General features: G+C 40.7%; 1 pseudogene; it reads right to left on the reverse strand.

Annotated features, from left to right (window-relative positions):
* Positions 1-1139: 1139 nt before the first annotated feature.
* Positions 1140-27540, reverse strand: LOC125117984 (small ubiquitin-related modifier 2-like; annotated as a pseudogene).
* Positions 27541-72089: the final 44549 nt, after the last annotated feature.

The following is a 72089-nucleotide window of genomic DNA, read 5'->3' on the forward strand; positions in this document are numbered from 1 at the left end:
AAGTTTTAAATAATGTCTCTTAGCAACAGCTGGGACACCTGACTGTGCAATATAGCAGATTTTGGCAATTACCTAAATTCTCTGGGCCTCAGTTTCTTCATCTGTAAATTGGAGTAACAATATCTATCTTGCCTGGCTATTTTATCTTTTCTTGCTCCCTCACTGAAGGAGACCAAGCAGAGATAACCCCTGTGTAGACTGAAGATGGGGTTTTACTCTCATGACTGGGAGCAGAGACCTGAGGGTACCAGGGTATGGGTCGGGAAATGGACCAAGGTCTGGATCACTGTATCTGAGGGATGGGAGCCAAGAAGGAAAACCAACTGAAAATGAGCAGCAAATTTAAGGTGTAGCCAGAAAGAGAAGAAACCCAGAGATGAAGTCAGAACCTGTATCAGCCAAAGTCACACACAATTTGTTTTTTCATTTTAAACAAGAAGTTTATTTAAACGAGATGCTTGACTTGAAGGGAAAATTATCTAGGATTCATTTCTTTTAAATTGATCCCTACTTAAAGACAGATCGCCCTACATGTAATAGCTATGTACAAAAAAGTTATAAATTTGTCCTTGGTTTTACAATGATAAATGAAAAACACTGAAATTCTCCAATAGAACAAATATGCCAGGATGTTTATGTTGTTCATTTTTTTCCACTTTTTGTTTGTTTGTTTTGTTGTTGGGGAGGGGTGGTTGGCTGCACCCATGGCATATATAGTAAGTTCCCCAGCCAGGGATTGAATCCACATCACAGCAGGGACTCAAGCCACAGCAGTGACAATGTTGAATCTTTAACCCACTGAGCCACCAGGAAACTCCTTTATGTTGCTTTTTTTTAAACAGTGAGAGTAAAATAACTTGCTAGATTATAAAGATAAAATTGAATGAGCCTGCCACTAATGGAGAAAGGGGGTATTTTCACAGAACCAGTATTTTTTCCCCATCCCATCTGCATTTCATGTTGATCGAAATAGACCCTTGGCCATTCAGGTAAAAAAATTCAGTGTTCTTGTGCACATACACCAGTCGCTTTAGTATAATAAAGGAATGGGGAAGGGGAAAATGAAAAAACAGAGAAAACTATACTGTACCTGTCAGATGTGGTGGAACCAAATTGTGGTTTTCTAATTAAGACTGTCTTCTTGGTCTGGAGGAACAGAATTCTGGAGTAAAGTAGCAGGTTCCCTTTTTAGTAGACACCTCCTGTCTGCTTCTGGAACACATCAATTGTATCTTCATCCTCCATTTCCAACTGTGCAGGTGTGTCAGCTCCGTTGATTGGCTGCCCATCAAATCAGAATCTGATCTGCCTAATTGACAAATCCTGTGGTTCACAAAAGGCTTTCATTAGTGCACTAAAAGGTGCCTCTTAGACTGTGCCACAGAAGCACCCAGCCTCGTCATCTTCAAATTAATATGACCGTTCTTCTCAGTGTTGACTCCTTTCTTGGGCTTTTCCATTGCCAAGGGTGTGTGCCAGAGTCACCTCAGCTGCTCCTTCACCGAAAAGGTACCACGTCCGCACCCAGTGAGCACTTAAGCAGAACCAGGAGTGGGAGAAGCCACACATAAATTCAGAAAAACACAGTCGGGGGAGAAAGGTGACTAGAGTGAATCTGAACCTGAGCCAGGGAAGGTGGTAGCATTTGTTCTGTTCAGTTTTGTCAGTAGTGTGGGATGGTCCACCCTTGGGGATGAGTATAGCCATGGGCAATGATTGGTGTAAATGTTAAGGAAAATTGCTACTGGGCACCTTGTTTAGCATCTAAAAATAGGTGCTTAATAATATTGATTATATACTTTTTTTCTACTTTTCTTTCTGTGGAGGTTGTAGGCAGAGCAGTTTTGTTTAAAAAACCACGACTATAGAAGTCTCTATAATTTACTCGTTTAGCCTAGAAGATATTCTTATTACTGATGAAAACGAAGTAGACATCTGTTGTTTTCCACTGCTATGGAAAACAAGATGTGCCACTTGTATCTTCATTTAAGAGAGAACTTGTTCATCATTTGCATACAGCTCAGTCAGCTGACAGCCTCCAAATTCAATGTCTTCAGAAGGAGCCTCAGAACATAATTGTGTGGCCCTGCTCTTGTGACTGAGCATCCTGTGACCATAAAGTCCTAGCCATTTCTGCCCAACATAGGTATTCACTAACAGGCAGTCTTTGTTCTGAGGTCCCTACTGGGTTGGCGGAGACTTTGTCAGATCTGCATCACAGCCTGAGGCACTCTCTGTCTGCTTCTCCTTTCTCCTCCATTTTTTTCATAGGGGTCTAATCTGCATCGCAGTTTAAAGGCTTGCTCTTTTGCTTTTGCTTCCTCTTTTTTCATTTCCTCCAAGTGTCAAATAATCCCAATGAACTTTTAAGCACTACTTGCTTCCCAGGGGACCTGAACTGATACAGTTGTTACCAGAAGTGGTTTGAGAAAGCAGCAGACAGGTTGGGAATTGGTGACTGGTCACTTACCACCTGTTTGGCAATGAGGATGCCATCCTGGGTACTATGTAGGATATGGACAATGCCTGGCCTAATCTTGTGGTCTGATTGTTAAAACTTACACTGGTGGTGATTTGGGAGAAGGTTCTGATGGGAGGGGAATGTTCAACCTGGTACGAGGATTTGAAAAGTCTGGGTATGTTGAGTGGGAGTGATGTGACGGCGGTGAGGTGTGTGTGTGTAGGTGGGGTGGATGCATGGAGGGTGATGGGGGAATTGGCAGTACATATAAGAATAATGGAATTGTGGAATTTTATGATTGCTAATAAGTTTCAGTGACACCCTACAGAGAGATAATGAAAAACTGAGGACAGTTTGTAAACAATTGAAAAATGGGTGAGAAGACCAGAAGGCCTCTTTGGTAGTTTACAAAGAAGCCCTTATCTCCTGCAGTGGAAAAGCCAAAAAAGCTGAAGACAAAACTCAAGATTTAATAGATATATTCATAGACCTTCAAAAATGATTGAATGCTCAACTGGGACAATTTATTATGCCAAGGTCAGAGTCCTCTTTTGGGCTACCTGGAAATCTGACACATGGGATGAGGATGTGTGGGGGATGCACCTAAAAGATTTTGGCCTCCCAGTGTTAGAGAAACCAGATTTGGCCCAAGATGGAGTCGCTCATGCTAAGCCCATGTCAGCAAACCTAAACTTGATGAAGTTTCTATTAGTATGGCTCTAGAAAAGGAAGATCTGAGTTAACCAATCAGCATTTGTCTGCTCAGTACAAGTTACCTGACTTTGCTCCAGGACTTCCCTTTGCTCTGTGTAAGGGAAATAACTGTGCTTTACCTATACAACAAATGCTCAGTATAACTTCCTTGATCTTGTTCTCTTTGGTCTTCAAGGGGAGCAGAATCTCCAATCCCCAAAATATGCCTCTTTAGCATAAGGATTATCTTGAGCTGATTGTTTTTAAGAAACATGGGTGGGATGGGGAGGCATCTGTGAAAGCAAAAGAAGTTATCCTTTGGTAACAGACATTTACAAGGGAAATCTTCATTTATAGTTTCTCTGTTCCAGGAACAGCAGGATGACTAAATCTCTGGGAACTCTTATCAATGGAAAAGGCAACAACTTACATCTACGTAACCATGTTACCCTTGTTTACTGTGCTTTTCCTGGTCACTTTGCATAAGTGGCTCCCCCACTGCCAACAACCTTTGTCTTTAGCAGAAGATGGTATTTAAGGTGGTGGCTTGGGCCATCTAGGGGAGTTATTCATTCTTCCTGGGTAGCTCCCGTATGTACAGGAGGTATACATGTTATTAAACTTTTGCTTGTGTTTCTCCTGTTTATCTGTCTCTTATTACGGTGTGGTCCAGGCAAGAACCTAGAAGGACAGAAGAAAAATTAGGTTAGCTTCCCTATGGTTGGGAAGGGGAAATATGCAGACATTTGTAGATGATTGGACAAAGGCTCTTAGATGATACTGATATGCAGGAACTCAGGGCATCATCACAGCCTGTTATTAGACTAGAGGTATGTGGCGGGGGGGGGGGGGGGGGGGGGGGGGCAAAGTCTAGCTTACTATGTCTCCACTTTTAAATTTTTTTTTTTTGTACTGCCTGTGGCATGCAGAAGTTCCTGGACCTGGGATCAAGCTTGAGCCATAGCTGTGACCCTCACCACAGCAGTGACAATGCTGGATCCTTAACCCACTGAGCCATCAGGGAACTCCTATCTCTACTTTTTTAGTGGATCCACTTGGTAACCATTTTCCTTTTTTTTTTTTTTTTTGGTCCTTTTTTTTTAGGGCTGCACCTGTAGCATATGGAGGTTCCCAGGCCGGGGGTCCAATAGGAGCCATAGTCGCCGGCCTACACCACAGCCACAGCAATGCAGGATCTGAGCCACGTCTGCAACCTGCACCACAGCTCACGGCAACACCGGATCCTTAACCCCCTGAGCAAGGCCAGGGCTTGAACCCGAAACCTCATGGTTTCTAGTGGGATTTGTTAACCACTGATCCATGACGGGAACTCCCGATTTTCCTAATCTTTGACTATATAATTGTGATAGGTATACCTGGCGATTGATTTAACCTCCACATTGATGCTGGGCCTATGTGTAGGCTAAGAATTATTATAATGGGGAAGACCAAGTGGATGAAATACAATCCTTCTTCTACTCTTTACTTCCTCACCTTCATCCCCAGGAGTCAAAGTAGTAACTCAAAAGCAATATTGTATCCTAGGCGATGGTGTAGATTATTGCTATTGAGGATCTAAAAGGATGTCATGAATCCTTTAATTTGCTAGTCTGGCCCCTGCAGAAAGTGGATGGATCCTGAGGCATGATCATAGACCATCCACTGCATGATAGGCCCATCCACAGAGCCATGCCAGACCTGATATCTGTGTTAGAGCAGATTAATATGTTGTCAGGTACATGATACGCAGCGATTGATTTGACAAATATGTTTTTTTCTATCCCAGTCAGTAAAGAGGATCAGAAACAGCCCTAGGAGTTCCCGTCATGTTGCAGTGGAAACGAATCTGATTAGGAACCATGAGATTGTGGGTTCCATCCCTGGCCTCGCTCGGTGGGTTAAGGATCCAGCATTGCTGTGAGCTGTGGTGTAGGTTGAAGACACAGCTTGGATCTGGTGTTGCTGTGTCTCTGGCGTAGGCAGACGGCTACAGCTCCTGTTAGACCCCTAGCCTGGGAACCTCCATGTGCCACGGGAGCGGCCCTATAAAGACAAAAAGACAAATGAAAGAAAAAGAAAGAAAGAAAGAAAGAGCCCTAATTTGGCTGAAATAGGCAAACATATGTATTTACAGATATGCCACAAGGTTTTGTTAACTTGCCTGTCTTCTGTAATATGACACTCCTAACAGATATGGGCAGTCCCACAGAATACCAAATTGACCCATCACATTGGTGACATTATGCTGATTGGGAAAGATGAGGAATAAAATGGCTAGTAAGCTGGAGGCCAAGATAAGTCATACGTACTTCAGAGTGTGAGAGATAAGCCCTATATTTTAGTATGTAAGAGAGACATTAACTTCAATTGGGTTTAAGCAATGTTTTTTGAGTTGCTGTCATATGTAGGTAAGCCTAATAGTGATACAGGATCACCTGCCTGAAATGATGTTTTAGAATAATTGATCTTAAGAAGTATTTCTCATGATAATTAGATAACAACTAATTAATTGTCTATCAATATCACTGTAAGTTCATGTCAATTAAAAAAAATATGATTGGAGTTCCTGCTGTGACATAGCAAATTAAGGATTCAGTGTTGTCTCTCTGGCAGCTCGGATTTGATCCCTGGCCTGGGAACTTCCATATGTTTCAGTGTGGCCAAAAAAGGAGAAAAAAAATTTCTACAGTGTGAGTTAAAGGACATATTTATGTAATTTTTGTGCTTACAGTATTTTAAAATTATTTTACTTAAGCAATCTCTTAGGCAATAAGAAATTAGTAATAAGGGTTAACTTTAATATGATCCTCCAAGGCCACCTCTTCTGTATCTTATTTCGTATGGCACTATGTTGACATGGTTAAAGTTTTGTTTTGTTTTGTTGCATCCCAACAGTACTTGTCAAACCAGAAACTGGAAGGGTGAGGCCCACATTTACCAAAACCTAGAACACAATTTTAATTTTCACTGGTCTGTTGTTAGAAATGAAAGGGGAAGTGGCACTCAAGCACTCAAGGCAATTTCAAGTAACAGCAGGAAATTACCAGTGGAATAAAGAAACTTCTGCTCCGGATTACTTGTCTCAACCTTTTAATCTCCCTCTCCAATTAGACTAATTAGACTTTAGGACGAGTCACTGTACACTTTTTTTTTTTTTGTCCATGCCCATGGTGAGCGGAAGTTCCCAGGCTAGGGATCGAACCCATGCCAGCCCTAGCCAGAGCCACAGCAGTGACAACTCCGTGTGTACTTTCTACAGAGCTCAAAATACCTGTAGTAAAATATATAGCACTGGCCTCAAGGGTATAGTCAATATTTTCCTAAGATATGTCACATTTCTTAACCACTCACAAAATGCAATTTATAATTAGTTTGTTGAGAAATTTTACATTTAAGCAAACATAGCTCTCTTAGGACAATGAGTTTGTGGAAAACAGCCCTGGCTGCCGTCTGTCAGTTGAGAAGTTAAGGTTTCCAAAATGGATCTTTGAATAATAAAGATTGTTAAAATTGGTAAATACTAAACAGAGAAAAACACAACCTCAGGCATACATAAAGTTTAAATTGAAATAGATTTTTCTGGAGGACAACTTAGGCAATATGTATTGAAGCTTAAAAAAGTACATTTATTTTATCTAAGCATCTTGAATTTTTATAAGTGTAATCACATAATTGAACAGAAATTTATTAAACAAGATTTACTGTAGTTTTGATTATGACAGTTGAAATATTGGAAACAAATATATGACTGTATAAGACTGGTTTAAAATTATGATACAAATATATAATGAAATATTATAAGCAATTAAAGCATTTATTTAAAATATATAATGCATTAACATAAAAGCTGTCTATGATACTCAGACTGAAAATTCGATGTAACAAAGTACTATAGAGTCAATGAGCTCAATGTTGTTTATTTTTTAGTTTTTTTTTGTCTTTTTAGGGCCGCACCTGCAGCGTACGGAGCTTCCCAGGCTAGGGGTTGAGTCGGAGCTGTAGTCACTGGCTTACACCACAACCACAGCAATGCCAGATCAGAGCTGCATCTGCGACTTACACCACAGCTCACAGTAATGCAGGACCCTTAACCCACCGAGCAGTGCCAGGGTTTGAACCTGTGTCCTCATGGATACTAGTCAGATTCCTTTCCACTGAGCCACCACAGGAACTCCTCAATATTGTTTAAAACACAAACTTAGGAATTCCCGTTGTGGCTCAGCAGGTTAAGGAACTGATGTTTCTGTGAGGATGCAGGTTTGATTCCTGGCTTCCGTCAGAATTAAGGATCCAGTGCTGCTGCAAGCTGCAGAGTAGGTCACAGAGGCAGCTCAGATTTGTGTTGCCATGGCTGTGTGGCTGTGATGTTTGCTGGCAGCTGAAGCTCCAATTCGACCCCTAGCCTGGGAATTTCCATATGCCGCATGAGTGGCCTAAAAAAGAAAAAAAGCCCCACAAACTTGTATATTTGTATGTATATGCATAGTAGATGTCTGGACGTATACATACAGCAGAGAACATTAAATGACTATTTGCTAGGTGCTAGAAATATTTTATTCTTAAATATTGTAAACATACAAAGTTATGGAAACTAAAATAACAATACTTGTGAACCTAACACTTGGCTTTATCAAATGTTAACATTTTGCCATATTTGCTTCAGATACATTCTAAGTAATGAAATATCAGAGGCAAATGAAGCTGTCTGTATTGACCCCACCAGCACATCTCTGTCTCTCCCTCCTCAAGTTAACCACTATCCTGAATTTGCCAAAATGTTATATCTTCCAGAATTATATATTATACATAATATAAATATTACAACTCCATACATGTATAAACATAACTAATATAGGTATTAATAAATGTAATATGTCTTAGTTCTTGCATTTAAAAAACTTTATATAAATGTTACTATTAAGTGTGGATCCTGCAACTTCCTTTTTTATATTTATAGTATGTTTTTGACATTTATACATATTGATAAAAGCAGCTCTGGGTCTTTTTTTTTTCTTTTTTTTCTCTTTGTCTTTTCTAGGGCTGCACCCACGGCATATGGAGGTTCCCAGGCTAGGGGTCAAATCGGAGCTGTAGCCGGCGGCCTACGCCAGAGCCACAGCAACTCGGGATCTGAGCCAAGTCTGCAGCCTACACCACAGCTCACGGCAACGCTGGATCCCCAACCCACTGAGCAAGGCCAGGGATCAAACCTGCAACCTCGTGGTTCCTAGTCAGATTCGTTTACCACTGAGCCACGATGGGAACTCCATCTGGGTCACTTAAATACTTAATAGCATTCTAGCTTTTTCTTTTTTGACTGCACCTAGGCATATGGAATTCCCAGGCCAGGGATCAAATCCCAGCCACAGCTGTGACCTACACCACTGCTGCAGCAATGCTGGATCATTAACCCACTGCACTGGACCAGGGATTGAACCTACGCCTCAGCAGTGACCTGAGCTCCTGCAAAGACAATGCTGGATCCTTAACCCGCTCAGCCACAGAGGGAACGCCTAGCCTTCTCCTTTTTGATGTACCACAAATTATTCATTCATTAAACTATTTACGCAATATGGATTATTTCCAATTTTATGTTGTTACAGGTAGTGTAATTCAAATCACAGATAGAAATTCTTTAGCATCTCTTTGTAACCATCTATGTAATAATATCTTTACACTATATTCCTAGAAGTAAAATTGCTGAGTCTATTTCTGTCCCATTGTCCCAATCTCATGGTTTATATAGTTTTATAATGAGGAGGGGTATTTCATAAAGAAAATCTCCTTTCCTTGATTGTCTTCTTTAAAATGGCTTTTGGCAATTGTTGGTTCTGTGTACCATGATAAGAACTTTAGAATCAGTTTTTCAGTTTCTGCAAAAATCACAGCAGATGAGAGAAACCAAAGCTGAGTATTTATACAAACATAAATCCCCCCACCTCCAACAGCAGCAATAAACATGTTAGAATTTTTTTAAGAATTGCATCAAGTTAACTGGTCTATTTTGGAAAAATTGTCATCTTTTCAATATTGTTTTCATATCTGTGGTAGATGACATAATTATTCAAAATATCTACTTCCTCTTTATAGGAGAACTTCATATATCTACACACATTTGAGGTAAATTTTTGCCCTATGATTTCATTTAACCAAGTTGATGTGGAAAGTAACCTGCACTACTATTTTTTAAAAATTTTTTTTCAGCCTCTACAAGATTATTTTTTGTATTATTTTTTTATTACTCAAATGAATTTATCACATATGCAAATTGTATAATGATCATAACAATCCAATTTCACAGGATTTCTATCCCATAACCCAAGCACATCCCCCCACCCCCCAAACTGTCTCCTCTGGAGACGTAAGTTTTTCAATGTCTGTGAGTCAGCATCTGTTCTGCAAAGAAGTTCCGTCTGTCCTTTTTTCAGATTCCACATGTCAGTGAAAGCGTTTGATGTTGGTGTCTCATTGTATGGCTGACTTCCCTTAGCATGATAATTTCTGGGTCCATCCATGTTGCTAAAAATGCTGGTATTTCTTTCATTTTAATGGCTGAGAAATATTCCATTGTGTATATGTACCACATCTTCTTGATCCACTCCTCTGTCGATGGACATTTAGGTTGTTTCCATGTCTTGGCTATTGCAAATAGTGCTGCAATGAACATCAGAGTACATGTGTCTTTGCGAGTCATGGTTTTCTCTGGATAGATGCCCAGGAGTGGGATTGCTGGATCAAATGATAGTTCTATTTTTAGTTTTCCGAGGACTCTCCATACTGTTTTCCACAGTGGTTGCACCAATTTATATTCCTACCAACAGTGTACTAGGGTTCCTTTTTCTAGACACCCTCTCCAGCACTTACTGTTTGTAGACTTTTGGAGGATAGCCATTCTGGCTGGTGTAAGGTGGTACCTCCTAGTGGTTTTTATTTGCATTTCTCTAATAATAAGTGATGTTGACCATCTTTTCATGTGTTTTTTGGTCAGTTGTATGTCTTCTTTGGAGAACTGTCTGTTTATATTTTCTGCCTATTTTTTGATGGGGTTGTTTGTTTTTTTGAGATTAAGATACAGAAGGTGTTTATAAATTTTGGAGATGAATCCCTTGTCAGTCGATTCGCTGGCAAAGATTTTCTCCCCTTCTGTGGGTTGTCTTTTCGTTTTGTTTAGGGTTTCCTTCACTGTGCAGAAACTTTTAAGTTTGATTAGGTCCCATTTGTTTATTTTTGTTTTTACTGTCGATACTCTAAGAGGTGGATCTGAGAAGATGTTGCTGTCGTTTATGTCAGAGAATGTTTGGCCTATATTTTCCTCTAAGAGTTTTATAGTATCTGGTCTTATATCTAGGTCTTTAATCCATTTGGAGTTTATTTTTGGGTATGGTGTTAGGGAGTGTTCTAATTTGCTTCTTTTCCATGTGGCTGTCCAGTTTTCCCAGCACCACTTATTGAACAGGCTGTCCTTTCTCCATTGTATATTCTTGCCTCCTTTGTCATAGATGAGTTGGCTATAGGTGCGTGGGTTGAATTCTGGGCTTTCTTTCCTGTTCCACTGATGTATATGTCTGTCTTTGTGCCAGTACCATATGGTTTTGATGACTGTTGCTTTGTAGTATAGTCTGAAGTCAGGGTGCCAGATTCCTCCAGCTCCATTTTTCTTTTTCAGGATGTCTTTGGCTATTCTGGGTCTTTAGTGCTTCCAAACAAACTTGAAAGTATTTTGTTCGAGTTTTGTGAAAACTGTCCTTGGTAATTTGATAGGGATTGCATTGAATCTGTAGATTGCCTTGGATAGTATAGTCATTTTGCTAATATTGACTCTTCCAATCCACGAGCATGGTATGTCTTTCTATCTATTTGTGTCATCTTTGATTTCTTTCATCAGTGTCTTACAGTTTTCAGAGTACAGGTCTTTTGTCTCTGTAGATTTAGATAGATTTACTTCTAGGTATTTTATTCTCTTGGATGTGATGCTAAACGGGATTGCTTCCCTAATTTCTCTTTCTGCTCTTTCATTGTTACTATATAGAAATGTCGTCAATTTCTTTGTATTCATTTTGTATCCTGTGACTTTTCTGAATTCATGGATGAGCTCTAATGGTTTTCTGGTAGAGTGTTTAGGACTCTCTGGGTGTAGTATCATGTCATCTGCAAGTCGTGATAGTTTTACTTCTTCCTTTCCAGTTTGAATTCCTTTTATTTCTATTACTTCTCTGATTGCTGTGGCTAGGACTTCCAGAACTATGTTGAAGAGTAGTGTGGGTGAGAGCGGACATCCTTGCCTTGTTCCTGATCTCAGTGGGAATTCTTTCAGCTTTTCACCATTGAGAATGATGTTTGCTGTGGGTTTGTCATATATGGCCTTGATTGTGTTGAGGTAGGTTCCCGCTATGCCCACTTTCTGAAGGGTTTTTCTCAGAAATGGGTGTTGGATTTTGTCAAAGGCTTTTTCTGTGTCTATTGAGAGGATCATATGGTTTTTATTCTTCAGTTTGTTAATGCGGTGTATCATACTGATGGACTTGCAGGTATTGAAGAACCCTTGCATGCCTGGGATAAATCCCACTTGATCATGATGTACAATCCTTTTAATGTATTGTTGGATGTAGTTTGCTAGTGTAATGTTGAGGATTTTTACATCACTGTTCATCAGTGAATTTGGCCTGTAGTTTTCTTTTGTTGTGGTATCTTTGTCTGGTTTTGGTATCAGGGTGATGGTGGTCTCATCGAATGAGTTTGGGAGTATCCCATCCTCTGCAGTTTTTTGAAAGAGTTTCAGAAGGATACGGGTTAGCTCTTCTCTAAATGTTAGATAGAATTTGCCTGTGAAGCCATCTGGTCCTGGACTTTTGTTTGTTGGAGGTTTTTTAATCACAGTTTCAATTTCACTTCTTGTGATTGGTCTGTTCATCTTTTCTATTTCATCTTGGTTTAGTCTTGGGAGATTGTACTTTTCTAAGAATTTGTCCATTTCTTCTAGGTTTTCCGTTTTATGGGCATCTAGTTGCATACAGTAGTCTCTTATGATCCTTTGTATTTCTGTGATGTCCGTTGTTACTTCTCCTTTTTCATTTCCGATTTTATTGATTTCAGTCCTCTTTTTTTCTTGATAAGTCCGGCTAAGGGTTTATCAATTTTGTTGATCTTTTCAAAGAACCAGCTTTTCGTTTCATTGATCTTTTCTGTGGTTTTCTTCCTTTCTATTTCATTGATTTCTGCTCTGATCTTTATGATTTCTTTCCTTCTATTAACTTTAGGTCTTGTCTGTTCTTCTCTCTCGAGCTGCTTTAGAAGTCAAGTTAGCTTGTTTATTTGAGCTTTTTCTTGTTTCCTGAGGTGGGCTTGTGTTGCTATAAACTTTCCTCTCAGAATGGCTTTTGCTGCATCCCATAGGTTTTGGAGTGTTGTGTCTTCATTGTCCTTTGCTTGTATGTATTTTTAAACTTCCTCTTTGATTTCTTCAGTGATCCCTTGGTTGTTTAGTAGCATGTTGTTGAGTCTCCACGTGTTTGTGGTTTTCGCAGTTTTTTTCTTGTTGTTGATTTCTAGTTGTGTAGCGTTGTGGTCGGAAAAGATGCTTGATATGATTTCAATTTTGTTAAAGTTACCGAGGCTTGATTTGAAGCCCAGGTTGTGATCAGTCTTCAAGAATGTTCATGTGCACTTGAGAAGAATGTGTATTCTGTTGCTTTTGGATGGAATGTCCTATAAATACCTATTAAGTCCATCTGGTCTAATGCTTCATTCAGGGCCTGTGTTTCCTTATTGACTTTGTGTCTGGATGATCTGTCTATTGCTGTAAGTGGGGTTTTAAAGTCCCCCGCTATGATTGTGTTATTGTTGATTTCTCCTTTTAAGGTTCTTAGCCTCAGATAAGATAAATGGGATTGTCAGCATCTTGGGAGCACTGGAACATGGGTTTGATCCCTAGCCCGATACAGTGGGTTAACGATCCAGTGTTTCTGCAGCTGTGGCTTGGGTCACAACTGCGGCTTGGATCTGATTCCTGGCCCAGGAACTCCGTATGCTGTGGGGCAGCCAAAAAAATTTTTTTTTATTGACAAAAATGCTGTCACCCGAGCCTTCAGCAACGTAATCTCTTTGCAGTAGTAACAGCAAAGATCACTGATCATAGATCACCATAACAAATATAATAATGAAAAAGTTTGAAATATTGCAAGAATTACCAAAATGTGACACAGAAGTGGTAGGAGCAAATGCTCTTAGAAACAAGGCACCAATAGTTGTGCTCAATGCAAAGTTGCTACATACCTTTAATTAGTAAAAACACAAATGCAAAGTGCAGTAAAGCAAAGCAAAGTACAATGAGATATGCATGTATCTGGTTGGTGATTTATCTTTATTCTGCCTGGTACTCAGTGTACCCTTTTTTAAAAAGTGAGAACTTGGAGTTCTCTTGTGGTGCAGTAGATTAAGGATCCAATGTTGTCACTGCAAAAAAAAAAAAAAAGAAAAGTGAGGACTCAATTCTTTAAATACAGGAAAATTCTCAGATGTTACTTCCTCACATATTGCCCTTTTTGCTATTTTCCCCTTTCTCCTCTCTTCTTCTCTAAGTCTATCAGACATATTATGTAACTTCACAATCTATTTTCTATGTCTCTCATCTTCTTGCTGACACCCTATTGTAGGAAAATGTACGTAACAAAAAATTTACTTACCATTTTAACTACTTTTATTTATTTTTCTTTTTATGGTCATACCCATGGCATATGGAAGTTCCCGGGCCAGGGATTGAACCTGCACCTCTTTAGCTTCCTGACCTGTTACAGGCAGATTCTTAATCTGCTGCATCACAGCAGAAACGCCTTTTTTTCCACAATAATTTTATTTTAGTTTTTATTTACTTGTGTATTTTTGGCCATGCCCATGGCATGCAGACGTTCCCAGGCCAGAGACCCAACCTGAGCCACAGCAGTGACAATTCTGAGTCCTTAGCTACTAGGCCACCAGGGAACTCCATTTTAACTACTTTTAAGTGTATAATTCAGTGGCATTGTGCTCACAATGCTGGGCAACCATCACCACCATCCATCTCCAGAATTTTTCATCATCCTAGACAGAAACTCTATATCCATTAAATAATAACTCTCCATTACTTCCTCTCCATAACCCCTGGTAACTTCTAGTCTTCTTTTTTCTCTGTGAACTTGCCTATCCTAGATATCCAATATAAGTGGAATTATACAATATTTGTTTTTTTGCATGTGGCTTATTTCACCTAGCATAATGTTTTCAAGGTTCACCCATGTTGTAGCACATATCAGAATTTCCTTCCTTTTTAAGGCTGAATAACATTTGCTGTACGTATACACTGTACTTTGTTTATCCATTATTTGTTCATACACATTTGGTTCATATACTCTTTGGCTATTGTGAATAATGCATAAGCAGAAACAAATATCTAAGTCCCTGCTTTTAATCCTTTTGGGTATATATTGAGAAATGGAATTATTGCATCATATGGTAATTCTATGTTTAACTTTTTGAGGAACCATCAAAGTGTTTTCTACAGTGGTTGTAACATTGTACATTTCACCCATAATGTACAAGGTTTGCAATTTCGATTTCTTCACATTCTCAACAGCACTTATTTTCAGTTTGTGTGTGTGTTTGTGTGTGTGAGAGAGATAATAATCATCCTAATCCGGTGAAATGGTATTTCATTGCAGTTTTGATTTACATTTTCCTAATGACTAATGATGTTTACCAGCTTTTCATGTACTTAATGGCCATTTGTACATCTTATTTGGGGAAATGTCTATTCAGATCCCTTGCTCATTTTTTTGTTGGGTTGTTTGCATTTTTTCTTGTTGAATTGTAGGACTCTTTATATATTTTCTCTGATATATTTTATCTTTCTGTGTTGCATTTTTTGTGTTTTTTTTTTAAACTTATAATGATTTTTATTGTTCCCATTATAGCTGATTTACAGTGTTCTGTCAATTTTCTGCTGCACAGTGTTCTGTCAATTTTCTTCCAGTCACACATACATGTACACATTCTTTTTTCTCACATTATGCTCCATCACAAGTGACCAGACATCTGTGTTGCATTCTTTGTGAAGCCTTCAGCACTATCTTCCAATGAACTAGTCCCTTTGTTACATGGATTCAACTTGTCCCATTTCTTTTCAGTTGCTATAATGTCTCATTTCAGAGAGTGTACTTTTCATCTCAAAATTCTGTTTGGATATTTATTATATTTTTCATTTCTCTTCTCACTATGCTCATGTTTTCCTTTAAATACTTGAACATAGTAGTAACAGCTCTTTTAGAGTATTTACCCACTAAAGTCATCTCTGTCATTTCTTTCTCTCTCTCTCTCTCTCTTTTTTTTTTTTTGGCTATGTTGTGCAGCAGCTTGATGTGAAATCTCTCAGTTCCCAGACCAGGGATTGAATCCTGGCTGCAGTGGTGAAAGCACTAAATCCTAACTACTAGACCACCAGGGAACTCCCACTTTTGTCATTTCTGTTTCTGGTGACTGATTTTTTTCTGCTGGTTATGAATCATATCTTCCTCTTTCTTTGTCTAATGATTTTTGATTGGTTGCTGAGCACTGTGATTTTACATTTTGGGGTGCTAGGTCTTGTTTTTCTTTAAAGAATTTGAGTATTTTACTAGCAGGCATTTAAATTACTTATAGATTAGCTTAATCCCACTGAAACTTGTATTTAGCTATATTAGGGTGGATTTAGAATAGCCTTTACTCAAGGGCTAGTTTAGCCTCTCTAATTGAAATGTAATTCTCTGAGTTTTTCATTGAAAGTCTGGATGTTCAACATGAAATTTCTCTAGCTGCCCAGAATTTATTTATTTTTATTTATTTATTTATTTATTTATTTATTTATTTATTTATTTATTTATTTATTTTGCTTTTTAGGGCCTTACCTGTGGCATATGGAGGTTCCCAGGCTAGGGGTCAAATTGGAGTTACAGATGCCAGCCTACACCACAGCTGCAGCAATGCCACATTCAAGCCGTGTCTGTGACTTACACTGCAGCTCATGGCAATGCCAGATCCTTAACCCACTGAGGGAGGCCAGGGATCAGCCCCTTATCTTCATGGATACTAGACTGGTTCATTACCGCTAAGCCACGATAGGAACTCCTAAATGCCCAGAATTTAAATATCTCAAAGTCCTGTGTGATTTCTGGGAATTATTCAGGTTGTAGCTCTAATTTCTCTTTTGCCCTTACATCAAGTATTTTCACTCAATGAGTGTGTATCCTAGTATTCAGCACAGATTCAATGGTACCCCTCAATTTGTTTTTGGAGCTATTTCTCTGCACATCTCCCTCTTCCCTGGTCCTCTAAGTTGGTTCCACAATTTCCAGCCCTTTAAGTCTTCCTGAACACTTTGTCTCTTGGATTCATCCATACCTCTCTGCTATACTTGGAATTCTGCCTCACAGTCTGGAAATGGCTTCTAGGCAGAAAACTGAAGTGATTATGTGATTTACTTTATTTGTTTGTTTTTCCTTATGTTCTTATGATCCTGTACTGCCTGTTGTCCAACATCCAAAAATTATTATCCTGTATATTTTGACCAGTTATACTGTTGTTTACAGTGAGAGACTATGTTGAGTACAGTTATTCCATCATGGCTAAGAGTGGAAATCTCAGCCTTTGAGTTGTTTGTTCTTTCTTTCCTTCTTTCTTTCTTTCTGGCTGCACCCATGGCATGTGGACATTCTTGGGCCAGGGATCAAACATGTGCCACAGCTGTAATCAGAGCCACAGTAGTGACAATGCTGGATCCTTAACCCACTGAGTCACCAGGGAAATCCTCAACGTTGAGTTTTTAAAGCCACATTTCCTCCTGTACAACTTGCATATAAAAATAGAATAAAAAACACTTTTCCTGTTGTTCAGGTATGATGCCTACTTGGGAAAATTCATGGAAGTAGGGGTTCACTGTGGCTCTCCTGAGTTTCTGAGAAATATGTTTGGAGAAATTAAATTTGAAAATGATCAGAGGTTTGTTTGGAGACCTTGGAACAGTTCCAGGAGCAATTAGGGGAGAGAGGGTATCTAATATAATAAATGCCATTGATATTCTGCCCAATATCCTCTTTGCTTACCTGAGTCACTTGAAGCTATGGCCACTGCCAGTAAGCTGTAGCTTCCAACTGAAAAGTGTCTGTATATCTCTACTCTTTCTTTTGGCCACACCCATGGCACATAGAAGTTCCTGGGCCAGGGATCAAACTTGTACCATAGCAGTGACCCAAGCTGCTACAGTGACAACACTGGATCCCTAACCCACTGAACCACCAGGGAACTCCCTTTTTTTGTCTGTTAGTTTCTTAGTGTTTGGACTGTTTGCTCTACTTTTTTTTTTTTCTGCCAAGGTCTTTCTCTAGCACTACAAAAGCTATGTGATGGCTCTAGGGAAAATTCTCAGGCAAGGAGTAATGGGAGAAGCTGAATAAATTCCTCAGCGTCTTCAACCTCCAATGGAACCAAAAATTATTATAGGGTATCATCATCAAAGTGTAGCAGGGAGATACAATTAGCCCTTCTCTTTTCCCTGCACTTTCTTTATGGTAATACTTTATTTTTCTTTAAGGCTGCATTTGATTTTTATTTAATTAATGAATTTATTTTTTTGTCTTTTTAGGGCCACACCTGCAGCACATGGAAGTTCCCAGGCTAGTGGTCGAATTGGAGCTACAGCTGCCAGCCTACACCACAGCCACAGCAACGCGGGATCCGAGCCGCGTCTGCGACCTGTGCCATAACTCAAGGCAACGCCAGATCCTTAACCCACTGAGTGAGGCCAGAGATTGAACTCGCGTCCTCATGGATACTAGTAGTGTTCATTGACTGCTGAGCCACAGCAGTGGCTGAAGTTGATTTTTAAAAATCAGATTATATGAGGGTAAAACTATTCAAAGTAGAAGGAAGAGGCATAAAATATCAAGCAATGTGTGTCCAAATACCCTAGGAATAGCCTGATACATCATCAAGAGTGAGAAAGGATTAGGAGTAGCTTCCCCAACTCATAGAGTCCATTTGATATTTACCGGCCACCTTATTTATGATTTCAAGTTCAATGCCCCACATTTCCCCCTTCATTTTAATTCAAAAACCATGGACTGTTGGGGCTGTGACCCAAATATGTTAATAGTGTGGTCAAAGTTTTTTAGGAAGTTGTCTTATAACTAATTATGTGTGACACAAGAAGAAAAATGAAGCCTAAAACTCATTTTGATGCCTAGAAGAAAAATCAGCTGCTATTATAGCTAATGCAAATTTCTGCAGAAGGGAATCATGCCCCAGAGAAAGAAGGTATTTTGTTAAAGAACATCATGTTCAAACAACTGTATAAATTCAGATTTTAAAATCATTAATTGTGAACCGCTTCGTTTTTCCTTTTTTTCTAAAAGTTTGGAGAATAGTAAGTTCAAATTAAGAAGATACTATCTGTTATGAAGACATTAGTTGAAATATAACCTTTTATTTTTAAAGAGCCTTAGAGTTTTCAACGAACTTTTTTTTTTCCCATCTCACTCTTTTTATAGCATCCTAAGTGAAGTAGAGCAAGAGGTTTATCCAGAAACAAAAAGGTAAGAAGTTCCCACTGTGGCACAGTGGGTTCAGGACCTGGCATTGCCACAGCTATGCCATAGATCACAGCTGTGGTTCAGATTTGATCCCTGGCCCAGGAACTTTCCTGAAAAAAAAAAAAAGGAAAGAAAAACCAACAAGGTAGGTAAGAATGCATGATGATTTAAGAGCAGTTCCTGCCCCAGACCAGGTACTGATTCTATTAGGGTGCAGACAGAGTGCAACTTGGAGGGGAAATGACAGATTTAGAGATCAGCAAGTGTCCCTAAGAGAGTACTGGGGACTGGCCCCACGTCTCAGGAATGGATCTGGGGCGGGAGGGCGGTAGGGAGTGATGCAAGCCATTGATGTGTTTTGGGGGAGTTTGAGGGGGGAAGGAAGTGTGACACACATCTCAGACATAGCCAGGAGATTGCAAGCCTCTAGGAGAAGCTTTGCATTTGTCAAGGCTCCAGAGCAGAGGCAACAACACTAAAAGAGGACCCCCAGCAAATGTCCCTGATGTCAGCCTCGTGCTTGTCACCCTGCTGTGGGGAATGCAGCTGAGTGCTGTTGTTGTTGTTGTTTTAGTTGTACCTTTCACATTTAGGTCTTTATTTATTTATTTGGTCTTTTTGTCTTTTTAGGGCTGCATCCATGGCATATGGAGGTTCCCAGGCTAGGGGTCCAATCAGAGCTGTAGCCACCAGTCTACGCCAGAGCCATAGCAGCCTGGGATCCGAGTCTCATCTGCAATCTACACCACAGCTCACGGCAATGCCGGATCCTTAACCTGCTGAGCAAGGCCAGGGATTGAACTCTTGTCCTCATGGATGCTAGTTGGGTTCGCTAACCACAGAGCCATGACGGGAACTCCCAAGCTGAGTGTTTTTAAACCTCTGAGAGTTTGAGAGAGTACCAGTAGGCCTGAGGGTGCCTGGGGGTAGGAGGAAGAGGAGTCAGAATTGTGTCTTGGTGACCATAGGCCACGATGGGATTATGGACTTAAGCAATGAATGCTAGAACTCATTGACAAAGATCAGATTAGAAAGCTAAATTTTGATGAATTTTGGTAAAAGATTGGACTTCTGTATTTAGAACCCTCTTCATATTAAAGTCCGATTTGTAATAAGTTGCTCAGAAAGACCCTAACTTATTTCTGAGGAGAAGGCCTTGGGTATACTAAGCTACTCAAAAGAGTCTGAGTTTCAAGCCGAAAATGGCTGAGTTCATTCAAATTGGCAAGAATGGTTTTTTTTTTTTTTGCTTGTTTTTCTTTTGTTTGTTTTTTAGTGGCTGTAGCTGGAGCATATGGCAGTTCCCAGGCCAGGGATTGACTCTGAGCTGCAACTGCGACCTATGCTCTGGCTTTAGCAACTCAGGATCCTTAAGCTACTGTGCTGGGCTGGGGAGTGAACCCACACCTCTGCAGTGACCCTGAGCCACTGTAGTCAGTTTCTTAAGCCACTGTGCCACAGCGGAAACTCCAAGAGCCAGTTTTATACTGCTAACTGCCTTAGAGGCTCAATAGCCAAATTGGATATAGTTAAGCAGAAAGGGAGAAAGTTACATTTTATAGGTTATTTGAAAGTTTAATTATTTATTTCATTTTATTTATTTAATTTATTTTTTGGCCACACCTGCGGCATGGGAAATTTCCCAGGCCAGGGATCAAAACTGTGCCTCCCAAGCAACCTGAGCTGCTGCAGAGGCAACTCCTGATGCTTAACCCACTGAGCCACAGCAGGAACTCCAGTATCTGAGATTCTCGACTAATAAAAAACTAACAAAAACATGCAAGTCTTATGAATACAAGTACCACGCTTTACAGTATGTTCTAGAAGAAGACCTGAATAGATGAAGATATATAAAAAATGGGCATCCAAGAAGACACTTTTCTCTCTGGGAGAGATCCTCTATTTTGTTTAGCATTGGAGGAACTACTATAGAAAATAAAGGGGGGAAATACTCCCTCCTGTTATTATCTAAAGAAATGATGAGGGAGCATATGAGAGGGGTTCAGCTAATGAATTCCACACTCTTTAAATCTTGCAAGAGTGATATCAAGATTCAGAAAGTTAAGGAATTATCCATAGACATGATGGTCATAAGAATCCAGCACCAGGAGTTCTCATTGTGGTGCAGTGAGTTAAGGACCTGACATAGTCTATGTGAGGATGCAGATTCAATTCCTGGCCTCACTCAGTGGGTTAAAGATCCGGCATTTTCCCAAGTTGCAGGTTATGTTGCAGATGCAGCTTGGATCCAGTATTGCTGTGGCTGTGGCTTAGGCTTGCTACACCTCTTTTTTTTTTGTTTTGTTTTGTCTTTTTGCCTTTTTCTAGGGCTGCTCCCGCGGCATATGGAGGTTTCCAGGCTAGGGGTTGAATCGGAGCTGTAGCCACAGGCCTACGCTAGAGCCACAACAATGCTGTATCCGAGCCGAGTCTGCGACCTACACCACAGCTCATGGCAACGCCGGATCCTTAACCCATTGAGCAAGGGCAGGGATTGAACCCACAGCCTCATGGTTCCTAGTCGGATTTGTTAACCACTGTGCCACGATGGGAACTCCCCTGCTACACCTCTGATTTGACCCCTAGCCTGGGAACTTCCATATGCTGCAGATACAGCTGTAGAAAAAAAAAAAAAAAAAAAAAGAATCCAGCACCAACGTTATGCAGTGCTGGTGCCAGCATCTGTATATCCTAGCTGTGGAGGACACACCCTAAGGTGACCCTCCAGTGAGTCACACTGTTGAAAAATCCCTTCCATTTGAGTGTGGGTGAAACTTCTGACTTGCCGCTAGCCAATAATATTATGCAAATATGAGGAGATAGTCACTCCCTTGATTATATCACATTATATAAAACTCTAGTATCAGAAGACTAGATAAAGAGACTGTCCTGCTGCCTTGAAAAGGCAAGCTGCTATATTATGAGAGGGCCACATGGCAAGAAACTGTGGACAACCTCTCAGAAGTGAGAGCAGCCCTTGGCCAACAGCCAGCTAGAAAGCAGGAACCTCAGTCCTGCAACCACAGGGCATTGAATTCTGCCCAGAACCATGTGACCTTAAACAAGGACCTAGCCAACAACTTGATCAGTCTGGTGAGACTGGTGAGACCCTGACCAGAGGAGCCGTTTATACCATGTCTGCTCTCTTGACCCATGGAGACTATGGGTTTTAAATGTAGGTTGTTTTAAGGTACTACATCTGTGATAATTTGATACATACACAGCAATGGAAAACTTATAGGCTAAACCTACTCTTCCTATGCCAGATGATGTCTATTGTCTCTCAGCTCTACACCCACTTTTGTTTGTTTTGTTTTATTTTTTTTTCTTTTTAGGGCCATACCACGGCATATGGAAGTTTCCAGGCTAGGGGTTGAATCTGAGCTGCAGCTGCTGGCCTTCACCACAGCCACAGCAGTGCCAGATCTGTGTTGCGTCTTTGACCCATACCGAAGCTCGTGGTAACGCTGGATCCTTAAACCACTGAGCAAGGCCAGGTATTGAACCCACATCCTCATGGGTATGAGTTGGATTCATAACCCACTGAGCCACAACAGGAAATCCTACACTCACTTTTCACTCTTCTGTGTGCTGCAGCAGGTCAAGGATGAAGAAAATATCACACACACACACACACACACACACACACACACACACACACACACTCAATGGAATTGGAATGCTATTCAGGCACCAAAAAAAAGAGGAAATTCTGCTCTTTGCAATGCCGTGGATGGACCTTGGGAACGTTATACAAAATGAAATTCAGAGATAACTCAGCCAGAGAAAGATGAACCTGTGATCTCACATGTAGAATTTTTTTAAAAAAAACCAACTCCCCAAACCAAATAACAACCAAACATATAGACAAAGATCAGATTTGTGGTTAAGTGAGGCAGAGGGTGAAGAATGGAAGGATTGGATGAAGGTGGTTAAAAGATACAAACTTCCAGTTGTAAGATAAACAAATACTAAGGATGTAAACAAACAAAAAAAGGCTGATGACTGTTGAGTCCAGACCCACTGCAATATATTTTGTAATAAAAATACTGAAATCTAAATGCATTCTTGATTTGCTCTTGTTCTCTTAATGTCTTTAGAAACGCATGGCATTCAATCAAAAGACTAAGCTGGAGATTTTTTTCCCCATAAAACGACTAATCATGGAGTTAGCTATCTCAGAAAAAGAGAATGACTTCTTAGTGACATTCTTAAAGAGTGACAGTAAAACTTGCCTTCTTTAGGCTGACTCTAGGACAAAATTGTTGAAAAAGATGAGGGGGTGATGACAGTATACATAAGGACTTTAATGTCCCTGAATCAGTCACGAATTGAGAGTTAAAAAAAAAATAAAACCCACAACACTTTAAAAAGTCTGCCTCAGGCAATCTCAAAACATTTGACATTTCATTTATTGGGAAAAATGTAGCTTTTTGTAATTAAAAAAGTTTTGTCAACTGAAAGTGACTTTAAGACCTGTTAAAATCAGGTCAGTGAAGCTGCTGATGATCTGAAAGTTTTTATCTTAACATTCAGTGATCGGAGGCAGTGAATTTTTAGCTGTACATGTAATAGGTGCTGAAGAGAGAAAATGCAATCCAATGAAACATTTTTAGATTGCAGTGATGCATAGGCTTGCAGAAGTCTAGGGAATCCAAAATAAGTTTTATTCACGTCCTACTTTTATAAGGTAACTACAAAAGAAATGAGACCTATTAAGGTAGCATATTGTTGGAAGTCACCCTTGTCTGATTTATCAACTCTGTCAACAATATCTTGACTGCAATGGTCACTAGTGTTCACTGGATCAAACTAGCTACTGAAAGTCGAACATAAGGCAATACAAAGATTAATTATGTCAATGAGGTCCTCACTTCTCCTCCTGTGTCATTTCTCCCTTATTTTTGGGTCCACACTCGTGGATCCTGGGATGGTTGAATCACTGCTCACAGTTCAGTCTAGATGCATAGTCTTCGAGACAGTAATTGCTAAGGAAAATTGTCTGCTTCTCAAATTGCCTCTGATTGATTGTCGGACTGCAGCTTCATTTTCTTTTCATGGCTCTGCAGTCTACGGCCTCCTTTGCTACCAGCTCTGCCTCTTCTCTGATCAGCCTCCTATGTTCTGCCTGTTCTCAAAAGAGGAGTTACCCAGCCTCTTTTCAGTTGATGGGAAAGACAATTTACAGTTTGGGTTCTTAACAAATTCGAAGTCTCCTGAATAATGTTTCTGTAAGGTTTTTTTCCTTTGGAAGTCAAGCAACTGACTCTTACACACTTACAGGTAAAAAAAAAAAAAAAGACTTTATTAGAAGCATATGGGGTTGCTCAGCAAACCAGAGAAAAAAGTAGAACATGCTCCTGAGAAAAGGCAAGAGGAGTTCCCGTCATGGCTCAGTGGAAACGAATCTGACTAGCACGCATGAGGACGCAGATTCCACCCCTGGCCTTGCTCAATGGGTTAAGGATCCAGTGTTGCTGTGAGCTGTGACAAAGCTGGATCCTTAACTGGTTGTGGCCACAGGAGAGCTCTGGGATACTTTGGTTGCTGATGACAGGGGGTGGATGGGTGCCACTGACAACTGGAGGGAGGCTAGAGGCCAGGGAGGTTGCTAAACATGCTACAATGCATGGAATAGTTCCCCCCCCCCCCAAGATCCCACCCCAAATATCAATAGTTTGGGTGCTGAGAAATCCTGTTCTAATGAGTATCCCAATTTTTTCCCTTGATAATCTGACTTCTTCTGAGACAGTACCTTACAGACAATAGAAAAGGTTTTTCTAGCCAATTGGATTTATATTTTACCAAATTGTGTTTTCCTATCATTAAGCAAGTATAATTTGGTCTGTTAAAAAATGAAACAAAACAAAACTTTATGATGACTCTTTTAGAAAAATAGTGATGTACTGAAGAAAATTCTGGAGGCGGCAAATTCATTTTACTTTTTTTTAATTGAACTGTAGTTGATGTACAATATTATATGTTACAGGTATACAATATAGTGTTTCACAATTTTAAAAGTTGTACTCCATTTATGGTTACTAGAAAACATTGATTATAATCCCTGAGTTGTGCAATATATCCCTGTAGCTCATTTTATATATAGTAGTTTGTACCTCTTAGTTCTCTATCCCTGTTTTGCCCCTTTCTCCTTTCCTCTCTTTGCTGGTAACCACTGGTTTGCAAGTCTGTTTCTTTTTTGTTATATTTACTAGTTTGTTGTATTTTAGATTCCACATATAAGTGATATCATACAGTATTTGTCATTCTGTGACTTATTTCACTAAGCATTATACCCTCCATGTTGTTGCAAAAGGCAATACTTCATTCTTTTTTATGGCTGAGTACTATTCCATTGTGTATGTGTGTATATATATGTATGTATGCATGTATGTATGTATATTGTGTGTGTGTATATATATATGTAGTCTTCTTTATCCATTCATCTATTGATGAAGACTTAGGCTGCTTCCACACCTTGGCTATTGTAAATAATGCTGCTATGAACATCGGGGTGCATGTATCTTTTTGAATTAGTGTTTTTGTTATTTTCAGATATGTGCCCAGGGGAGGAATTGCTGGGTCACATGGTAGTTCTATTTTTAGGTGTTTTTTTTTGTCTTTTTGCCTTTTCTAGAGCCACTCTTGCGGCATATGGAGGATCCCAGGCTAGGGGTCGGATCGGAGCTGTAGCCACTGGCCTATGCCAGAGCCACGGCAACGCGGGATCCGAGCCGCGTCTGCGACCTACACCACAGCTCACGGCAACGCCGGATCATTAACCCACTGAGCAAGGCCAGGGACTGAGCCCGCAAACTCATGGTTCCTAGTCGGACTCGTTAACCACTGCGCCACGACAGGAACTCCTATTTTTAGTTTTTTGAGAAACCTCTGTATTGTTTTTCCCAGCGTGGTTGCACCAACTTACATTCTCATCAACAGTATGTGAGGGTTCCCTTTTCTCCACATCCTTGCCAGCATTTTTTTGTGTTCTTTTTGATAATAGCCATTCTGAGAAATGAGAGGTAATATCTCATTGTGGTTTTGATTTGCACTTCCCTGATGATTAGCAATGTTGGAGGAAAATTCATTTTATTTTATTTATTTATTTTTGATTTTGGTCTTTTTGCCTTTTCTGGAGCTGCTCCCGTGGCATATGGAGGTTCCCAGTCTAGGGGTCGAATCAGAGCTGTAGCCACTGGCCTATGCCAGAGCCACAGCAACTCGAGATCTGAGCCGCGTCTGAGACCTACACCACAGCTCACGGCAACGCCGGATCCTTAACCCGCTGAGTAAGGCCAAGGATCGAACCTGCAACCTCATGGTTTCTAGTCGGATTTGTTTCTGCTGCGCAACGGGCATAACCAATTTAAATAAAACTTTTATTTTCCTTTCTGTCAGAGGGGAGCATGGCTATGATTGCAAACGTTTTCTCTATGGAGGGTTTTTGAATATTTTAAGGCATGAGCATTCCAATTTTCTACATCAACCCACCATGTAACACTATACATTCAGAAATTATTTGATGTAGATGAGGAAACAGTGTAAAATAGTCTTCTGGTCTCTACCTGGCTGGAAAACGTAGGGTCTGCAACACCTGTCTCAGAGACCTGAAAGAGAAAAGGGAAGAATGAGCTATCTTTCAGACCACTGATGAAGGGGATTTTCATTCAGAGCTGTGACTTTCTCCCAGCAGCTGGAGGCCTGCAGCTGGATGAAAATCAACTAGTCCCCTGGAGATGGCAGTAGCAGGCAGGGATGGAAATCTTTTGCCAACCAGTCACAGGGAGAACTGCAGACTCCTGCTTCAGATCTTGGCCTGTTCAGACAGGGAGCCATGACGGATCCCTGTGACTACAGAGGGCTGATTTTGCTGCTGGTCGTTATAGTGAAATTCCACCTTATCCTTCTCTGAAATTTAGTTCTCAAGTGCTGGTTAAGTGCTTTTTGAACAGGTCTTATGTAAGTGCTGGTTAAGCCCTCCCGCACCTGCTTTATGGGTGAATCATACCACATTTCAAAACCTATTGAATTGCAGGTACAATATCGACAGGCATTGAGGAAGAAAAGGCGCTAAGAGCAAGTTCAGGGGTGGAGAGCTTTAAAAACACAAAATCAATGATTTCAGTATAATACTCCATGACCAAAGAATCCAGTGCTGTAAAAGCCAATGGATCAACTTAACGCAGCTGGAGGGGTCAGAAACACTTTCCCGATGATATGGCACCTGAGCTGAGTTATAAAGACTAAATACCAGTTACCTAGGTGAAGAGAGATAAAAAGCGTGTTTAGGCAGGAGACACAGCTTGAATAAAAATCTGGGAGAGGAAAACATTATGACATTTACTGTGTTGCTGGATTGCAAAGAGTCAGGCAAGGTGACTGAAACATTATGTGGCAGCCAAATCACAAAAGTGCTAGAAAATAAAATACTTTGGAATTAAAGATGTCAGAGGTATGCAGAAGACTCTTCTGGCATTCTTGTTTTCAATGAATTTCCTGACTCCTGCAGAGACTGTCTGTGCTCAGGCCACTCAAGATGGCTGTAGTCTTGCTCTCTGTTCATCCCCTGCTTGACCAGTGCCTAATTCACCTATAGCCTGTGTGTGTAACCTTCCTGTGTCCTCACCCTGGGCCCCAGCTGGTGAGTGTTTTTATCAAAGGGGTGGTGAGGGGCGTGCCCCTCGCTGGTTTCCCTGGTAACTAATGAGCCAACCTGACTTCATTTTCCCTGTAACTGGCCATCTCCCCTTCCCCCAGAAGCGAGGAGCGTTGCTTTGTCCTGTCCATCATGTTCCGCACACAAGGGGGTCTTGCTCCGGGACCTTGCTTCAGACATGTAAGTCCCCCTGCCCATTAAACCACTGATGTCTCTGTCACCGACTCCAGGTTGTTTCTTCAGTCTTGAAGCTGGGAAAGTGCAGGCCTTGTAGGTCTATGGGGGTGCAGCCCAACAGAGTGCTATACACTCTGCCAACTAGTGGACCTCGTGCTGCCCTTGAGTTAATCATATTCCCCAGTTCAGAGCGCGTTGGCACCTCCATCTGTGCAAAGCTCTTCTCTTTCATCTTGTTTGTCTGCTTAAGCAAACAATCTACTATATATGCCAATCTACTCCCCCTTGCCCCGCCTTATCCTTGGTCCTCATTCTCATTGCATTTCCCCTCAGGTATTCTCTCTGTTCATGGATCTTTGCTGAAAAAGAGTGTATTTTTAAAAATGTGTATTTTAAATTTACACGAATGGTGTTGTGCTTTAAATTGTGTTTCTTACAATTTTCATCCATTGCTTTGCTTTTGTGCCCTTGTCACTTTTCTCTGTGGTATGTCTGGCTCTTTGCCGCTAACTGCAGTATGTCTCCACACATTGTGCTTATTCAGTGTATCATGATTGATACATAGTTTTTCTCTTCCAAATCCTTCCCAGGACAAACAGCTCTTTGATGAGCATTCTCATTCACATCCCTTTATGGGCCAGATGAAGATTTTTTTCTACTCCCAAAGGTTCTGATTCAGTGCATCTGAGCTGAGACCCAAATAATTTAAATACAATTAGGCTGCTAGCTCACTGAGCTAATTGAGAAGAAAGGAAACAAAGGTTCTCTTAACTGTGGCTTTCATTAGAAACTCCTGGAGGGCTTGGAAGACAGGAATTGTTCTTGGGTGCTGACCTTGCCCTTGCACAACTCCACTCCCACCCCCCACCCCACCCTAAGAAAACCTCTTTCAGTTTTGCCTAATCCTAGTCCTGGCCCCGGCTAGACTGGACCCCATGCTTAGAGTTTCTGACTGAGTACTTAAATAGCTTGTGGGGGGTGGGGTGGGTTTGGGAATTTTGAATTTACATCTCTAACAAGTTCCCAGGTGGCACTGCTGCTGCTGGTCTACACTTGAGGGACCACACTTGGAGAACCACTGCGTTACAACCTTGCTGCTCCAAGTTTGGCTCTAAGACTGCAGCACCCAAGCCGTCTAAGAGCTTGTGAGATGCAGGATGTTGAGCCCCAACCTCAGGCCTACCGATCCAGAATCTGATTTTGAGCAAGATTTCCAGGTGATCGGTAAGCACAGTGAAGTTCAAGAAGCAGATGTAGAGAGGGTACATCTTCCTACCAAGAGCACTAATTACAAGGAGACTCCCAAATTCCCTGAAAGCTACCAGGAGCTATCTTTCAGGCAAGCTAAGGTGTGTACCTAGGCTGTCTCATCTCGAGGCAAGCCATGTCCATTTGCCCTTTACTGGTGCTGTTAATTTTGGTCACTTGGGTTACACTCTGATTTTTCTACTATAAAAATATGTGTTGAGGAGTTCCCTTTATGGCTCAGCAGGTTAAGAACCTAACTCGTATCCATGAGAATGCAGGTTCGATCCCTGGCCTCACTCAGTGAGTTAAGGATCCGGCTTTGCCGTGAACTGTGGTGTAGGTCACAGACATGGTTAGAATCCCCTATGGCTTCGGCTGTGGTGTAGGCCGGCAGCTGCAGCTCTGATGTGTACTCCTAGCTCAGGAACTTCCATATGCTACAGGTGGGGCCATTAAAAAGAAAAAAGAAAATATGTGCTGAGAAATTATGTTACTAGAGAGAGACTGCCCTGGGATGAAGCACGGTGGCCAGTTTGACTGCCTCCTCAGCCCTTCACTTCTGTCCCAGGACAAGGAATAAAGTGATTAGGACATCTCCCATCTTTGAAACAGTGTGCCAGGCAGGCCTGTAGGCCTTGGCTGTGGAGTGAGGTCCATCTACTCCCGAGGCCAGATAAGCTACAGCAGCTTGTGATACAGGGAAGTTCAGCAGAGGGATGATGAAGTCATCTTGAGCAAGAAGCTGGAAACTCTGCAGGTTATACACTACCTGATGTCACTGAGAATTGTCTTGGATAGGGAATAAAAAGTTAAAATTCCCCAGACATAAATTGGGAAACCTGACTATTGGTGTTCAGAAACTTCTATCTTACGATTTTAAGAGAATTAAAATGATGCCTTGCCTAGAGAAAAGAGCCGTGCCTAACTTTTCTAAGGTTCTCAGCAACTACCTTGTCTGATTTTACTGTAATGGTATATGACAACTACACTGCAGTTAAAAACCAAAACCACAGCAAAAGACCACCCTGCTGCATTCTTGCCTTATGGCAGCAGGCACACACTCAGCTACCTGCTTGATAAGGAAAAAACAAAGGAGAGGGGAGAAAAGATTTTAATTAGCACTTCAGAAATATCCATCCAGGGAGTTCCCTTCGTGGTGCAGCGGAAACGAATCCAGCTAGTATCCATGAGGATGAGGTTCGATCCCTGGCCTTGCTCAGTGGGTTAAGGATCCAGTGTTGCTGTGAGCTGTGATGTAGGTTGTAGACGCAGCTTGGATCCCAGGTTGGTGTGGCTGTGGTCTAGGCTGGCAGCTGTAGCTCCAAGTTGAACCCTAGCCTGGAAACTTCCATATGCCACAGATGCCGCTGTAAAAAACAAAAAAAGAAAAAAATATCCATCCATGTGTCTGACAATATATAAACGTATTCTGTGGACAAAAATCCCTTGAAACACAATGACTCTTCCAGGAAAAAGGTAATGTGTGTATTATATAATTATGTAAACTTCTCTGGTAGGAACCAAGTGGAAATGTTCCTGAGGGTTTTGCCTGTTCATAGTAAGCCAAGTGGCAGTTTGCTGAAGCTCACTTGGGGACCCCTGGCCTGGCATTTGGGAATAGGGAGGAACCAGCTCTTGCCTAACTAAGTTCAAAGGGGTGAGTGTCAGCTCCCCAAAAAAGGAAAGCGGGAGGTATAGTGAATAAACATGACAAATCACCATTTCTTAGATATGCTACATACATTTTTTTTTTCTTTTTACAGTTGCACCTGCAGCATAGGGAAGTTCCCAGGCTAGGGGTTGAATTGGCACTGCAGCTGAGACCTACACCACAGCCACAGCAACTAAAATATGAGCTGAATCTGCGACTTTATGCCACAGCTTGTGGCAATGCCTCATCCTTAACCCACTGAGCAAGGCCGAGATAGAACCCACATCCTCATAGAGACAACGTTGGGTCCTTAATCTACTGAACCACAACGGGAACTCTGCTACATACTTTTTTGACCCTGCCCTTGCTTACATTTCCTCACTGCCTGGAATATGTCCATCCTCTCTGCTCTTGTTTTTAATCTCCAACTTGATGTTCTCCAAGGCCTGGCTGATGTAATTATCTCTTCCATGAAGCTTTTCTCCATTCTTCCCATCTACATTTACCAACTGGAATCTTTCTCTGTCTGGCTTTTAGCACAGTATTTGTTTCTTTATTATAGAGCCTATGCTTTCATTAAAATATTTTTATGGTGGTAAAAATCTCCAAAACATGAGATTTACCCTTTTAACTACTTCCAGTACACAATTCATTGGCATTAAGTACATTCACAACTTATCCAACTATCACCACTGTTAATTTCCAGAATTTTTTTAAAGTTGATTATTTATTGTTATTTTCCCCAACACACTTTTTTCCCCCACTGTACAGCATGGGGACCCAGTTACACATACATGTATACATAATTTTTTCCTCCCATTGTCGTGCTGCGTTTTAAGTATCTAGACCTAGTTCTCAGTGCTACACAGCAGGATCTCTTTGTAAATCCATTCCATGAGCAATAGTCTGCATCTATTAACCCCAAGCACCACATCCATCCCACTCCCTTCCCCTCCCCCCAGGCAACCACAAGTCTGTTCTCCAAGTCCATGATTTTCTTTTCTGTGGAAAGGTTCATTTGTGCTGTATATTAGATTCGAGATACAAGTGATATCATATGGTATTTGTCTTTCTCTTTCTGACTTATTTCACTCATTATGAGAGCCTCTAGTTCCATCCATGTTGCTGCAAACGGCGCTATGTCGTTCTTTTTTATGGCTGAGTAGTAGTCCATTGTGTATATATACCACATCTTCCTAATCCAATTGTCTGTTGAAGGACATTTGGGTTGTTTTCAGCTCTTGGCTATTGTGAATAGAGCTGCAATGAACATGCGGGTGCATGTGTCTTTTTTAAGTAGAGTTTTGTCCAGATAGATGCCCAAGAGTGGGATTGCGGGGTCATATGGTACTTCCATGTATAGATTTCTAAGGTATCTCCAAACTGTTCTCCATAGTGGCTGTACCAGCTTACATTCCCACCAACAATGCAGGAGGGTTCCCTTTTCTTCACACCCACTCCAGCACTTGTTATTTGTGGACTTATTAATGATGGCCATTCTGACTGGTGTGAGGTGGTATCTCATGGTAGTTTTGATTTGCATTTCTCTAATAATCAGGGATGTTGAGCATTTTTTCATGTGCTTATTGCCATCTGTATCTCTTCCTTGGAGAAATTTCTATTCAGGTCTTTTGCCCATTTTTCCATTGGGTTGTTGGCTTTTTTGCTGTTGCGTTCATTTCCAGAATTTTTTCATGATCTCTGTACCTATTAAACCGTAACTCCCCTCGCCTGAACATACACAGCCCCTGGTAGGTTCTATTCTGTTTAATATCACTATGGATTTGCCTATCTTAGATACTTCATATAAGTAGGATCATAGAATATTTTTTGTGTGTCTGGCTTATTTCACACCTACTGTTTACAAGGTTGATCCATGGTGTAGCATGTTTTAGAATTTCTTTCCTTTTTAAGGCTGAATAATAGTCCAATGTACATATATACTACATTTTCTTTATCTACTCATCTGTTGATGGACCTCTGGGTTGTTTCCACGTTTTGGCTATTGCGAATGATGCGGCTATGCTGGGAACTCTGTCTAGTCACTTACGATGGAACGTGTAATGTGAGAAAAAAGAATGTATACATGTGTGTGTAACTCGGTCACCATGCTGTACAGTGGTAAGAAAAAATAATGCTGCTATGAACATGGGAGGGCAGATAGCCATTTGAGTCCCTGCCTTTAATTCTTCGTGGTATATATCCAGAAGTAGAATGGCTAGGTCATGTGGTACTTCTATGTTGAACTTGTGAGGAAATGTCCCTCATGTTTGAGTCTATATAAACAAAGGCAAAAAATCAAGAGCCCGGAGTTCCCGTCGTGGTGCAGCGGAAACGAATCCGACTGGGAACCATGAGGTTTCGGGTTTAATCCCTGGTTTCATTCAATGGGTTAAGGATCTGGTTTTGCCGTGAGTTTTGGTGTAGGTCACAGACATGGCTCGGGTCCTGCTTTGCTGTGGCTGTGGCGTAGGCTGGTGGCTGTAGCTCCAGTTTGACACCTAGCCTGGGAACCTCCATATGCCACAGGTGCAGCCCTAAAAAGCAAAAAAAAAAAAAAAAAAAAAATCAAGACCCCAACTAATAATGTATGAGCTATCAGTGAAACTTCTGAAGCTATACCAACTGACAATTTAAATCACTTGACCTAATTCAGTCTCCTCCTGCTCTGAACAATGTGCTAATTCCAGGCTTGGGGTTCCTGAAAGCATGAGGATCATTTTATAATGTCTTTGGCAGATTTACTCTGACCCCAGACCTCTGTTGTTTTTCTTTTTGGGCTCTTGGATCACCTGACATTTGTGGCAAAGGGCTGCTCTTACGGTTTCAACTGTGATGATTTGCTCACTTATTCCCATTGAGGAACATAGCACTTTCTGGAGTGCTACCTACCTTCCCTACCCTCACTCCAATTTTATGTCATTTCTTTCAGCTGCCCTTGAGCAGTTGAACACTGAAAATTTGTAGTTGTTGAATTGCTCAGTAAGTAGCCTTGCTGTGGTCCTGACTGTTGGTGTTCCAATCTGGTTCTTTTCTATGCTGGGAGCACAGCTAAACTAAATTTCTCAGCCATCCTTGCATCTAAGTGGGATCATGCGGAGTTTTCTTGTGGTTCAGTGAGTTAAGGACCTGGTTCTTTCCCTGGCCTGGGTACTTTCACATGCTGTGGGAGCAACCAAAAAGAAAAATAAGTGGGATCATGTGACTGAGTTCTGGTCCATGACATGTGGACAGAATTGATGTATGTCACGTCCAAGCCTGACCTACAGAATATTCCACACAATTGTTCATATGTTTGTTTCCTCATCTATTAGCTAGATAGCACAAGAGCTACCTTGAAGTCAGAAAATGGAAGCACCTAGATCCCTGAGTCATCACTTGGGCAGAGGTTCAGGAGAACTGCCTAAACCTGCTTGTTTTCATAGCACTTTGAGGGAGGAAGAAAGAAACTTTGATTGTATGAAATCACTGAAATTATCTATTCTGATGATAATCTGAGATTTTGTGCCCTTTCAGTTTTACATCTCCCTTTAATAAAGACCTAGACCAAGACCATGTGAAACTGTTTGTGCAGCCCTGATCTTGACAATTCTGTTGCCTACCTTCCATCATTCCCATCCCTGTATCTCTAAGTAGGTGCCACCCTTTGACTCATCACCCTCTTAGGCTTGTTCTCTACATTGCTGGCCACCTTCCTAGGGGAAGGAAGGCAACCCCATTCCAACTTCTTAAAAGTGTCTTAACCAGTGTTTGCTAACCCATTTTTGGGCTGCAAAGCATCCCTCAAAATTCTTGCCAGAGTGCTTAGGAATCATATATAAATAAGACCTCCAATAGGCTGTTGGGATGTTTCCAGGTATTGAGTAAGTATTCATTAAGCATGGTCCTATGTTATCCACTTAATAGTCTTTATTTTATAGTAATTAGTTAAGTGCATGGCCCTTGTTTTTGTTTTTTTTTAATCACCACTAGGCCAAAAAAAATTAGCAATAAATCAAGAGTAGACATTCTGAATTATTCATCTTTGTCTCCAATAATGCCCACCATATTATCTTGCAGACTGAAGCACTCTGTGGGTATTGAATGTAATGGAAGCAGATAGCAGGAGTTTTACCAATAGACCTGGATTCAGCCACAGTCCTCCAGCCTATCACTTGGTGAGTTTACAGAGGGGCTGATAGACGATCTACCTGTGTAGTCTGGCAAAAAATTTTCTTTCTAAGCCCTTGTTTAGACCCCAGTCTGAAATTTTAAGCCAATTTTATTATATAAATTATAGTCAATATCATGCATGGATATTAAGTATATAGTCTGGTAAATTTTGGCAAATATTAGCAGCCTAAAAACTACCACACCAATGAAGATGTAAAACATTTCCACTCCACCAGGAAGTTCCTTTATTCCCCTTTAAAGCAATCTTACTACACCATTGCCATCCCTGTGACCCCAGGGAACTCTTGATTTTATTTCTATGACCATAGTTTAGTTTTATGTGTTCTAAAACTATGTAAATGAAAACTATGTAAATGAAAACCATATAGTATGTGTTCCTTTGTGTCTACCTTTGACTCAGCATGTTGTTGGTGATATTCACCTGTGTTAGTGCATATATCAGCAGTTCATCCCTTTTTATTGCAGAGTGGTAATCCATTGTACAGACTTACCACAACTTGTACATCATTCATTTCTTGATGGATATTTGTGTAGTTTCTAGTTGGGGGATATTATGAATAATGCTGTTCTGGCATCTTATGTCTTTTGGTGGACATATGTTTTCATTTCCCTTGAGTAAGCACTTAGGAACAGAGTGGCTGGGTTATACGTTAGACATATGCTTTAACTTTGTAAGAAACTGCCAACCTTTCGCCAAAGCAATTGTGCTGTTTTATATACTTCCACCAGCAACATAGGAAAGGTCCACTTCCTCTATATTGTCATCATCGCTTAGTACTCTAAGTTTTAATATAACAGGTATTTCATTTTAGGAGGGAGTAAGGGGCAGGGAGAGAGAGGTTGAGAGAGAGGTTAAGAAGGGAGGGAGCGGTGGGGAGAGATGAGAAACAAAGCAAAAAAACCCAAAATGCAGCCTCTAAGAGTAGAATCATAAATACAGTCAGGTTTTCCGGTGTCAACTCTGATCTGTTATCAACTAGACAGCATTGCCTTTCTAGGGAGAAATATGAAGCAGTGTTCTTCCTGTTATTAAGGGGTATGAGCTGGACATTGCATAGAGTTTATTCTAGGGAGCTGGTAGTTTTTCAAGTATAATTTGGACTGGAAAAACTGTAATTCTGGAAGAATTATCTGCATGTAAGGAACTGGCAATAATTTTGAAGTTCCTGTTCATGTTGTGAAACCTGGCGGTTTTATACTTGCAGGAGGAGTCATATTTTTTTTTCTTTTGTTAAAGCATAAAAATGAAGGCTTGCTTCATTGTAGGCACATTCAAACTAATGATCAGCAAAGAGGCAAAAGCCGGGAGCTATGGCACATAACATGGGGAGAAGGGAAGGAGGGCAGAACATACATTCTTAAACTTCACTTCTACCCAATGCTCAAAGCTGATCTTGCTCAGCGGGAAAATATAATGAACATTATTATGAAGTCTGATTGAACTAGTCTTTTTTAGGGTGAAAGGACAATCCTTCTGAAAATGATGAATTTAACATAGAAGGCCAAAGAAGGATTCTAAGTAGTGAGGTCAAAAAATATGGATTAAAAAAAATCCATTAGAAATGACCACCGCTGTGAATGTCTGCTTGGTATTGCAATTATTCTCCTCATTGAGATGTAATTCAGTGTAATTCCGATGTAATTCAGAGTATGTTTTGTCACATACTCCTTTGCTCCTGTATGCAGAATTGTGAATTATTGGAGAAATGCTTATCAGCTGTAAACCTAGAGTAGATTGAATGAAGGGGTCTTCTCAGCTGTCTCACTTTGGGGTCCTCACTGTTGATTCAGTGGGGAGTGTCTCACAGGGACAGTTGGTGGGGAGAAAGAGGTGCTCTGCATGTTACCTTAAAAAGACACTGGGGCAGTTCCCGTCGTGGCGCAGTGGTTAACGAATCCGACTAGGAACCATGAGGTTGCGGGTTCGGTCCCTGCCCTTGCTCAGTGGGTTAATGATCCTGCGTTGCCGTGAGCTGTGGTGTAGGTTGCAGACGCGGCTCGGATCCTGCATTGCTGTGGCTCTGGCGTAGGCCGGTGGCTACAGCTCCGATTCAACCCCTAGCCTGGGAACCTCCATATGCCGCGGGAGCGGCCCAAGAAATAGCAACAACAACAACAACAACAACAACAAAAGACACTGGGGAGATCCCATTGTGGCTTAGCGGGTTAAAAACCCGACCTAGTGTCTGTGGGGATTCGGGTTTAATCCCTGGCCTCGCTCAGTAGGTTAAGGATCTGGTGTTGCTGCAGGCTGTGGTGTAGACTGCAGATGTTGTCGCTGTGGAGCAGGTCGGCAGCTGCAGCTCCGATCCAACCTTCTCCTAGCCTAGGAACTTCCATACACTGTGGATGCTGCCCTAAAAAGAGATATTTGGCTCACTTATCTCTAATCAAGTCTTATCACCCTTACAACCATAAGCAAGGCATAGAGGTTGAATCTCCACTACCCCTCATGTTGTTCTTTTGTGATCTTTTTTCCTAAAAGCTGTCCTTAACTAATGGAATTAAGGTGCCTGATGTATAGATACATCGTACATAGACAGCAAATATGAGCTTCTCTTCATTCACTTGTCTGATTAATAGTTTTTTTGGGTCCTGCTGTGTACCAGGTGCTGTTTTTTTTTTGGTTTTTGGTTTGTTGTTTTGTTTTGCTTTTTAGGGCCACACCCACTGCATATGGAAGTCCCAAGGCTAAGAATCGAATCAGATCCAGCACAAATGAACATCTCCTCAGAAAAGAAAATCATGGACTTGGAGAAGAGACTTGTGGCTGCCTGATGGGAGTGGGAGGGATGGGGAGCTTGGGCTTATCAGACACAACTTAGAATAGATTTACAAGGAGATCCTGCTGAATAGCATTGAGAACTTTGTCTAGATACTCATGTTGCAACAGAAGAAAGGGTGGGGGAAAAAATGTAATTGTAATGTATACATGTAAGGATAACCTGACCCCCTTGCTGTACAGTGGGGAAAAAAAAAAAAAAAGAATCGAATCAGAACTACAGCTGCTGGCCTACCCCACAGCCATAGCCATGCCAGATCTGAGCCACATCTGTGACCTACACCACAGCTCATGGCAATGCCAGATCCTTAACTCACTGAGCAAAGCCAGGGATCAAACCCTCATCCTCATGGATACTAGTCAGATTCCTTTCAGCTACTTCCCAGGTACTGTTTTAAGTCTTGAGCATATACAGTGAAGCATAAAACAGACAAAAACCTCTACCTTCATACCAGTAGGGGGAGACAGATAATAAAAATTACAAATATGTAAATTATAGATAGTATTGGAAGGTGATGTATATGGAGAACCAAGTAAAAAGCAGGATAAAGGGAGTAAAAAGTGTTGGGGAGTTCCCATCGTGGCTCAGTGGAAACAAATCTGACTAGTATACATGAAGACGCAGGTTCAGTCCTTGGCCTCACTCAGTGGGTTAAGGATCTGGCGTTGCTGTGAGCTATGGTGCAGGTCACAGCCGCGGCTTGGATCCTGCATTGCTGTGGCTCTGGTGTAGGCCAGTGACTACAGGTCTGATTGGACCCCTAGCCTGGGAACCTCCGTATGCCACAGGTGCGGCCCTCAAACGACCAAAAAAAAAAAAAAAGTGTTGGGGACAGGGAGAAGGTGCACCTGGGATAATAATAAGTGTTTATTGAACCAGGCCACAAAAAGTTGGATTTATCTTGGCCCTGCCTACATTGCCACTGCCGTGACAACCTAGAACTATGTCAGAACGATTCTAGAAAATCCACTCCCCCTGCTCTGGAGAAGGAGGTTAAATTGGGATATCATTATGTTCCATGTAGGTACTGACATCATCATCATCATGCATCTCTTGGGTATCAGTGATCTGCCAAGACCAGGAAATAAGGCACCAGGGCTCCTGTATCCAAATCAAATCACTGTGTGAATCAGATCCCTTACTGTGGGTTGTCCAGTGCACATACTGACTTAGAGCCTGATTTTTTTTTCTTTTCATCTAATAGCATAGTTTCTTCATGCCTAAAAATATTTTTCATAATGTGTTTTTTATCCCTGGCATAGTGTTTTCCTTGGTATGTGTCATGAATTTTGAACAATTCCATTATTTTACGATATTTAGTTTCCAAATTTTCATTGTGATGACATACACATGTAACTTCAGATACACTTGTGGGTTTATCCTTAAGATGACTGGCAAAAGGTGGAATTGTGGGCTCAGGAGATATGCAGAGTTTGAGTATTTTTGACGCAAATTACCAATTGACCTCTAGAAAGCATGAATTTAGCCCTACTTCTCTAGCCATGCATAAGAATGTTTATTTTCCTGTATTCTTACCATTGCTTGTGTTGCCATTCTTTTTACTTTATTAATTTGAAAGGTGGCACTTGATATCTCAATAATGTTTTCAATTGTCCCTTGTGAGTTTTCCTGGGATTTGTGTGTCTCCTTTCAGAAATTGTTCATTTTTATATGGAGTGTTGATACCTTGCCTGTTGCTAGTTAAGAGTTCTTTAGATATTAGGAGTCTCAGCTTTTCTGCCATTTATGTTGCAAATATCTCATCCAGTTTTAAAATTGTGCTTTAATGTTGTTTACAGAGTTTTAAAAAGATGCATGTTGATGTTTTGGCATTTAAAAATCATATTTAAATTTGCTAAGGCTTCATCCTAGGCTGTTTGGATAAATGCTTTGCGTACCCTCCCAAATTATGTAAGTATTCATCCAAAGTCTCTTATTTTCTGTCATTTTAACATTTAACTAAATAGTAATACCTAGAATTAATTTTTGTCTGTGGATCGATGTAGGGATTCCACTTTACTTTTTCCTAAATGCTTGTCTAATAATCCTAGGACCATTTATTAAATAACCCATCCTATCCTCCCAAGTATAAAATGCCAAATCTATCATATAATAATTGCTTATAGGTACTATAGGAAGCTAAACCGTATGAAGGTGCAGTTTTAGGGTCAAAAATAGTAGAATATTGGCAATTCCATGTGATTCGCCCTAATACTAACTTCTGGCAAAAGTGAAATTTCCTTTTATTAAAGGATGATATCAAATATTGGAATAATTGACAAAAATATAGTCAATTTAAGAAGACTTCAGATGTGTCTAACCAAGACAGTTTAGCTGGCCAGAATAAAGTTGTGATGAAGTCACTGGGTAGGGTCGACTCTCAAACATTTTTCCTCTAAAAATAAAAGTAAATGCTGCACACTGCATTTTTAAAATATAATATTCTTTTCCCTTGTGGACTTCTGGGTCCACTTCATACCAGCTGAGCTGGCTCGCTGAGCAGAGCTCTCCTTATAAGGTCTTTCCTGCTCTCTGTCTTCTCCCTGCTGGCCTCATTATTAAAATTGTGCTACTGTCAGATATAAATGATGTTTCTCACTAAGTACACTCAATAGCATTTTCCGTTCCCTCTGTTTTTCCTCCAGATCTAACAATAAGCCATTTTGCTTTGGTGAGAAAAGATCCCCAGCCTCTCTGAGTATTCTCAGACTTGCAAGTTTGCATGACAGGCACGCTGAGTGATTGATCCATAACCTTTGGGTACTCAGGCAATTACAATTTTCCAAAGCTTTACTGTGACAGCAGAGCAAATAAAAAATTTGGGGATCTAATTCTGGGTCAGCAAAGCTCTCTTTTCATGATATTACATGAAATAAGAATTTTAATGATAAGAGGGTATTCTTTTGAGAACAATGAAAACTGTATTTTCACTTATAATCATTATGAAACATGATAATGATTACTTCTTTTTTTTCTTTGTCCACACCTGATTTTTTTTTCTACTTCTAAACTTCAACATTTCCTCTACAGCCTTTACACTGATCTAGGAATAGGGGTAGAGAAATGTAAGTTTCTAGTGTTCAAAGAAAAATGAAAGTCAGAGCCCTTATAAACCAAAGTTTCAATATTTTCATTCTCATAATTCTGGGAGTTGTCAATGATTTTTATTTTCACTAATGAGGCAATAACTCAAGAGCTGGTCCTCTTCTGTCAGGAGACAAATATTATGAAACAGAACTGTCATTTGTCTCAGAGCTCTGCTTTATGCAGAGGCGTATGTGAATGTGCTTATAAGAAAAAAAGGGGCATTTTCTCAGCCAAGATAGAATGAGCTATAATAGACTGATTACTAAATGGTTTATCATAAAAATCTCAGTTCTGGAAAAGAACATTAAAGGTCATATGGTTCAGTCTCCTGTCTACAAATATACTCATTCAAAGCATAAGGGCCAAGTTAACAAGTTTTCGAAGCTGCTAAAACACTATCATCATCTAATGGTATGACCTCTCTTTTCCTGAAATGTACTATGACACGTACATTTTTCAAATTGATTGTCTTTAGAATTTTATGACATTGAGAAAAATTGCAGACATCCTCGACTAGGTTATAATACTCTTTGGAAAATGATTGTTTTTCCTGAAAAGTGGTTTGCTTTTCTGTTTAGTTTTAGCTGTTATTTACTGGCTGCAGAAAGAGAGCACTGCTCCTAATCACCTTGCCATTGACAATTAAAGTATTGGCCCTCCATGCACCATGTGTCCCTGTCTGCCCTTGTGTAGTTTCCTGCCAATCCCATTGACACTAACCTTGGTCATATGGCTTCCTTTGGCTGGTGGGACAGCAGCAAATGTGATACAAGCAGATGCTAGTAAAGGGCTTGTGCCTAGCTTTCATTTTGTTGCTCTAAAAACCCATTTCCATGTGTACAAGGCTAGGCCAGTCAGCTAGAGATGAGTGGGCAAGCCAACAGCCAACACCAACTGCCAGACATGTGAGGGGGCCTTCTTACACCACTCAGTCCCAGCTAAGCCACCAGAAGAACCATATTGCTGAACCCAGCCCCAATTGCTGACCTATAGAATCATGAACAAATAAAATGGTTGTTGTTTTAAGTCACTAAGTTTTAGGGTGGTTTGTTTTGAAACAAGGGGTAGATGATGGACCCCTGGTATATTAGCAGAGTCATGTATTTCTTTGGGGTTAGGTTTTCCAGTTAATGTGTAAGGAGAAATCATGTAAAGTCAAGATTACCATTGGAAATTCCTTATGCAGTTACCATTTATAATCAAAACAAACATTTTCCCCCTCTATCATTGGGAGGGATGGCTAATTTTCTTTTGAGCACTAGATGAAATGATTGGCTGGTATTTGAGGCCATGCTATGCAAAACAAACTTTTTATATCTTTAAATACTCAGCTTATAATCCATTGGGTGTTCATTAAAATCACTTCTTTCTTGCCAACACCCCTAGCTCCCTTGGCCCTTTCCCTCTCATGCTCCCCAAGCAAAACTCTAATGCTGGTTACAGCCACTTATTCTTCTACTTGACATCAATGATGGAGAAGTTGAAACTGGCCAGAGAAAATTACACAACCTCTGTTGAGGACTCTCAATTTAAATTTGTTACCACAAATCTCTACTAGGCTTTCAGTACTGCTGGCTAATCTTATTATATTTCTCTGGTAAATTCATTTTCCAAATTTGAGACAACTATTCCAAACTTTCTTCTCTCTTTTTCTATCTCCAATATCCCTTTTCTTCCCCAACATTTTTTTTTGTCTTTTTGCCTTTTCTGAGCTGCTTCCCGTGGCATAAGGAGGTTCCCAGGTTAGGGGTCTAATCAGAGCTATAGCTGCCGGCCTACGCCAGAGACACAGCAATGCGGGATCCAAGCCACGTTGTGATCTACACCATAGATCACGGCAATGCCAGATCGTTAACCCACTGAGCAAGGCCAGGGATCGAACCCGCAACCTCATGTTTCCCAATCAGATTTGTTAACCACTGCGCAAAGAAGAGAACTCCCCCAACATTAATTTTTAAGTGTAAATTTCACTGAGTTTTGACAAATGTATACACACATGTAACCACCACAATGATCAGGATAGGGAGTATTTCCATCATTCCAGAAAGTTCTTTCATGTCTTTTGTTAGACATATATTTTATTTCTCTTGAGTAAATATTTGGAGTGAAATTGCTGGGTCAGAATATAGGCATATCCACCTAGAATTTACTACCAAATTTACAAACTAACGAGTTTTGCCAGCATCATAGCAGGCAGATTTCTCGTGAACTTCTCAGACACTCAGACCCTGGTTTATTGCTTACCATCCTAAGCCTGGGGCACCTCAGCAAACTTCTCTGCCGTCCAGTGGGCTATAGCCCCACCCTCTCCAATAAGATCTGAATTTCTTTTTTTTTTTTAATAATTTTTTTTTATTTTCCCACTGTACAGCAAGGGGGTCAGGTTATCCTTACATGTCTACATTACAATTACATTTTTTCCCCCACCCTTTCTTCTGTTGCAACATGAGTATCTAGACAAAGTTCTCAATGCTATTCAGCAGGATCTCCTTGTAAATCTATTCTAAGTCGTGTCTGATAAGCCCAAGCTCCCCATCCCTCCCACTCCCTCCCCCTCCCATCAGGCAGCCACAAGTCTCTTCTCCAAGTCCATGATTTTCTTTTCTGAGGAGATGTTCATTTGTGCTGGATATTAGATTCCAGTTATAAGTGATATCATATGGTATTTGTCTTTGTCTTTCTGGCTCATTTCACTCAGTATGAGAGTCTCTAGTTCCATCCATGTTGCTGCAAATGGCATGATGTCATTCTTTTTTATGGCTGAGTAGTATTCCATTGTGTATATATTACCACCTCTTCCGAATCCAATCATCTGTCGATGGACATTTGGGTTGTTTCCATGTCCTGGCTATTGTGAATAGTGCTGCAATGAACATGCGGGTGCACGTGCCTCTTTAAGTAGAGTTTTGTCCGGATAGATGCCCAAGAGTGGGATTGCGGGGTCATATGGAAGTTCTATGGATAGATTTCTAAGGTATCTCCAAACTGTTCTCCATAGTGGCTGTACCAGTTGACATTCCCACCAATGGTGCAGGAGGGTTCCCTTTTCTCCACAGCCCCTCCAGCACTTGTTCTTTGTGGACTTATTACTGATGGCCATTCTGACTGGTGTGAGGTGATATCTCATGGTAGTTTTGATTTGCATTTCTCTTATAATCAGCGATGTTGAGCATTTTTTCATGTGTTTGTTGGCCATCTGTATATCTTCCTTGGAGAAATGTCTATTCAGGTCTTTTGCCCATTTTTCCATTGATTGTTTTTTTTTTGCTGTTGGGTTGTATAAGTTGTTTATATATTCTAGAGATTAAGCCCTTGTCAGTTGCATCATTTGAAACTGTTTTCTCCCATTCTGTAAGTTGTCTTTTTGTTTTCTTTTGGGTTTCCTTTGTTGTGCAAGAGCTTTTCAGTTTGATGAGGTCCCATGGGTTTATTTTTGCTCTAATTTCTGTTGCTTTGGGAGACTGACCTGAGAACATATTCATGATGTTGATGTCAGAGAGTGTTTTGCCCATGTTTTCTTCTAGGAGTCTGATGGTGTCCTGTTGTATATTTAAGGCTTTCAGCCATTTTGAGTTTATTTTTGTGCATGGTGTGAGGGTGTGTTCTAGTTTCATTGCTTTGCATGCAGCTGTCCAGGTTTCCCAGCAATGCTTGCTGAATAGACTTTCTTTTTCCCATTTGATGTTCTTGCCTCCCTTGTCAAAGATGAATTGACCATAGGTGTCAGAGTTTATTTCCGGATTCTCTATTGTGTTCCATTGGTCTGTCTGTCTGTTTTTTTTTTTTTTGAAATAAGCATTTTATTTTATTTTGTCTTTTTGCTATTTCTTGGGCCGCTCCCGTGGCATATGGAGGTTCCCAGGCTAGGGGGCCAATCGGAGCTGTAGTCTCTGGCCTACGCCAGAGCCACAGCAACGCGGGATCTGAGCCTCATCTGCGACCTACACCACAGCTCACGGCAATGCCGGATCGTTAACCCACTGAGCAAGGGCAGGGACCGAACCCGCAACCTCATGGTTCCTAGTTGGATTCATTAACCACTGCGCCACGACGGGAACTCCTGTCTGTCTGTTTTGATACCAGTACCACACTGTTTTGATGACTGTGGCTTTGTAGTATTTCTTGAAGTCTGGGAGAGTTATGCCTCCTGCTTGGTTTTTGTTTCTCAGGATTGCTTTGGCGATTCTGGGTCTTTTGTGGTTCCATATAAATGTTTGGATTGTTTGTTCTAGTTCTGTGAAAAATGTCCTGGGTAATTGGATAGGGATTGCATTGAATCTGTAGATTGCTTTGGGTAGGATGGCCATTTTTACAATATTGATTTTCCCAATCCAGGAACATGGAATATCTTTCCATTTCTTTACATCTTCTTTGATTTCTTTGATTAAAGTTTTATAGTTCTCGGCATATAGGTCCTTTACCTCCTTGGTCAGGTGTATTCCGAGGTATTTGATTTTGTGAGGTGCAATTTTAAAAGGTATCGTATTTTTGTATTCCTTTTCTAATATTTCATTGCTGGTATACAGAAATGCGACTGACTTCTGAATGTTAATCTTATATCCTGCTACTTTGCTGAATTTATGAATCAGTTCAAGTAGTTTTGGGGTTGAGTCCTTAGGGTTTTCTATGTATAGTATCATGTCATCTGCATACAGTGACAGTTTTATCTCTTCTCTTCCTATATGGATGCCTTTTATTTCTTTTGTTTGTCTAATTGCTGTGGCTAGGACTTCCAAAACTATGTTGAGTAGCAGTGGTGAGAGTGGGCATCCCTGTCTTGTTCCAGATTTGAGTGAGAAGGCTTTCAGTTTTTCCCCATTGAGGATTATATTTGCTGTGGGTTTATCATAAATGGCTTTGATTATATTCAGGAATGTTCCCTCTATACCCACTTTGGTGAGGGTCTTGATCATGAATGGATGTTGGACTTTGTCAAATGTTTTTTCTGCGTCTATTGAGATGATCATATGATTTTTGGCTTTTTTTTTTTTGGTTAATGTGGTGTATGATGCTGATTGATTTGCATATGTTGAACCATCCTTGTGAACCTGGGATGAACCCAACCTGGTCATGGTGTATAATTTTTTTGGTATGTTGTTGGATTCGGTTGGCTAAGATTTTGTTGAGAATGTTTGCATCTATATTCATCAATGATATTGGGCGATAGTTTTCTTTTTTGGTGGTATCTCTGTCTGGTTTTGGAATGAGGGTGATGGTGGCATCATAGAATGTCTTTGGGAGTATTCCTCCTTCTTCAGCCTTTTGAAAGAGTTTAAGGAGGATGGGCACCAATTCCTCTTTATATGTTTGATAAAATTCATCTGTGAAGCCATCTGGTCCTGGAGTTTTATTTCTAGGGAGTGATTTTATGACCTCTTCAATTTCATTTCTAGTGATCTGTCTGTTCAGTTGGTCTGTTTCTACTTGATGCAGTTTTGGCAGGCTGTAAGATTCTAGAAAATTGTCCATTTCTTCCAGATTGTCAAACTTGTTGCCGTAGAGTTGTTCATAGTATTCTCTTATGGGTTCTTGTATTTCTGCTGTATCCGTTGTGATTTCTCCTTTTTCATTTATAATTTTGATTATTTGGGTTCTTTCTCTCCTCTTTTTAGTGAGTCTGGCCAGGGGTTTGTCAATTTTGTTCACCTTTTCAAAGAATCAGCTCTTGGTTTTATTAATTTTCTCTATTGTTTTTTGAGTCTCTATTTTATTGATTTCTTTGATCTTTATAATTTCCTTCCTTCTGCTGACTTTAGGACTTTTTTTGTTCTTCTTTTTCTAATTCATTTAGGTGGAGGGTTAAGTTGTCAATTTGGGATCTTTCTTCTTTTTTGAGAAAGGCCTGTATTGCTATAAATTTCCCTCTGAGCACTGCTTTCGCAGCATCCCATAGATTTTTTGAGAGGTTGTGTCTTCATTATCATTTGTTTCAAGGTAGTTTTTAATTTCCTTCTTGATTTCCTCATTGACCCATTGGTTTTTTAGTAGCATGTTGTTGAGTCTCCATGCAGTAGGTTTTTTCTCTTTCCTTTTCCCATGGTTGATTTCTAATTTCATGGCATTGTGGTCAGAGAAGATACTTGAGATAATTTCTATGCTCCTAAATTTATTGAGATTAGCTTTGTGTCCCAAGATGTGGTCGATTCTTGAGAATGTTCCATGAGCATTTGAGAAGAGTGTGTATTCTGCTTTTTTTGGATGTAGTGTCCTGAAGATATCAATTGAGTCTAACTTTTCTATTGTTTCCTTTAGGATCTCTGTTGCTTTATTGGTTTTCTGTCTAGAGGATCTGTCCATTGATGTGAGGGGGGTATTAAGGTCTCCTACTATGATTGTATTCTCATCAATATCTCCCTTTATGTCTGTTAATATTTGTTGTATGTATCTGGGTGCTCCTGTATTTGGGGCATATATGTTGACGATAGTAACATCCTCTCCTTGGATGGATCCCTTAATCATTAAGTAGTGTCCTTTTTTGTCTTTCTTTATGTCTTTGTTTTAAAGTCTATTTTGTCTGATATGAGCATTGCGACTCCTGCTTTTCTGTCATGTCTATTGGCGTGAAATATTTCTCCCCACCCTTTCACTTTCAATCTATATGTATCTTTTGTCCTAAGGTGAGTTTCTTGTAGGCAGCATATTGAAGGTTTTTGCCTTTTTATCCACTCAGCCACTCTGTGTCTTTTGATTGGGGCATTCAGTCCATTGACATTTAAGGTGATAATTGATAGATGATTATTTATTGCCATTTGAACCTCGTGTTCCAGTTGATTCTATGGGTCTCCATTCTTCCTTTCTTTTTTTTTTGGTTGGATGGTCTCCTGTTATTATCTGCTTGAGTGTATTTTTTTTTCATTTTTTTGCAAATGCAATATTTGCTTTTGGCTTGTGGTTGCCCTGTTTTTTAAGTATGCTAACCCCTTCCCATAATTGTGTGTTTTAGCCTGATGGTCCTGTAAATTCAAACACTTCATTACTACATTAAAATTAAGAAGAGAAACATACAAACAAACAAAAAGAGTTATTTACTTCCTAACATCCCTTGCCCACATTTTATGGTTTTGATGACTTTTTAATTTTTTTTTTAATTTTATTTTGTTTGAAGCATGTTCATGATTAAATCTGTACGCTGGCTTATTTGAGTGACTGTTCTCTGATTGCAGTTTCCTCAGTCCTAGTTCTTCCTCTTCTTCTTTTTTTTCTTTTCTTTTCTTTTTTCTTCCCTTTCCTTCCTTTCTTTTTGGTTTAGAGAAGCCCTTTCAATATTTCCTTTAACCTGGGTTTTGTGTTGCTGTATTCTTTAAGTTTTTGTTTGTTGGAAAAAAATTTTATTTCCCCTTCTATTTTAAATGATATTCTTGCTGGATAGAGTATTCTAGGTTGCATATTTTTTCCTTTTAGCATTTTAAATATCTCTTGCCATTCCCTCCTGGCCTGTAGTGTTTCTGTAGAGAAATCAGCTGATATTCTTATGGGGGTTCCCTTGTAGGTAACATTCTGTTTTTCTCTTGCTGCCTTTAGGATCCTCTCTTTATCACTAACTTTTGCCATTTTTATTATGATGTGTCTTGGTGTGGGTCTGTTTGGGTTCAGTTTGTTTGGGGCCCTCTGTACTTCTTGTATCTTGAACCCAGTATCCTTTAGATTTGGGAAGTTTCCAGCGATAATTTCTTCAAATATATTTTCCATCCCCTTATCTTTTTCTACTCCTTCTGGAATTCCTCTTATGTGTAGTTTGGCCCACTTTATATTATCCCATAGGTCTCTTATATTGCTTTCCAGTTTTTTGATTCAGTTTTCTGTCTGTTGACCTGATTGAGTGATTTCCATTATTCTATCTTCCATATCACTGATTCGTTCTGCATTATTCATTCTGGGTTTTACTGCCCTTAGTTCAGTTTGCATCTCTGCAAATGAATGTTCTAGTTTTTCTTGGCTCCTCCTTATATGTTCTAGTTCCTTTCTGAGGGTATCTGCATTACTGTTCATATCTTCTCTTAATTCCTTCAGTATTTTCACTATTTCTCTTTTGAACTCCAGGTCTGTCAGACTGCAGAGATCTGTTTCATTGTTGACTGTTTTAGGTGAGTTCTCCTGTTGGTTTGACTGGGGGTGGTTTCTCAGCTTCTTCATCTTGCTTGTTGTTTTCTTTCTCCTGAGGGAGTTGTACTCTCCATTATTGGGCAGTGTTTGCCTTGTCACTGCCGTGGAATATTTCCTGAGGGCTGGCATTGTTGGTCAATCTTTTTTGAGGCAGTGTGGCTTTTCTGGAGTGTTGATGGGGCTAACAGTGTTTCTTTGAAGCAAAGGAGGGCTTCCTGAGGGCAGACAGGACTGGGAGGTCCACACCATGATGGTAGCAGATTTCACTTGGTCATGCAGAGCTTGCTCTGGTGTTTTTAGGCTGTGGGGTTCTTGCAGGGGGTTGGCAGTGTTGGGCAGCTGTTCCTCAGGAGTGCAGCACCCCCTGGGGGCTGGAGAAGCTATCTGGGTCACTGAGAACCTAAGAGGCTCTTCCCTAGGGTAGCCCAACTCAGAAGGACGGCCTGAGAATGAAGGCGGATCTTTTCACAGTCTGGCCAAGCTTGTTGCAGCTTTTCTGGGCTGCAGGGGCTCTTCCAGGGGGCTGGTGGTGCTGAGCAGATATCCTGTGGGAGTGGGGCACCCCCTGGGGGCTTGGGCGGGTAGCAGGGCCCCTGGAAACCCAGGAGGAACCTCCCCAGGGCAGCCTGACTCAGAAAGACCGTCTGAGATCTTTTCCCGACTCGGCCAGGCTTGTTGCAGATTTTCTGGGCTGCAGGGTGTCCTGCCTGGAGCTGGCAGTCCTATGCAGCTGGTCCACTAGGTCTCGGCACCCCCTGGGGGCTTGGGCGGGTAGCAGGGCCGCTGGAAACCCAAGAGGCTCCTCCCCGGGGTAGCCTGACTCAGAAAAACTGTCTGATATCTTTTCCCGACTCGGCGAGGCTTGTTGCAGCTTTTCTGGGCTGCAGGGGGTCCTGCCTGGAGCTGGCAGTCCTATGCAGCTGATCCTCTAGAGCTTGGCACCCCCTGGGGGCTTGGGCATGTAGCAGGGCCGCTGGAAATCCAAGAGGCTCCTCCCCAGGGCAGCCCGACTCAGAAAAACCGTCCGGGAATTAGGCAGATCTATTCACGGCCTGGCTAGGCTTGTTCTAGCTTTTCTGGGCTGCAGGCCTTTTCTCGGGGGCTGGTGGTGTTTGGTGCTACTCTGCAGAAGTGTAGCCCCTCCAAAGGGCAAGCAGGCCTGTGCAGGGACAGCCCCTGCGGTGGTAGGCTTCAGGCAATTGTTGAGGCCAGCCCTCCTGGATGGCAGGCAGCCCCAGGTTTGGCGAGAGCGTAGCGGGTGGTGGGGGTGGGGGGAGGGGATGCACTGGGAAGCACAGCTTTCAGCTAGCTAGCGGGCCTGTAAGCTTGCTGTGGCGTGGGGGGTATTCTATGGGGACCCACCCCTTCTTCTCTCCCCTCCCCAGCACGGGAGCAGACCAGGCTCTTCTCCCATCTTCCCTCTGATGCGGCTTTCCACTTCCCTGCCCCTAGAGTATTGCTCCCTTCCTCTGCGACAGCTTTGTTTTCTAGTCTCCCAGGCAGTCTCTGCCCCGTCAAATGGTTTTTAGGCCTTCCAAGCAGTTTCTGCTCCGCCCCGCCCCCCCGGCCCGTGTTCTCGCAGACTAACCTCTGGAGCCGAGGACTCGGTGCCCAGCCCCCACCCAGGCGTCTCAATTTTTGGTGACTGTGCCCGTAGTTCAGATGGTCCGTTCGGTTCTTGATCGGCTTTTCCGTACTCCAACTTACTGCTACACTCCTCTCTGCATCTGGTGATTCCTCCGGTTCGTTTGATCCTTCCCCCGTGTAGGTGACTTTCCAGGGTGCGGGATCCCTTTCTCCTCCGCAGTTCCCTTTTAGGAGCGCCTGTCCCGCTCGGATTCACCTTCTCTCACTCTCCTCTTTTCTCCCGTTCTGCCCAGTAATGTCACGAACTTCTTGCCATTATTGGAGTTTAGGTTCTTCTGCCAGCGATTGGTTGCTGTTCTGTGCGAGTCATTTATTCTGTAGATGTGCTTTTTTTGTTGTGTTTGTGGGAGAGGGCGAGCGTGTCCCCCTACTCCTCCGCCATCTTGTCCTCTCAGATCTGAATTTCTGAATTGGTGCCCTCCTTCCTCTAAATTTAATTCTTCTTTGGCTGTTCTCTCAAAGCCGTACAGACAGTGGCTGATTTCCTCTCTCCCAAAGCCCTGTAGACAGTGGCTGCTTCCTTCATCTGCCATTCCTGCACAGTTAGCTTCACTCTTCTTAGTAGTTAAGCCCCTGTTACTAGTTAATATTTATATGAAATTTTCCCTGTTCAAATTATTGGTGTGGTTTTTGTCTCTTAACTAGATCCTGATTAATAGCCCCTCTACCACCAAATCTTTTCCACTATGCATATCAAGAGCATGTCCTGAAATACTTACTCCTTCCCATTTCTACTGCTAGCAGCCAATCCAAGCTGGAAACATGTTTTATTCAAACAAATACAATAGCTTTCTATCTGGTTTCTCTACTTTTCCATTGTCCTCTCCTCAGACCCCTGCAATTCATTCTCTATATAATAGCCATAGTGAGCTTTTAATATAAATGCAATCACATTACTACATTGCTCAGAACCTTCCAATAAGGACTTTTGGTTTTAGCTTAGAGATATAGAACAATGGAATGAAAGTCTTTCCTATTCATACCACAAGGAAAAGCTGGACAAACAGCAAATTAATGACTTCTCTTGAATAAATCAGAGAACTGAGGTTATAGGGCAATCATATAATCCCAAATCTGAGGCAAGTCAGGTTTCCTGCCAGGAGATAGAGGACCTGAACATTTGCTTATGTCAGGCAGATGCTATTTGACTTCATATAAGCCAGTAAAAGGATTCAGCCCAATGTTTTTCATGAATTGCTCAAGGCCAAGCATTGGCTAGTTTAAAGACTTCATCCTTTTGTAGGATTTTCCTTCACAAACTCCACCAGGGATTTATATGGAAGACCAAGGAGAATCCTGATAAAGCTCCATCAGGCTGTTGCCTGGTGGGGGGGATAAAGCAGCCACTGCTGAAACTCTGTTCAAACCTTCCTCCTTACTTTCCCTATGGAAGAAAAGCCTATATTTGGAGGAGAAAGAGCAATAAACCCAGTTATTTTAAGGCACTAGTAAAAACCCATTGTATTTGGGGAAGACAGAAGGAAAAAAGCTTTACTTCTGAAGGAAAGGCAAGAATATGCAGTGGGCTAAAGCTATAGATAGAGAATCGAGAGCACCTATGAAGGCCAGGCCCTGGAGAGTCAGAGACCCAGCACTACCCTAGGATGGAGGCTTAGTCAGACCATTGGAAGATGTTCTTGTCTCCTGCACCTTACCGTAAGTCAACAAGCAGAACAAAAACAAAAAAACAGTGGAATAGAGCTGGGGGAGCTGTAAGAGATGCATACTTGGTGCGGAATAGCACAAATGGAAAATCCAAGGCTAAATGAGGAGCTATTGAGAAAGTAACTCTGGCAAACCAGCCCACGTCCTAAATAGAAGATATTACTAGAGAAATTTGAAGCCTGTGGTGTTCGAAGGGTAACCATAGCAACAACAAATCTTTCATCCAGGTTAATTCAAACCTCCCTACTAAAGGCCTAGCAGAAGAACAGGCATGGTCATGTCCAAGCATAAAAATATTTACTATTCTATGCAAGGTATCTGGCTTTCAGCAAAAAAATCTGGAGCATACAAAGGATTAAGAGTAATATGACTTCTGATATTCCCGGAAGTCCAGGCAATCATCAAACTTAGACTCATATGACACATGTTGAGAAAATAAGATGGGGGAAGTTCCCATCGTGGCTCAGAGGTAACAAACCCAACTAGTGTCCATGAGGACATGGGTTTGATCCCTGGCCTCACTCAATGTGTTACGGTTCTGGCATTGCCGTGAGCTGTGGTGTAGGTTGCAGACAAGGCTCGGATATGGTGTGGGCATGGGCCAGTGGCTACAGCTCCAATTTGACCCCTAGCCTGGGAACTTCCAAATGCCATGGGTGCAGGCCTGGAAAAAAGAAAAAAGAAAAAAGAAAAAGAAAAAAAAAGAGAAAGAAACAAATGGAAATGGTAGTAATAATGATCAGAGTAATAGAGATAAAGAATGTCTTTAATGGGCTTATCAGTAGACTCAATATAGCTAAAGGAAAGAATCATTGAATTTGAGGATAGGTCAATTAATAATCACCCCAACCAAAACATAATTTAAAAAAAACCCATAACAGAACATCTGAAAACAGTGGGACAATATCAAATGATTTAGCATATATGTAACTGGAATTCTAGGAGAAGAAAAGAGAAAGTACGGGGCAGATGAACTATTTGAATAATGGCCTAGAATTTTCCAAGTTTAGTGACAAACACCAAACCACATATCTAAGAACCCCAGAGAATACTAAGCAGGATAAACCTCTCTCTCTCTCTCCCTCTCTCCTTCCCCCCACCCCAACTCACACACATAAACACACTACAATATTGTGTGTACAAACACAATATTCTGTACACTATTTTGTCTTTTTGGCCACACTGGTGGCATGTGGAAATTCCCAGGCTAGGTATTGAGCCTGTGCCACAACACCAACATGAGTCACAGCAGTGGCAGTGCTGCATCCTTCACCTGCTGAGCCACAGGGAGAACTCTATCTATACATTTTAAAATAATCTAATTATACTACTAAATGATACAATGCACCTTCAGTTTAAGGAAAAACAATATTTTCATAGACTCAAGGTTTCTTTTAAAAAATTATTAATTACTGTATTGCTTTTAACATGTCCACAATGCCTTTATTTTTTGCTTTTTAGGACTGTACCTATGGCATATGGAAATTCCCAGGCTAGGGGTCAAATCAGAGGTGCAGCTGCTTGTGTGTACCACAGCCACAGCAATGTGAAATCCAAGCCATGTCTGTGAACTATACCACAGTTGACAGCAATGCCAGATACTCAGTCCACTGAGTGAGGCTAGGGATTGAACCCACATCCTCATGGATCCTAGTTGGGTTTGTCACCACTGAGCCATGACGATGGGAACTCCCAGTGTCTTTTTTTTTCCTCTTTTTTTTTATTACTCAAATGAATTTATCACATCTGTAGTTGTATAGTGATCATAACAATCCAATTTCACAGGATTTCTATCCCATAACCCAAGCACATCCCCCCACCCCCCAAAGTGGTTCCTTCGGAGACCATAAGTTTTTCAATGTCTGTGAGTCAGCATCTGTTCTGCAAAGAAGTCCAGGCTGTCCTTTTTTCAGATTCCACATGTCAGTGAAAGCATTTGATGTTGGCGTCTCATTGTATGGCTGACTTCACTTAGCATGATCGTTTCTAGGTCCATCCATGTTGCTAAAAATGCCAGTATTTCGTTCCTTTTAATGGCTGAGTAATATTCCATTGTGTATGTGTACCACATCTTCTTTAGCCACTCCTCTGTCGATGGACATTTAGGTTGTTTCCATGTCTTGGCTACTGCAAATAGTGCTGCAATGAACACTGGAGTACATGTGTCTTTTCAAGTCATGGTTGTCCCTGGATAGATGCCCAGGAGTGGGACTGTTGGATCAAATGGCAATTCTATGTTTAGTTTTCTGAGGCATTTCCATACCATTTTCTATAGTGGTTGCACCAATTTATAATCCCACCAACAGTGTAATAGGGTTCCTTTTATTGCACACCCTCTCCAGCACTTATTGTTTGTAGACTTTTGGATGATGGCCATTCTGGCTGGTGTAAGGTGGTACCTCAGTGTGGTTTTGATTTGCATTTCTCTAATCATGAGTGATGTTGAACATCTTTTCATGTGTTTCTCGGCCATCTGTATGTCTTCTTTGGAGAACTGTCTGTTTAGATTTTCTGCCCATTTTTTTTTTTTTTGGTCTTTTTTGTCATTTCTTGGGCCGCTCCCACGGCATATGGAGATTCCCAGGCTAGGGGTCCAATCGGAGCTGTAGTAGCTAGCCTATGCCAGAGCCATAGCAACGCGGGATCTGAGCCTCGGCTGTGACCCACACCACAGCTCAGGGCAACGCCAGCCTCTTAACCCACGGAGCAAGGCCAGGGATCGAACCTGCAACCTCATGGTTCCTAGTCGGATTCGTTAACCACTGAGCCACGACGGGAACTACTTCCGCCCATTTTTTGATGGGGTTGCTTGTTTTTTTGGTATGGAGCTGCAAAAGTTATTTGTAAATTTTGGAGATTAATCCCTTGTCAGTTGCTTCACTTGCAAAAATTTTCTCCCATACTGTGGGTTGTCTTTTCGTTTAGGGATTCCTTCCCAGTGTCTTTTGTACTCTAAGGAGTGAAACTTGTTTCCTTTTCCCCTTGGGTGTGACCTGGTGCTAGTGACATGTTTCCAATGAGTAGAGTGTGGAAAGGGAGGAAAAAGTAACTTAACAGTGAAGAGACCTGGTAGATACCACTTTACCCAAGTAACCATGATGAACATCACCAGTAATAAGACATTGATAAATACTGCTTGATAATAACGCAGTGGAAAGGATGCTTCCTCTTGGTGTTCTCCTTCTCAAAAATCCATAACCTAAATCTAATTGTGAGAAAACTTCAGAAAACCCAACCCCAAATACCTGACCAGTATTCTTCAAAATTGTCAAGGTCATTTAGACAAAGACTGTGGAACTGTCAGAGAATGGAGGAGAATAAGGAGACATGATAGTTAAATGCAGTGTGGAATCCTAGATTGGACTCTGGAATAGAAAAAGGGCATTAGTATGGGTTAAGTCTGAATGGTATCTGTAACTTAGTTAATAGTATTGTACCAATGTTCATTTCCGACTTTTGATAATTGTACCATGGTTATGTAAATGTTAATGTTAGGGAAGTCCAGGCAAAGTGTACATAGGACCTTTCTGTGCTATCTAGACAGGTCCTTTGTAAGTCTAGAATTATTTCAAAATAAAAAAACAAATCTCCAATAGCATTTATGATCAGACCTTAGCTGACTGCTTCACCGCATCTTGTACAACTCTGCTTTGGTCACTGTCCCATCTTACATATCCCCTCTCAAGGCCTTTATTGGTTCCTTCTGCTAAGAGCGGTCATTCCATGTGTTTTTTCACATGGCTCTATTCTCATCTTTTGTATCTTAGCCCCAGAGGACTTTCTGACCAAGCTTCTCAAGAAATCCCATTCTTCATCAGTCCCATCAGTTGTCTTTTGTCCCATAACTCATTTTCTTCATATAACTCATCTCTATGAGAAATTAGGAATTTCTTTGTTAATTGTGGTTTCTCTCCAATATTCATATAAGGTTCATGAGAGCATGAGCTCTTTAATATTTTCTAAGTGAACATATGTATCTTGCCTATGGATGTATCTCTGGAATCTAGAACAGCACTGGTACATAGTGATTTCTCAATAAATGTTGAAAGAATGACCCTCATTTAGCTGCTACATCCAGAGATCAATTGAGAGGACATCAGATTCATGTCTCATGTATCATGCTCTTTCTTCCTAGAAGGTATTCTTAGTGAAGTAATGGTCAGAATCACCTGATATTTAAAAATTTAAATAGTAATTTGTTTTAATTTAAATAGATTCAAATAATATTTATATTACTATTTCTCTGTTTTATTCTTTTTTGCCACATGTATTTGTTTAATTCATATAAGCTAAATAATATGTGATGAGGTTCCACTATAATACCTTTTCTCTTTTACCAGCTCCCTGTGCCTTAGAAACCCTCTCAAAGTTGCAACTATGTAAGCTACATAGCTGTATCTTAACCTGAAATGATTGGTTTCAAAAATTATTCAAATGGGGATTTGATCACAGAGATGGCTTTATTTATAAACAACTGGCCAGACATTAATGATGACTCAAAGCAAATCTAGGAAAAACCAATTCCGCTATTTTTGGATCATGGTAGACATGATCTCAGAATCTTCACTCACACATAAAATATGTGAGGGTGATGGACATTTAGAGGGGACCCCAAACATCAACGAAGTTACTTTTGTTTTTATATATTGTCCTTTGAGTTGTACTTCAGCTCACTTGGCGTTTTTTTTCTTATTTATGAATCGGTAGAATTGGACCAATGACCTCTACTGTCCATTCCAGTTTCTTAAAATTGCTTGAGAAAATTAAAGAAAAATCTAGAGTAGATAGTATAACCGATCTAAGAACCACACTATACACCTCTAAACACACATATGCATACACACGCCTCTTTTATCTTCTAGTGCATTTGTCATATGCCTTTTTTCCACTCCTTCATATTTTGTGGCATTTGTATACCTATGTGCATTTGTTTGTTTTTGGTTGTGTCTGCAGCATGTGGAAGTTCATAGGTCAGGGAACAAAACTACGTGTGGTGACAGTGCTGGATGCTTCACCTGCTGTGCCACAGGGAAATTCCCTACCTCTGTGCATTTGTGCTGGCTTATGTGTGGGTGTTTTAGACTCAGTGTGTATTAGGTGGCAAAAAAATCATTCTGACAGTCTGAAACTAGACTTAGACACCCAGGTCACCATACTTCTCTTCTTCATTGCAGACATTCTGCTTTTGATAGGCAACAGAATCAGAAATGAGAATAGAGAAAAATAGAGTGACTAAGTAATTTTGTGATTACCAGATACGTTGGTCAAAATTCTCTTTAATTGGCAAGAGTTCAAGAATTCAGCATAGACAAGTGTTTAGATGATTTATTTAAACAGATCTGCCTCTGAATAAAATGATATATTAGCTTATTTCAACTAGCTTTATACAGTTTTAATTTTAAAAACTCATGGTTTCTCTCTTGATAAATGTGTTCACTCACTAAAAGAAACATTTATGGAACACCTACTATGTGCCAAGCATCGGTTTCAATTATGAATAATATATAATTCTGGATCTCAAGAAACTCTTGAAGCTAAGTAGAAATAGGGCAGGGAGAAAAATGTAACAAACTAGCATAATAGTGTGTGCTGGAAAATTTGATAAGATGATAGAATATTGCTTAATAAGGAAAATAAACTGTTAAGAAAAATGTATAAGAATCCTAATTGTCCTTTCATTTGTTTTTACTCGAGACAGTGTAGAATTTCTTTATTTAAGGGATCAAGGGTCTTATTTTTTACTCTGTTGATTTATACACATAATTAATTTTTGTCCTGATTTTGTTTTCCTGTTTTGTTTATTTACTGTTTATTTTGAATTAAATTTTGCCTGTCCATAGTTGAAAGCAGTGGTTCAACGAAGTGTGGGCTGCAGATTCCTGGAGTCCCCAAGATATTTTCAGAGGGCACAGGAAGTCATTGTAATAATACTAAAACTTATTTTGCCTTCTTCTCTGTGTTGCCATTTCATTGACGGTACAAAAGCAAAGGTGGGTAAAACTGCTGACTCCTTAACACACATTAAGTCACTGACACCAAACTGTAGTAATAGCTACTGTATCCTTCATGTCCACACAGCTGCACCAAAAAAGGGAATTTCACCAAAATATCCTAGAATATGTAGTAAAAATCATTAATTTTATTAAATTTTCAACTTTGAACACATCTTTTTAACAGTCTGTATGATGAAATGGGTGTAACGCTATATTACCAGATGTGATGTTTGTCTCAAGGAAAAGGACTTGTAGGATTGTATGTGCTACAAATCAAATCAACTACTTTGCTCAGGGAACACCAGTTTTTTTCTTTTTTAATTTTATTGAAGTAGAGTTGATTTACAATGTTGTGTTAATTTCTGCTGTACAGCAAAGTGACTCAGTTATACGTATATATTCTTTTATATATTCTTTTCTATTATCATTTATCACAGGATATTGAAAATAGTTCCCTGTGCTGTACAATAGGACCTTGTTGTTTATCCATCCTATGTAATAGTTTTCCTCTACTAATTCCAAACTCCCAATTCTCTTCTTATTTCTCTCCCCACTTGGCAATCACAAGTCTGTTCTCTGTATCAGTGAGTCTATTTTTGTTCGGTAGGTATGTTGATTTGTGTTAGATTCCACGTAGAAGTGATGTCATATGGTATTTGTCTTTCTCTTACTTATTTAACTTAGTATGATAATCTCTTAAGTCCATCTATGTTGCTGGAAATGGCATTATTTCATTCCTTTTCCCCCCATTTCTAAAAGTTTTATTGAAGTATAGTTGATTTGCAATGTTGTATTAATTTCTGCTGTACAACAAAATGATTTGGTTATGGACACACACATGCCCATTTTTTTCAGATTCTTTTTCCATATAGGTTATTAAGATTATTGGGTAGAGTTCCGTGTGCTATATAGCAGGTCCCCATTGACCATCCATTCCATATACAATAGTGTATACGTGCCAGTCCCAAACCCCCATCCATCCCTCCCACCTCCCCCATCTGTTACCTTTGGCCACCATAAGTTTGTTTTATTGAAACTAAAAATAGATTGATTTAATTGAAAAAATGGAATTCTAAGTGTGGTATATGTTATAGTCAAAAGTTTGAGAAGTCTGAGTCTGTTTCTGTTTTGTAAATAAGTTCATTTGTATCTTTTTTTTAAAGATTCCACGTATAAGTTATATATTTGTCTTTCTCTGACTTAATTCACCTAGTGTAATGATCTCTAGGTCCATCCATGTTGCTGTAAATGACATTACTTCATTCTTTTTAATGGCTAATATTGCATTGTATATATATATATATGTATCACATCTTCTTTATCCATTCATCTATCAATGGACATTTAGGTTGCTTCCATGTCTTGACTATGAACATAGGGGTGCATGTCTCGTTTTGAATTGTAGCTGTGTCTGGGTGTATGCCCAGGAGTGGGATTGCTAGATCATATGGTAACTCTATTTTTACTTTTTGGAGGAAGATTCATACTGTTTTCCATAGTGGCTCCACCAATTTACATTCCCACCAACAGTGTATGAGGGTTCCCCACGCACTCTCCAGAGTTTATATTTGTAGATTTTTTTTAATGATGATCTTTCTGGTTTTGTTTTTTGTTTTTTTTTTTTGATCACACCTGCAGCATGTAGAAGTTCTTGATCTAGAGATCAAAGCTGTTGTCATAGCAGTGACCCAGGCCACAACAGTGACCACGCTGGATCCTTAACCCACTGCACCACAAGAGAACTCCCTAATGATGGCCATTCTGACTGGTTTGAGGTGATACCTCACTGTTCTGCTTTGCATTTCTCTAATAATTAGTGATGATAAGCATCTTTGCAATGTGCTTTTTGGCCATCAGTATGTCTTCTTTGGAGGAATGTCTATTTAGATTTTCTCCTCTTTTTTTTTGGCTTTTTAGGGCCACACTAGCAGCATATTGCAGTTCCCAGGCTAGGGGTTGAATTGGAGCTGCAACTGCAGGCCTATGGCATAGCCACAGCAACATGGGATCCAGGCTATATCAGCGGCCTCCATCACAGCTCACAGCAATGCAGGATCCTTAACCCACTGAGGGATCGAACCCGCATCCTCATGGATACTAGTTGGGTTTGTAATCTGCTGAGCCACAACGAGAACTGCCCTGCTCATTTTTCTGTTGTTGATGTTGCTACCGAATTGTATGAACTGTTTGTATATTTGGGAAATTAAGCCCTTATGGGTTGCACCATTTACGTATATTTTTCCCCAGTCTATAGGTTGTCTTTTCATTTTATTTATGATTTCCTTTCCTGTGCAAAATCTTACAAGTTTGATTAGGTCCTTTTTGTTTTTGTTTTTGTTTTCTATTGCCTTTGAAGACCGACCTAAGAAGACATTGGTATGATTTATGTCAGAGAATGTTTAGCCTATGTTTTCTTCTAGGAGTTTTATGGTATCTCATCTTATATCTAAGTCTTTAAGCCATTTTGAGTTTATTTTTGTGTGTAGTGTGAGGGTGTGTTCTAGCTTCGTTGATCGCCTTAAAGCTGTCCAACTTTCCAACACCATTTGCTGACTTTTTCCCCATTATTTATTTTTGCCTCCTTTGCCAAAAATTAATTGTTCATAGGTATGTGGGTTTATTTCTGGGTTCTCTATTCTGTCCCATTGATTTGTATGTCTTTGTGCCAGCACCATGCTGTTTTGATTACTAAAGCTTTGTAGTATTGTCTGAAGTCTGAGAGCATTATGCCTCATGATTTGTTCTTTTTCTCAGGATTGCTGTGGCAATTCTGGGTTTTTTGTGGTTCCATATAAATTTTAGGAGTATTTGTTCTGGTTTTGTGAAAAATGTCATGGGTAGTTTGATAAGGATTGCATTAAATCTGTAGTTTGTTTTGGGTAGTATGGCCATTTTAATAATATTAATTCAGTCCAGGAGCATTAGCTGTCTTTCAATTTCTTTGAATTGTATTTAATTTCCTATATTAATGTTTTATAGTTCTTAGCATGTCTTTCTCCTTAGTGAGGTTTATTCCTAAGTTTTTTTGTTTTTTTGATGTGATTTTAAAACAGATTATGTGTTTAGATTGCCTTACATTTCATTGTTAGTATTAAGAAATGCAACAGATTTCTATACATTAATCTTGTATCCTGCTACCTTGCTGAATTCATTTATCAGTTCTCGTACTTTTTGTGTGGAGTCTTTAGGGTTTTCTAGATTTAGTATCATATCATTTGCATATAATAACAATTTTACCTCTTCCCTACCTATTTGAATACCTTTTATTTTTCTTGTAGGGAGCATCATTTTTATTTTATTTTATTTTATTTTATTTTATTTTATTTTATTTTATTTTATTTTGTCTTTTTTGCTATTTCTTGGGCTGCTCACGCGGCATATGGAGGTTCCCAGGCTAGGGGTCCAATCGGAGCTGTAGCCACCGGCCTACGCCAGAGCCACAGCAACGCGGGATCCGAGCCGCGTCTGCAACCTACACCACAGCTCATGGCAACGCCGGATCGTCAACCCACTGAGCAAGGGCAGGGACCGAACCCGCAACCTCATGGTTCCTAGTTGGATTCGTTAACCACTGCGCCACGACGGGAACTCCCGGGAGCATCATTTTTAATTGAAAGAATGACTTATAGACAAACTGGTGTTTCTAATGTGGGTATTTGTCAGGTATCTTCTGAAAAATGAATGAAGTGTGTCCCTATAGGAAAATTAGCTAAGAGTATTTGTGGCCAATAAAAATTTATTAACTCACCTTTTTTTTTTTTTTTTAAATGTGTCAGTGTCTCACAAATGTTAAGGAATTTGTGAGGTGCATCTGACCCAAAGACATTAGAATTTGTTGAAAGGCAGCTCAGGTTCCATGAGAAAGTACAAAGATTAGTATGCAGTTCTGAGTATTTTGTAAATAAATCTAGGTGTGATTATTTCACAATCCTGTGATTCATAACTAAGTTTTGCATGCAGTTAAATGCATTATGAATTTCCTTTCTTGAAGGAATTTGACTTATTAAGGTAACAGAGTTCATATAAGAAGAAATAGCTTGCTTACTATCCACCATCACCCATGTCTACTATTTTACTGAAAGGTCCTTAACTGTAACTGCCGATGACATTTACACCTATATGAGGATGGTCAAAGTATGGGAATAGGTCTTACAAGCTAACTTGTTGGCAGACACACTAAAAGAAAAACAGTGCATATTAGGTTTATAAAGTTAATTCTAAAAAGATTTCTGGAGTTCCTGTTGTGGCACAGCGGAAATGAATCCGACTAGGAACCATGAGGTTGTGGGTTCGATCCCTGGCCTCACTCAGTGGGTTAAGGATCCGACGTTGCCATGAGCTGTGGTGCAGGTTGCAGATGTGGCTTGGATTTGGCGTGGCTGTGGCTGTGGCATTGGCCGGCAGCTATAGCTCCTAATAGACCCCTAGTCTGGGAGCCTCCATATGCTGCAGGTGAAGCCCTAAAAAGACAAAAGACAAAAAAAAAAAAAGATTTCTAGTTTAGAACATTTATGATATTAAAAATCACATATTTTCTCATAAATAACACATAGAAAATTTGGACAAGAAAGAAAATTATAAAGAAGAAAATGAAAATCTTAGCATCCAACACTGGCCACAATTTATAATTCTGTGTGTTTTCTGCCAGCCTTTTCCCTAATCAGAGCTAGGCAGAGCTGGAAGGGACCTCAGAGATGATCTAGCCCAACCTACTCATTTTACAGATGAAGAGAAGTCATTAACAGGTTGACTCTATTTCTGGTTTTGTTTCAAGTCGTTTAAGCAAGAACAGTAGAATCATGATAAGACAGCTCATTATGCAGTGCAGATATATTTGGAAAAACCCTGGGTTAGATCATGGCCCCCAAAGAGCTGGCCCAGACAAAGCACCTGATATGACCCAGTTGGTTTCTAAGGTTTCCTGCTTTGATCATTGCCTGTGATGATGTGACATTTGGAGCTGCAGCAGTGATTTCATATGACCTGAGGTGACAGGCCTGAGGACAAAAAGCTCACACACTGAAGGTGACAGAGTGAAATGATAGAAATAATACAGGTCCTTAATGACATAATTGAGCTGTCAGACTGACCCTAGGATTTCCTACCATCAGATCTCTCAGAAAATGAAATGATTCTATTGTTTGTTCCTTTAAATTGGGTATTCTGTTACTTATTGCTCCTCCCACCACCACCCCGGCCAAGTCCAAATTCATAAACCCCATGACCTTGAGCACATACAAGTCTTAATTATTTTCTACCTAGGTTACTTAATTGGTAAAATAGATAATATTTACACATATATTTTATAAAATTATATGCATTCTGTTATCTAACATTGTATCATGAGATCCTCCTGAATTTTTCAAAATTTTTCTAAAGGCACAGTCTTTAATGGCTGCAGAGATGTCTGTCATGTGTTTTTTTCCAAATGCCCCTATTGGTGAGTGTTTACATTTTTAGAAAATTTTCTCTTACATCAGGAAAGGTTGCAACAAATCCTTCTTGTACATGAATTTTTGTATCTTCAATTATTTTCTGAGGATAAATTCCTAGAAGTGGAAATAGTATGTCACATCTTTAAGGTTTATAATATCACTTGCCACAGCATTTCCCTTCTACACGACCCCCACTCCCAGGAGAATTAACTTGGCCATTAAAAATGTGCAAAAGTGTGGAATATTCTTTTTAATAAGTCATGCTTTTACGTGGTTCTCAATTCAAAAATGTACACTGGAAATGTTTCCTTTCGTTTCTGTCCCCTAGCCACTCAGTGCCCCTAACTAAGGTTTCTGGGAAAGAGTTCCAAATATATTCTAAGCATATCTGGGGCCCTGGCAGGAAACAGATGGTATAGTCAAATTAATTTAAGGAAAGGGATGATTTACAAAGTGCAGCGGGTGTCAGGAAGCCCAAGGGAACAGTGTAACACTCTGGAGCTAGTAACAAGGGCCTGCCGGGACTAACAGCCAGTGGGTCTGAAGAATCTGGAGGTGAGAAAGATTGTATGTCTTTAACTCTTGCCAGGAGTTAAACTCCAAGTCATGGAAGAGTGCTCCAGTGACAATAAATCCTAGCCTGATGATCCACTCCCATGGTTCAGTCTACTGGTCCCAATTGCAGTACCTAGGATTCTTTAGAAAGCGGAGCCTCATTTTTTTTTTTTTTTGTCTCCAGCATGTGGAGATTCCCAGGCTAGGGGTTGAATCAGAGTTTTATCCAGGGGCCTATACCACAGCCACAGCAATATGGGATCCGAGCCGTGTCTGCAACCTACACCACATCTCACACAGCAATGCCAGATTCTTAACCCACTGAAGCCAGGGATCCAACCTGTGTCCTCATGGATTCTAGTCAGATTCGTTTTCTGCTGAGCCACGATGGGAACTCCATGGAGCTCCATTTAATGCTTAAATCCTAATGCTTTACTGAAAGTGTTGTTTGCCTGGGACTCCATGTTTTAGCACTGACTGTCCCTTGGACTATGTCCCCATAGTCCTAGGGAAACTTGGATAATCTGTCACCCTAATTGAGAAGAACAATCTGAGGGCAGCAAAAATGATGGCAAAGGGCCAGCAAGGCAAGGAAGCAGAGAAAGCAAATACAAGGTGATGTATTAAAAAGAGAAAAATGTAGCTGATTTCTTGGTCATGTGATTTATCCCCAGACAGGCTGCTCTGAGCTGCTGCTCCTGCTCCTGGGAACAGTCTATTGGAAGGAGGAGGGGGAAGGGATGAGTCTGCTGGTTTCTTCCTGTCTCTTATCTCTCACTGGCCAGAGTTCACCATATGGAGTGTTACAGGGCCCTGTCACCTAGCCTTTCTGAATGGCTCGGGGGAGCTACATTGCACACTTCCTGCTGCAGTACCTCCAAGTCTGAGAGGGGTGGGAGAAACCATACCTAGCCTCTGTGTTTCTGGTTAAGTCAGGCGTCTGGGGGCTTAAGCTCTATGACTCCCACTGCAGCAGGTGCAATGGAGGCCAAAACCTGGCCCTCATCATCAGACTGATAAAAGAGCTGGTAGTGGTAGGAAGTGAGGCAGGTGAAGACTTGGAAGCCAGGTGTTGGAGCCAGTCTGGGGAGGTGTATAGATGAGGTGCAAGACAGTGGATATATGTTCACCAGTGGACTTGTCAACGTGTGTTAATGTTCTTTTCCCTGAGATATAATTGACATATAACATTAATTTCAGGTGTACAACATGATTCAGTATTTGTTGATATTGTGAAGTAATCACCACAATGTCTAGTTAACACATCCATCACTGTACTTCATTACAAAAGTTTTTTCTTGTGATGAGAACTTTTAAGATCTATTCTTGTAGCAATTCTCAAATATAACAAAATATTTAAAAAATTTTTTTAAATTTTTTTTATCTTTTGTCCTTTTAGGGCCACACCCACGGCATATAGAGGTTCCCAGGCTAGGGGTCTAATCAGAGCTACAGCTGCCAGCCTACACCACAGCCACAGCCATGCCAGATCTGAGCCGCATCTGTGACCTACACCACAGCCCACGGTAATGCCAGATCCTTAACCCACTGAGTGAGGCCAGGGATCGAGCCCACAACCTCATGGTTCCTAGTCCGATTTGTGTCTGCTGCGTCATGACAGGAACTTCAACACAATATTACTAACTACAGTCATCCTACTGTATATTACATCCCTAGGACCTATAAGTGGAAGTTTGTACCTTTTGACCGCCTTTACCATTTCATCCACCCTATCCCTGTTCTCTGTATCTATGATTACTTTTTTTGTTTTAGATTCCATGTATAAGTGAGAACATATGGTATTTGTCATTATCCATCTTATTTCACATAGTCTAATGCCGCCATGGTCCATCCCTGTTGTCACAGATGACAAGATTTCCTTATTTCCTGTGTGTGCGTCTGTGCGTGTGTGCGTGTGTGCGACTACACCTGCAGCATATGGAGGTTCCGTGGTCAGGGATTGAATCTGAGCCACCACAGGGACAGTGTCGGATCCTTAAAATGCTGTGGCAAATGCCAGGATATTCTTCTTTTTTATGACTGACTGAAACTCCATTTTATGTGTCTATATATATTATAATTTCTTTATCCATTTATCTGTTGATGGACACTTAGGTTGTTTCCATGTCTTGCCTATTGTAAATAATACTGTGATGAACATGAGGATGCAGATAACTTTTTTTTTTGTCTTTTTGTTTGTTAGGGCTGCACCTGCAGCATATGTAAGTTTCCAGGCTAGGTGTCTAATCCGATCTACAGCTGCTGGCCTACACCACAGCCACAGCAACGCCAGATCCGAGCCACGTCTGCGACCTACACCATGGCTCATGGCAATGCTGAATCCTTAACCCACTGATCAAGGTCAGGGATCAATCCTGCAACCTCATGGTTCCTAGTCAGATTTGTTTCCTCTGTGCCACGACGGGACCTCCAGATAATCTTTTGAGTTAGTATTTTCATTTCCTTCGGATAAATACCCAGATGTGGAATTGCTGGATCATTAATATTTTGAACTGATACGAAGGCAGTATAATACAGTGGCTGATGGTTTCACTCTGGAATTGGACTTGGATTTGAATCCCAGGTTTGCTACTTAGCAGCAGTATCATTTTGGGCAAGTTGCTTAACCTCATATGTAAAATGGGGATCTCAGGCGTGCCTTCCTCATGTGTTTGTAATGAAGAGTATAGGCGATAAGGACTGTAAGGTGATTAAGAGTGCATTTCCCTCAAAATATTTAGCATATTTCGCAAGTGTCGGTGATGATTGCTATTTATTGAGGATGGTCTTTCATGAAGGTACATTACATATCTGCTAACCATGGCAGAAGTTCATTCAGTGTTCCTTTTATTTCATTTAGTAAGACTAATAATAATAAACACCACTTTCTGAATTTTAACTATTCAGGAACTATGCATTCAACATTAAACTCCACATAACACTCTAAGGAAGGTATTCATTTTCCAAAGGGTAACCCAAGGTTTACAGAGCCCATGCAACTTATCCATGTCTCCAAGACTTTAAATAGCTGAAAGCATTTTTAAAAGTTTATTTGCATTTTATATCTGTCAAGTTCCCTATAAAATACAGATGGCACATGGAAATTGGATAATTAGGGAATAACCAGTATCTTGCCCACCTATATGTTTTGGTTAGATCAAGGTTCATAGAAACCAACAAAGATGGTGCAGAGCCCTAGAGTTAGCAACAGCTGAAAGCTGTAATCACTCCTAGTCCTTAAGAAGAAGGTGGCTGGAGGAAGAGACTGACAAATATCCATGGGACAGGTTACCTCGTGGACCTAATTACTGGGACCACCTCTGACAGAAATGACCTCTCGTGGACATTTATGGGGATGTAAATATCTTCAAAATTTCTTTACATTTTGAGAAATCCATCCATATATCTCTCTCTCCTGTACACCTTATCAGTTTTTTTCCAATAAACTTTTAAAAAATTATAGTTGATTTATAGTGTTGTGCCAATACTTGGTGTATAGCAAAGTGACCCAGTCATAGATATTGATATCTATATCTATAGATATTCACTTTCTTATATTATCTTCTATCAGGGTCTATCAGTATTTTAATTTTATTCTTCCCAAGTCTCTGAACACCCAACAAATTTATTAGATAATTACCTTGAATTAATGTCGATCCTTGTCTTAGGCTATCTCTGGCTAGAGGAAGTGGACCGCCAGATTTATAACCTGAAGTTGGGCCCTCTGGGTAGATTTCCTTTCACCAGTGTCTTTCTAGGCCACCCACGTTTAGGTGGCTATTGAGTTCTAGTTGCTGCTAGCATGCTATGCAGTTCATCTGCATAAATCAGGCCTGAGGTTTTTATTTCTTCTGTTATCTGGTCAGAGGGAACTTCCTATGAGGCTATAAGTGTAGATTAAAGGTCATATGGTAGAGTAATAGGAGCAGGTACCATGGGAATGTGAGCCACAGCTTGAACAGTTTGTGTCTTTTCTGAACTCGCTTGGGTCTAGTCTTGTATATATCATTTCCATTTTATAATGGAATGCTGCTGTGCAATCCAGTTTTATGATAATGTGCATAAAATTACACCAATTTCATGGTGGGAAGTTACTTTAGTCAGGCATTCATTTTCTACCATGGCCTAGTAGCAAGCCAGATACTGCTTTTCAGATGGGGAGTTGTTGGTAGAAGTTTCTCCTAATGAGGCCTGCTGGAGGCTCCATGCAGTTCTGTCTGCCCACAGTTCTGATCTGGCCAGTTGAGAGCCAAGGACCAAGTAGCTGGATAACTAGCACTACAGCCTTGACTTACCTTGGAGTCTTCTCTCGCTCCAGGTCCTACTTAATGGGTTTGAGAAGGATGACAAAATGTTGCCTCTCTCGTCATGGAAGTCACTGTGCCTCTTTGTCCTGGAAGGCTATATATAAGGAGAAGAAGCTTATCTCATTTAGAGGTGATTTCCTAACATACTCCAGACCACTGGACCCCTGGAAACTTAAATGATGGAGCAGGTTCCTGAATCTTCTTGCTGTTTTTCTCTCACCCTCTGGCATACATATATCTTACTTATTATGTCTTCTGTTTACTGGGCCCAGTTAACATAATGTCATGATTGAGAGTTCCTATTGTGGCTCAGCAGTAATGAATCTGACTAGGATCCAGGAGGATGCAGGTTCAATCCCTGGCCTTGCTCAGTGGGTTAAGGATCCAGTGTTGCCATAGATGTGGTGTAGGTTGCAGATGCAGCTCAGATCCTGTGTTGCTGTGGCTGTGGTGTAAGCTGGCAGCTGAAACTCTGATTTGACCCCTAAGCACAGGAACTTCCATATGCTTCATGTATGACCCTAAAAAGCAAAAAAAAAAAAAAAAAAAGTCATGATTATACTATGTCAGTATGATAGTCTATAGGAAATCACAATGATCAAGCACTCCCTAGACTCTCATGGCAGAGAACTGGAGAGCTGACCTAATCCTGAGTATGCTCAAGCATACTGCTGTCCCTACCTGTAAAGGCAAATGGGTTCTGACTATCTGTGCTGATGGGGAGAAGTTAAACAATTTTGTTGTCAGGAGCTATAAACCAGGTGCAAAAAGTTCTATTTATTTGACCATATAGAGGCACTATATTCAGAACCACAGCTGATTGGAATCATCTGATTGGAAGAGTGTAGCTTAGGAATTGATGGTGTTTTGAACTAAATCGTTAACAGGAGGTGGAGAGAAAAAGATGCACATATATCTTTTAGGCGTAGAACTAACACTGTTTGTAATGAAATGTACCTGAAGGGAAAAGTTAAGGACAATTTTTATCCTTTTGTCTGGCCAACTGGTTGAGGATGCCAGTAATTGGTACTAGGAAAGTGGTGGGAGGAGAATGTTAGGAGTCCAGGGTGGGGCATTAAGAGTCCTATTCTGAACGTGTTAAGTTTCATATCCATGTAGAAATGTCTAGTAGGCCATTGGCTATAGGAACCTGTCATTCATAAGAGGGCAGGGTTGGAGATGTCAAGATGGGAGCCATGAGTGTACAGATGGCATTTAAAGCAATGGGACAGGATGAGTTATACAGAGAAATGCTGTAAAATAGAGAAGACCCAGAAGTTCAATCTTTTAGAAATAGAGATGGAGAGGCAGAGTCAGAAAGTAGACTGAAAGGGACAAGAGTGGTAAGCCTGGTGGAGAGTGGTGTTCTAGAAGCAGGTTCAGGAGATTGGAGCAGACAGAAATCCAATTGGAGTTTAAGGATATTTAGGAGAAAGGAAGTGGAGGCAATGAGTGTACGCAATCCTTTTAATAAATTTTAGTGGAAATGGAACAGAGGAAAGGCGCTATAAATCATTTAATTCCTTTTTCTCTAAAAATGAAATATTTAAAGATGATAGCTTTTTATCACATTCAGCTCCTGCTACAAATCACTCCAAACTTGGTGGCATAAAAGATAATTTATTTTTATTTATTTATTTATTTTGCCATTTCTAGGGCCACTCCCATGGCATATGGAGGCTCCCAGGCTAGGGGTCCAATTGGAGCTGTAGCTGTCGGCCTACACCAGGGCCACAGCAACACGGGATCTGAGCTACGTCTGCAACCCACACCACAGCTCACGGCAATGCCGGATCCTTAACCCACTGAGCAAGGCCAGGGATCGAACCCGCAACCTCATGGTTCCCAGTTGGATTCGTTAACCACTGAGCCACGAAGGGAACTCCCATAAAAGATAATTTTTAGAAAACTTTTTTTTTTTTTTTTTTTGCTTTTTAGGGCCACACCCACAGCATGTGGAAGTTCCCAGGCTAGGGGTTGAATCGGAGCTACAGCTGCCGGCCTATGCCACAGCCACAGCAATGCAGGATCTGAGCCACACCTGCAACCTATACCACAGCTCATGGCAACACCAGATCATCAAGTGAGGCCAGGGATCAGCCAGTTAAAAGACTCAGCATTCTCACTTCTGTGGCTTGGGTTTCGGCCCTGGCCCAGGAACTTCTGCATGCTGCAGGTACAGCCAAATAAATAAATAATAATGAAAAAATAATTTATTATTTGGAAGGCTGTCCTCTTCTGGTCTGGATAAGCTTAGCTGAGGCTGGCTCATCCCAGATGACCTCCTTCACATGTTTGCTTGTTGGCTCTATGTCAGGTGAGGCAGGGGATGACTTGGCCATGTGTCCCGCATCATACAGCATGTTAGCTTGGCCTCATTCACATACTCATGATTACTCCCAAGAGCAATGTGCAAATACTTCTCAAGTCTTTGCTGATGTTACATTTGCTATTGTCCCATTAGCCAAAGCAAGTCACGTGGGCAAGCCAAGACTCAGCGTGGGAGGGAAATGTTCAAGGGCATGAAGAGAGAGGGGAAATTATTGCAGTCCTTTTTGCAAATAATCACCCACAACTATTAATGTATTTCTGATTATGTGAACTCATCCTCTGAATTGCTTATGTTAGAAACCTCTGTTATTTTCTACTTCTTTTTTTCTTTCAATTTACTAAGTAAAAATGCCTTTTGTGGAAAATCATTTTCTCTCAGTACTTTAATAATCTAAATATTAATATAAACTTTGATCACAGACCCATTACTGTTTTAATTAATTATATTCAGAAGCTGGAGAGAAATAATATAATTGGCAGACTAAAATATGAAATTTATTTAAATCCCTTATAACACAATGTGGCTTAATAACTCAGTAATACATTCTATTTTGTTTTCTTACAAATATGCAAAGAGGTATATTACCACTAAGTGGTAATATTTAAGCACTTGGAAAAAATATTAAGCGGCACTCCTGCCTTAGGTGATTGTGTCTATGCTTCTTATCTGAAGCCAGCAGCAAGGGAAATAAATGGTTTTCCCAATGACTGCATTGTCAATTCTCCTTCTTTCAGTTAATTGACTGATTTCTGTCCTTGCTGCCACCCCCAAGGGGTCACTTGCACTGACATGGAGTACTGACAGTCCCCAAGCACCAACGCTTCCTATAACCATGGGTTGGTGCAACCCTATAAGGGGCCCTTGAGAAAACTCTGAACAAGGACCCTTTCCTGCCAGGAGAGGCGGAATGGCCTGGAAGTGTGGCATTGCAGAGAGGCATACTGTCAGCTCTCACTCAGAAGAGCTTTGTAACAATTCTGGGCCTCAAGTTGATTCATCTGGATAACAGGAGACTGCCTTTAAGGCCTTTTCTCAGCCTGTGGTTCTGGGTCCATGTGAGCTCTGCCCATACCTAAACGCCACACTCTATGGAACCACAGAAATGGGGGAGGGGCCCTGAACACCCTCAGTTCTGGTTAAAACAGGAGGCAGGAGCAATCAGAACTAGTATCTAGTAACATGTTTACTACTCTGCAGAGGCCGATCCAGAGTTCAAGTGACACCAGAATGATAGCAGAGTAGGAATCCAAAGCTTCATGTGCACCAAGAGGTTACCATTGTTGAGGACGGGGTTGGTCCATAATTGAGCCTGGATTGTTTTTCTGGGCAGCATCCCTTTGGGTGGAAATGACCGCTCCCCTGCTTTCTGCTCAGGCTGACTGGGTCAGGAGGGAGTCTCCTCCACGTTTTTGCGGTCCAGGCCCCTTTAAGAATCCAAGCGGGTCCAGGTGGGGCCAGTCTTTAGCGAGATGTGCACAGGCGTGTGGGCTCGCCTCACAGCCTCACACGTGCAAACGATGAGGATGC

The sequence above is a fragment of the Phacochoerus africanus genome, chromosome X, assembly GCF_016906955.1.
Source record: "Phacochoerus africanus isolate WHEZ1 chromosome X, ROS_Pafr_v1, whole genome shotgun sequence".
Lineage (NCBI taxonomy): Eukaryota > Metazoa > Chordata > Mammalia > Artiodactyla > Suidae > Phacochoerus > Phacochoerus africanus.